Source organism: Solanum dulcamara, chromosome 8, assembly GCF_947179165.1.
Source record: "Solanum dulcamara chromosome 8, daSolDulc1.2, whole genome shotgun sequence".
Lineage (NCBI taxonomy): Eukaryota > Viridiplantae > Streptophyta > Magnoliopsida > Solanales > Solanaceae > Solanum > Solanum dulcamara.
Window position 1 is genome coordinate 51327489 of NC_077244.1, and position 72089 is coordinate 51399577.

General features: G+C 36.4%; 1 pseudogene; it reads left to right on the forward strand.

Annotated features, from left to right (window-relative positions):
- The first annotated feature begins 48472 nt into the window (after positions 1-48472).
- LOC129899939 (uncharacterized) lies at positions 48473-52975 on the forward strand (annotated as a pseudogene).
- The last annotated feature ends 19114 nt before the right edge of the window (positions 52976-72089 follow it).

Genomic DNA, 72089 nt, shown 5'->3' on the forward strand with positions numbered 1-72089 from the left:
TATTGGAGAAACCCCTTTCTTGAAGTTCTTGATATTTTGGAGAAGGAGAATTTGGTATTTTGAGAGTATCTCTACGTATAAGAATATTATTAGGTTAAAAGATTGAGAAAAATTACCTTTTAATAAATCCCATCGATAATTTCGGCTAGGTAGAGGTCTTCTTGCCGAACCATTCATCGATTACCAAAGGGTGTTTGAGCTTGCCTAAAATAACATTTTATGGAGGATTTCAGATCCATTCGGTGAGCTAAATCATCTTTTCGCTGAACCATTCAGCGAGTCACCAAATTGGCAGGTGAGCTCACCGAATTGTCTTATCCAAACATGCTTCAGTAAAATGATCATCACTTTCTACTCCAAACTTCAAAAACTAAAATCTTGGTTGAGTTAGAAGGAAGACTCAAAGACCTTTAATTTAATAGTCCATGGGCCATACAATTCTTTATATTTTGGGAAATATGGTTGTTTGAAGTTGACCCTTATACAAACTCATTCGTAAACTTAGCCGATAGAAATCCTTTGGACTTGACTTGGTTTTAGGGATCCCTTATGAACCTAAATCACATCTAATATACTTTAAATACTTATTAATTAATCCTAGATCATATATATAATTTGAAGTCTTCGAGTTCAAGCCCATACACATACGAAGAATGGTCCGAATCTTAGTGTAGAAATTTTGAGGTGTAACCAAACCACCCTAAAACCACCAAACAACCAACCAACCATCTATGTTCATTCATCTCATAGGGGAAGGGATTCTTTTTTCAAGTAGGTTTTGTTATATCCCGTACTTTTGTACATTAGAACATTTTTAAGCTCCTCTAAAGCTGCCATGTGATCCATGTTATCCATAACGTTATCAAGTAATCCTAAGGAGGGGAGGATGTAATGCCCCATATTTTGCATAGACTAGTTCTATGTGAGTAGTGATGGTTTGAAATAGGTTTGGAAGGATGTAAAAGGGGTTAGAGGCTAGATAATTTGTCATAGTAATCGACCTACTTGCTTAACTTACTGGTTTGGATGTCTTACATAATTAAGCTGCTTGATTATGCATCTAGCTTAAGTACCAAGGATCGCATAGGTTCTTAAGGTAAGACTAATTGCTAATCTACTAACAAGAACAAGTAGCTGATGCACCTATCTAGAATAAGTGGACTACATTTTAAATGGAAAGGGCAAGTAGGTGATACAACTATTTACAAACTTGTGGCAGGAATTAAGTGGGGATTAGTGATTAATTAAGATTAATTAACTTAATTAGACTCCTAAGTGGGACCTACAAAAATGTGGCAAAGTATGATTGGCCCTTAGATGTTAATGGGACACATGTCAAGGGCTGGACATGTGTCACCCTTATGTGATGCATATAAAGGGAAAATTGATGACTAATAACCTTATTTCATCTTCTCTACAACATTAAACCATAGAGATAGAGAAAGAAATTCTCACGGCTATGGCTGAGCCAAATCAAGTTCACCAAGCTTGATTCAAATTAATTTTTGCATGGTGTTTTAAATCTAAGAAAGGTCTATGGTAACGTGAATTAGTCCTTGAGGGCAGCAAGGGTGGTTATCAATTGAAGTTTCCAAATTCAACAAATTAAGGAGTCAAGTTATTAAGGTAAGATTTGATCATATTCTACACGCTTTAGTACGTATTTGGACTTGTTATAAATTGGTAGATATGAATTGAATACATGAAATTATGTATGTTGATGTTGAAGTATTGTTGAGTCGTGTAAGGGGGTTGTTGTAGTTGGAATTGATAAATTAATTTTAAGTAGTATTTTGGTTGTTGTTATCATGAATTATGTGATGAGAGTGAAGAAATTAAATGGTTAAAGTTGAGGTTGAATTCATTTTGTGGGCTGTTACAGAACTTGTGGTGATATTAACTTGGTTTTCTTGCATATGAATGAATGATGTTGTAGTTATATGTGGGCTGGCATAAATTATGAATTTGGATGAAAATATTGTATGAGATAACATATGAGAAACATAGGTGGTTGCCTTGGTGTATTCATAGGTGTTCGTAAGATTATTGGGCATCTCTTTATGTTGTGGTTAGGGGTTGTTTTGATATGTAGTTGTTCTTGTTGAGCTTGGAAGATTAATGATAATTATGACTATACGTTGTGTTGTATGTTGGTTGGGCCATTATGGGGTTATTTGTATGAAAATGTTATGACTATGGATCGTTAAGAATAACTTGAATATGGTTGTTTAAAATATTATGTGGGCTGTTCAGAGTATCCTTGAATCTTATCTTGGCTAGCCTTAACATGGCATTTGAATGTGTAATTGTTGATGCTACTTGATGGTTGTATGGTTGACTGGGATGTGAGAGAAGTGATCTATATAAGAGAGGTGTTGTCCAATTATCTAGAAATAACCTAACGATAAAGTACGTTTAATACCTTTCCATAGCTTAACCATAGTGCTTAACGTCTTAATATAGGTTGAGACACTACGGGCAGCGTATACGTATTGTGGCGAATAGGTGCTAAAGGTATGTAAAATTAACCTTTCTTTCTTTTGGAATGATCCATATGAAACAAACGGACAACGAATTTATAAATTCCAAAGAATCAATTATTCTTAGATACACTAGGATGGCTAATGTTCTTAATTTCCAGAAATTATATCATTATGTCTTGATACATGTGTATGATTCCAGCCGTCCTAGTTTGGTATAATTCATCTTTTGGTATAATTTATGTTTTGGTATACTTCATATTTGGTATAATTCATAATGACAATCGAAGGGTACTTGAAATGACTGTTGTCTTGATTTTCAAATGATGGTTCATTTTGATTATTATATTGAGTCTCGGATGATAATCTAATTGTACATGATTGCTAATGATACCCTATTCGTACATATTGTTATTGTATTATCCATCGAGTCCTACGATAGGTCGGGTATGTTATCAGGTATGGATTCCACTATATTATTCACCGAGTCCCTTACTAGAGGGCCGAGTACGTGATATGATAATATGATATTATAATGATATGACTATGGCACCTAGTCCTATGATAGGTCGGGTATGGTATACGTGTACACAAATTTATTCACCGAGTCCCATAATAGGCCGGGTACGGCATATGACAATGATATGTATGACTTCATTTATAAAATACAAGTATAGTGATTTCTTGATTATTATACTTGTCTCTTGAATCTCTATTTCAGATGTGATCTCCTTTATGATATTTTATGTTTTATATACTCAGTACATATTTTGTACTGACCCCTCCTCTCTTTGGGGGACTGCATTTCATGCTCACAGGTACAGATACTCATTTTGGAGATTCACCAGCTTAGGATTTCCACTTAGCTGTTTTGGAGTGCTCCATTGTCCCGGAGCCTAGATTTTTGGTACCGATCTTTTTGATGTATATATTTGTTTATCCAGGGGTACGGCAGGGCCCTGTCTTATTTTATGGTACTGTTAATACTCTTAGAGGTCTGTAGACATGTGTGGGTTGTATATAGATATTATCCAACTGTACTAGTATGACTTATGTTTGGGACATTTTCATTCGTAGTGGTAGCCTTATCGGCTTGCGTATGTATATGTATATTTTAGAATGTGGTGTGTAGTGTCAGCCTTGTCGGCTTGCGTGTATATATATATATATATATATATATATATATATATATATATATATATATATATATATATAGTTGGGACGTTTCTACACGTTATGACAGCCTTGTCCGTTTACGTACCATGTTATCTTTTGATGATTGTGATTCCTCAAGAGACAGGAGATTTTGGTATATATATATATATATATATATATATATATATATATATATATATATATATATATATATATATATATATGACAGTTTTGAGACGACGTTCTGCCCGTATAAGTCTCATATCATGTTTAGTTGATGATTGATTATAGATAACAGGTATGTATACGAGTACCCATCTCGGACACCAGTCACAGCCCACGGGGTTGGGTCGTGACAGATTTCTATCACTATTAGTGGGGACACAATTAAGCTAAAAGAGGGTGTGTTTTTGTGTCAAAAATCAAACGAAAGATAGAAAAATATTTAGTCCTTGTTTCATCTTTTAATGATAGTCATAGTTTCAAAGTCTCATAATAAATTCATTTATGTAAAAAATTCTTCAAAACCTATTTACTTAAATAATATAATATATAGCATTAATTATGAATTTTAGCTTTATCAAAAATGTCAGTACTTTTTTTTACCTGAAATAATAAAAAAAATAAAAACATTTTTCTTTTTCTTCTTCCTCTCTCTTTCTCCTTTTTTTTTTCTTTTGTCCGTTTTTTCTCTCTCTTTCTCTATCTCTTCCCCCCCCCCTCTCCTCCTCCTCTTTTTTATCCTTTTTTTCTCATTCTCTTTATCTTTCTCTTTCTCTTTTTTCCTCTTTGAAAAATAATAATTAATTATCTTAATTTTGGATTGGATATTATGGAAATGATGATTTTAATACTTTTTAAATTAGATAAAAAAGATTTATGTAAATACATATATAATGCATTTCTAACACAATAAAAAAAATATAAACAATAATTGTAATACATTTTGAATTTAATATATTATACATATTATAGACATGTTTCAATTTATATGTTAAATATATAACTAAAATATTTTTAATACAATAATATATTCCGTTAATAAGAGAAAAAAACAAAATATAATTACAATAGATTTTGAATTCAATATATTATATTATAGGCACATTTCAATGCACGTGGTGAATATACAACTAAAATATTTTTAATACAATAATATTTTTTTGCATCGTTAATAAGAGAAAAAATTAAAAATAATTATAATATTTTTTTAATTTAATATATTATAATATTATAGTCATGTTTCAATCACATGGTGGATATATAACTAAAATATTTTTAATACAAAGGTATTAAAAGTATTATGTGTGAATTTCAAATATTTCAGTATTATTCAAATTAATTTGTGTTGTTAGAAATGTATTATATTTATTCAAATAACAATAATCGAATTCATAACAATTTGTACTATTGAATTCTAATTGTAATACATTTTGAATTCAATATATTATACATACTAAAGGTATGTTTAATGCACGTGCTGAATATATAACTAAAATATTTTTAATACAATTGTATATTCCTTTAATAAGAGAAAAAATAAAAAATAATTATAATAAATTTTGAATTCAATATATTATAATTAAAATGTGATAAATATATAATTAAAATATTTTTAATAAAAATATATTATAAGTATTATGTGTGAATTTCAAACATTTTGATACTATTTAAATTAGTTTTAAATTAGAATAATTAATTAATATTTTTAAAAGGGGGACAAAGAGAAAGAAAAAGAGAGAAGAAATGGACGGAAAAAAAAGAAGAGAGTCAGCGAGAAAGAGAGATAGAGCAAAAAGAGAGAGAGAATGAGGGGTAATGGAGTGATTTTAGTTATTAATTAAAATAAATATGTTATAGACCGTAATAAAAAAAAGTACCCTAAAAAGGGTAATTATTAATCTAAAAGAACTCAATTATGTAAAAATTCCTTCAAAAAATAATAATGTAAAAACAACCCGAAGCTACCTTCGGAATGCCTTGGGGGATCACTTGCATGTCATTTAGACGTGTCATTCATAAGATCAAGTAACACTATAAAGCTGATAATTGTTGTGTTTTTTCTATGTTATATATATATATATATATATATATATATATATATATATATATATAGAGAGAGAGAGAGAGAGAGAGAGAGAGAGAGAGAACAAAATGCTTACCTTGAAAAAATTATTCTTCGAATTTTACTTGAGTATTTAGTTTTACTATGAAAGTAATTAACATAGAGTAATAGTATTGTGGGGTCCATCCCAAGAAGTTTGTAGTCAACAATTGTTGTTGCAATTGTTGTCAAAGTGCAGCTGCAGTCTTTCGGTGGAAAGTGGCATAATTTATTTGACAAATTGTGAACAGTGAAATGCAAATTTTACCTATAAAAGGAGATCTTCAGCTCCTTATTTAAAGACACACCAACATAAGAGAGAAAAATATTAGAGAGCAAAGTGAGGTATTCCATAGACTATAAGAAAATAGTTTGTGAAGAAAAATAGAGTGTGAGCGATATTTTAGTAAGGTAGTAAATTAAAAAGAGTGTTATTCCTTTTGAGTGTGTGGTAGTCATTTTTGAGTATTGTACTCGTGACTACAAGGTGTAAAATTTCTTACTATAGTGATATCCGTTGCTCCTCTTGGCCTGTGGTTTTTTCTTTATTTAAAAGGGTTTCCACATAAATTCTTGGTATCATTATTTTTCTATTTTATTTTCACTATTTTGACCATATATATTTTTGTGTTAGTCTGAGTTTTTCCAACAAACTGATATCAAAACAAGATTTTATCTTAGTATGCTCTGTGGTTGCAGCATAGTCTGAACTTTCACATCAGAAAAGATTTACTTTGGTTTGCAATAACTATATATTTTTGGGGAAAAATGATAGAAGCAAACACTAGAAGAATGGTTACTTTGAATGGTGTCAATTATGTCATTTGGAAGGGGAAAATAGAAGGTCTACTTTATGCCAAGAATTTTTATCAACCAGTCTTTACCACTGTAAAGCCTGATAATAAAATAGATGAATAGTGGAATCTGTTGCACAAACAGGTGTGTGGATTTATTAGGCAATGGGTTGATGCTAATGTATTGAATCATATTTCTGGGGAGACACATGCTCGTACCCTATGGAAGTATCTTGAAAGCTTGTATGCTCGAAAGGCTGGGAACAATAAAATATTCTTAATAAAGCAGATGTTAAGTTTAAAATATCATGATGGTTCTTCGATGACAGATCACCTGAATAATTTTTAAGGAATCATGAACCAGTTGTCTGCTATGGGCATTAAACTTGATGAAGAAATTCAATGCTTGCTTCTACTTGATTTCTTACTAGACTCTTAGGAAACACTTAGAACTTCATTGTCAAATTCTGCTCCGGATGGTATGATATCTATGGATTTCGCCAAGAGTAATGTCTTGAACGAAGAGATGAGAAGAAAATCTCAAGATTCTTCTTCTTCATCGGATGTTCTGATAACTGGCTCTAGGGGGAGAAATAAAAATCATGGTTCTCAAAATAGAGAACATAGCAAAAGAAAATCTAGAAGCAGACTTAAGGATATTGAGTGCTACCATTGTGGCATGAAAGGGTACACAAAAAAGCTCTACCGGAAATTGAAGAGGGAGAACAAAAATAGAAACGAAAATAAAGAGGATGGCAACAAAAATTGCCTAGCCACCATCCCCACCAAAGATCTTATTACCGTTCTTGATGCAGACATGATAAATATTTCTTGTGATGAGTCAAGCTGGGTTGTGGACATTGGTGCCGCATCTCATGTGACATCAATGAAGGATTTTTTCTCTTTCTATACTCCTGGTGACTTTGGAACATTGAGTATGGGTAATGAGACTGTATCTAGAGTGGTTGGTGTTGGTACAATTTATTTGAAAACTAGTATTGGAACTAAACTAGTTTTGAAAAATGTAAAACATGCCCCTGATGTTCGTCTACACTGTGACACCCCGGAAAACTTTTCGCAAATAATCAAACATTTCTTCACGTGTGGGTAGACTCGGGCCGGAGGACTTGTAATTATACATGTGATTTAGGATTAATTCCTAAGTATTTGAAGTGTGTTAGATGTGTTTAGGGGTCATAAGGGATCTCTAACACCAAGTCGAGTCCAAAGAACTCCAATCGATTAAGTTTTCGGATGAGTTAGTATAAGGGTCAACTTCAAACGACCATATCTCTTAGGATATAAAGAACTGGGTGGACCACAACCTACCAAATTAAAGGTCTTTGAGTCTTCTTTCCAAAGCCACCAAGATTGCAATTTTTGGAGTTTGTAGTCAAACGTTATGGCCATTTTACTACAGACTAGTACTGCAGGAATTTCAGGCCTGGGCGAAATTCAGGCTTGGCGCTCCAGTGGCGCCCCACGCCACTATAGCGCCAGAAAATAGCCTCAGTAGTTTGGGGCTTGGCGCGATGCGCCACTAAAATTTGTGCAGGTTTTTAAGCCTATTTTGGCTTGGCGCTGCAGTGGCGCGACGCGCCACTATAGCGCCAACAAGATATTTGCCCATTTTTCAGATTTTTGAAGAGGGACAACTTGGACTTTTCCCTAATTATATATACCCTATCCTTGAACGTTTTGGGACCATTTTTCAGCCCCCACTCTCTCTCTAAAATCCCTAGGAGCTTTTCTCTCTCTCTTCTTCTTCTTCTCCATTTCCAACAAGAAGGGTCCAAGAGCTTCAAGATTTGAGTTCTCCATTGAAGACCCAACACAAGGTTTTCTTCATGTCTTCAAACAAGGTATGTAAGGCTAACCTAAAATATGGATTTAGTTCTTCCATATGCCCATAGATGTGTTGGATAGGAGTTGTGAAGGGGTTGAACCTTCTAAGAAGGTTTTCTTGAAAGTTTTCCTAAACTATAGAATGTATTTGAGTACTATTGGTTGATTGATGATTTTAATGACTTGAGTTACTAAATAGTTATCTTTCATATTTTTGACTACAAATGTATCTTTGTATATAGATTTATAGATGTTGACGATATTCTTGAGTTGAGTTTTGTTGAGAGTATGGATTCGTATTTCATTCACATGAACCCAAGATGAGATTTCTTTAGTCATAATTTGTCTTGAGTTGAGATGGATGGTTTTGTGTATATGTGTATTGATTGGAATGAAACGAATGAATTGGATAGTTAAGAATGTCCTTTTGCTTCCATAAATTGAACATAGGACTAAAATAAGGATTTTGGAGTAGATGTTTGACGATTGATGTGATGATGATATTTGATAATGATGTGATGATGATATTTGATGATGATGTTTGATGAAGATGTGAATAATGGTATTTGATGATGTTGTGTGATGAAGTGGATTGGAGTTTAATGTGATTTTGTGGTATGTGATGTGCATAATTTGAGTTGATTGGAGTCTTACGAATATTTTGAAAATAAATAATCTTTTGAGAAAGAGTTTTAAATAAATGAGTTGAGCATTATTTTCCTTAAAAATGTAAATTTTGAGATTTATATAGATTTTTAAAGAGAAGAGTTTGATGATTGGAGATGAGTCGATTTGAAAGAGGGTCCAATGAGGCCAGATTTGATTGAATTTTGAAAAGAGTCCAATGAGACTAAATGAGTTAATTTGAAAGAGTCCGATGAGGCTAAATGAGTATTTTAAATATTTTACTCACTTAATAGCTATGCGTGTATCGAGTCTTGGGAGGAGTATTGAGAACCGAATTGGGTAAGAGTATAGTCCATACTCGAATCCCATAAACTACGCCGCCAACGTAGGAAGGGATTGTACCGTGTCAGATGTTTCCCTATTTTATTGTCCTGAAATGATAGGACTTGATTGATTGACGGATCCATGATTGGTTTGAGCTGTTCATACCTTGGCAAGTATGAATGGACGGAGCAACGTCGTGACTCGTTGTGCATCACCTATATATAGGTGGTGGGATTGTTGTCGGTTAGAGAAACTCCCAAATTGAATGGTTCGTGCATGATATGATTGGTTCGATTGAGATTGGTTGATGATTGAGTTGGATTGTAAAACATTGCATAATTTAATTTGCATATTTATTGAGTTGAGTCCTTTGAGTTGATTGTTGAGTTGATTGTTGAGTTGATTTTATATGATCGGGTTAGGTGATGTGCGATGAATTGGATTATATGATATAAGATTGGATAGTGTACGATGGAAGGGTATATGATTGGATTGGATCGGATCATATATGACCGGATTGAACCGATTGTATACGATTGGATTGAATCGGAGGATATACGATTTGATTGAACTATATTGTATATGATTGGATTGGATGGTATGATGTGTGATTGGTCTTTGTCTACAAATGTATTCTTACTTTAGACTTATGATGCCTTATTTGAGTCTCTCTTATCTTTCTGATTTGAGATATTTGGACCGATGATATTCTTCCTTGAGGTATGTTTTATTCTGCCATATTACATACTCGTACATTCCATATACTGACGTCCATTTGGACCTGCATCGTTTCATGATGCAGAGATAGGTTTAGGAGATCGTTAATAGGAGCATCATCGAGGATCTATACACACTCAGCGTATTGGTGAGTCCTTCCCTATATTCGGAGGACACCGCTTATATCATTCTTGCATCGAGTTAGCCCTTTTTATTTTGGTTTGAGGTAGCCATGAACATGTCATTGGCACCAAATAGATAGTAGTGATAGAGGCTTCATAGACTAGATAGTAATGGGTCGATGGAATATTTTCTTTTCTTGAATTATTTTTGTCAAACTATTTTAATGACAAAGATCGGAGTTTGATTTGTTGGCTCATGGCCTTTCTTTCTTGAGTTAGATCGTTAATTTGGATTGCCCGCCAAATTATTTCTTTACTTTTAAATCTTCCGCTGATTGAATGAATGAACGGATGTGTGATTAGGCTATGTGGTTCGCTTGGGAGCCAGAAATGGTTTTTGAGTGCCGGTTACGTCTAGGGTACCCTCCCGGGGCTTGACATACACCTTATATCTGTTGGTGTTCTAGATGATGAAGGATATGTTAGTACCAATGGTGGAGGAAAATGAAAACTTATTAAGGGTTCCTTGGTTGTGACGAGTGGTAACGTCGATACTAGACTACGGCTTCAACGTTATGGAATAAGAGGCTTAGTCACATTAGTGAGAAAGTGCTTAATGTTCTAGACAAGAAGAAATTATTGTCAGATTTCCAAAATGCTAAATTAGAAAAGTGTGAGCACTGCTTGGCAAAAAAATAAAATAGAGTTTCCTTTAAGTCTAACCCTCCTTCAAGAAAGACAGAGTTGCTTGAGTTGGTGCACTCTGATTTATGTGGCAATGAAGATAAGGACTTTTGCTGGTGCACTCTACTTTATCACTTTTATTGATGACTTCTCAAGAAAGCTTTAGGTCTATGTCTTGAAGACTAAAGACCAAGTGTTGGGTGTTTTTAAGCAGTTTCAAGCTTCAGTTGAAAGAGAAACTGGAATGAAACTAAAATATATTTGTACTGATAATGGTGATGAATATTGTCGACCATTTGACGATGTATTAGACGTCAGAAGACTCCTCCTAAGACTCTACAGCTTAATGGGTTGACTGAGAGGATGAACAAGACGTTGATGGAAAGAGTTAGATGTTTTCTTTCTGAAGAAAAGTTGCCGAACTCCTTTTAGGGTGAAGCCTTATTGACCGCTGCACATATTATTAATTTATGTCCTATTATTGCTTTACAAAGTGATGTTCCAAATAAAGTTTGGTATGACAAAGATGCTTTTTATGACCATTGGAGAGTATTTGATTGCAAAGCTTTTGTACATGTGCCGAAAGATGAGAGGTCAAAGTTAGATGCCAATACAAGACAGTGTATCTCTGTTTGACATGGCCTTGATAAATTTGGTTATATGCTATATGATCCAATTGAGGAGAAGCTTGTGAGAAGCTGTGATATCATCTATATGGAAAATCAAACCATTGATGATATTGACAAAGCAAAGAAGCTAAAATCTTCAAGTTCTGATGGCGTAGTCCATCTTGATCAAGTTCCTCATACAAGTGTGCATGATGATCATGGTAATGCCCAGAGTCATGTCCCATATCAACATGTTGATATTGATAATAACAGTGATGTTGTTATAAATGATGCTCCTACTTATGAAGTTTTAGAAGAAGCAAATAATCCTCTTAGGAAGTCCATAATACATCGTATTCCTTTCTCTCGCTATTCACCTAATGAGTATATGCTACTCACTGATAGGGGTAAACCATAGTGTTATGAGAAGGCCATCGAAGATGAGCATAAGGATCAATGGATTGAAGTCATGCAAGATGAGATGAAATTTTTGCATGAGAACCACACTTATGAATTGGTGAAATTGTCTAAGGGTATAAGAGCTTTGAAGACTAAGTGGGTGTTCAAAGTTAAAGTTGAAGAACATAGCTTGAAGCCCAGGTACAAAGCTAGATTGATTATTAAAGGATTTGGTCAAACGAAGGGTATTGACTTTGATGAAATATTTTCTCATTTCATGAAATTGTCCTCTATTTGTACAGTTATTGGTTTGGCTGCTAGTCTTAATTTAGAGATTGAGAAGATGGATGTGAAGATGGCTTTTCTTCATGATGACCTAAAAGATGAGATTTATGTGGAACAACCTGAGGGATTCAAAGTAAATGATAAAGAAAATTTTATGTGCAAACTCAAAATGAGTCTCTACGGGCTAAAGCAAGCTCCTAGACAGTGGTACAAGAAGTTTGAATCTATTATGGGGGGGGCAAGTCTACAAGAAGACATCTTCAGATCATTGTGTATTTGTACAAAACAATTATGACTATGGTTTTATCATCTTCTTGCTATATGTGGATGACATGTTGATTGTGGGAAAGAATACTTCCAAGATTGACGAGTTGAAGAAAGAGTTGTGTAAGTCTTTTGCTATGAAAGACTTGGGTCATGCCAAGAAAATTTTAGGCATGAGAATTACTCATCTCAGGGATGATAGAAAGATTTATCTGTTATAAGAGAAGTAAATTTAATGTGTACTGGGGCGCTTCAACATGAATAATGCTAAGCCTATTGGCACACCTCTTGTTGGTCATATGAAGTTGAGCAGGAAGATGTGTCCTACAGCTAGGGAGGAAAAGGAGAGCGTGTCTAAAGTTTAATATTCCTCCGTCGTCGGAAGACTACAGTATGCAATGGTATACACTAGACCTGATATTCCTCACGCAGTTGGTGTTGTTAGCAGGTTTCTCAAAAATCTAGGAAAACATCATTGGGAAGCTGTAGAGTGTTTACTCAAGTATCTGAGAGTAATCTTAGATAAATGTTAGTTTTTTGGAGGATCAAATCCAATCTTGAAGGACTATACAACTGTTGATATGACAGGTGACCTTGATAACAGAAAATCCATTATTGGATATTTGTTTACTTTTTTAGGGGAAGCTATATCATGGTAGTTAAAGTTGAGAAGTGTGTTGCACTGTCTACAACTAAATCTAAGTTTATTGCGGCTACTGAAGTTGGCAAGGAGATGATATGGCTTAAGCAATTTCTTCAAGAGCTTGACTTGCATCAGAAGGAATATGTCATCTATTGTTACAGTCAAAGTGCAATAGACTTGAGCAATAAATCCATGTACCATGCAAGGGTGAAACACATAGATATGAGATATCACTAGATTCAACAAAAGATAGAGAACGAATCTATTCAGGTTGAAAAGATCTCTACAAATGAGAATCCTACAGATATGCTGAACAAAGTGGTAACAAGGGATAAGTTCAAATTGTACGAAGAACTTGTTGGCATGAGCTTTCTCTGAGAAGATGAAGATACCTCATTTTGGTATATGGGACTGGTGGGGGAGATTTGTGGGGTCCATCCATGAATTTTGTAGTCAACAATTGTTGCTGCAATTGTTGTCAAAGTGCATGAAGTTTGTAGTCAACAATTGTTGCTACAAGTGTTGTGAAAGTGCAGCTGCAGCCTTTCGGTGGAAAGAGGCATAATTTGTTTGAAAAATTATGAACAGTGAAATGCAAATTTCACCTATAAAAGGAGCTCTTCAGCTCCTTATTTAAAGACACACCAAGATTAGAGAAAAAAATATTAGAGAGCAAAGTGAGGTATTCCATAGACTATAAGAAAACAGTTTGTGAAGAAAAATAGAGTGTGAGCGATATTTTATTAAGGTGGTAAATCAAAAGAGTGTTATTCCTTTCGAGTATGTGGTAGTCATTTTTTAGTATTGTACTCGTGACTACAAGGTGTAAAATTCCTTACTATAGTAATATCAGTTGCCTCTCTTGGCCAGTGGTTTTTCCCTTATTTTAAAGCGTTTTCACGTAAATTCTTGGTGTCATTATTTTCCCATTTTATTTTTACTATTTTGATCATATATATTTTTGTATTAGTCCGCATTTTCCTAACAAGTACCAGCGTAAAGATAAGAGTGTGACAATAATTGATCTTTCGAAAATGACTATGGTTGAAACAAGTAAAATGGATAACTAAGGGAAAAGGGGTTAGGGGTTTGGGTAAAAAGAAAACTGAGTCGAGTTTTAACATGGGATGATTTAAAATTAATTGGGATGGGTAAAAAATAAGTGAAACATATTAAATGACGTGGGTTGTTTATTTGGACGACATGTGTCCTATTCAATACTTTATTGTGTATCAAGAGTGAACTTTTGGATATGATATAGAGTTATCACAACTCTTATTGTTAGATTGTATAGATATATGAATAATCATATTGATTTGTGTTGGAGAGTTTATAAGCAAATTATTAGTTGTGTTGTTGAAACTCCATCAAAATATTTTCTTGTTTGGAGGAACTAAAGTGGGCATTGTCTTGTTTGACCATACAATATAATTAAGAATTTATTAGCAAAAGCATTTTTGGATTATAATGCTTCTAAGACTCTTTTTATAAGAGATTTGTTATCCAAGTGGAGGAATAACTCCTCTGCACCTTTGTTGGTAGACATTTGAATTTCTTGTTTGTTGCTTTTCATTTAAAACTTCAGTAATTAGAAGAATAAGAAAACTATACACTATTATAGTAGGTTGTTTTTACTTGTGACTAGTTTATAGGTAACTTTTTTTATTATTTTTAATATTACAAATCTCATATATTTTAGTGTGTGTAAATGGAGTAAGGGAAGTTGCACTCTGATGGTCAGGAGAATGCAATATTCTTTTTTAGTGAGAAATTAGTAAAAAGCTATATTTTGGATTGTTAATTAAGTTTTAGCCAACATTTCAAAATTATTTAATGTGTAAAATATTCCTAATTAAAAAATATGGAAAGACTCCAGGAATATATTTTTTACTAGAATGAGAATATTTTTTATAAGATTAAACTTCATGAATCATTATTGTAATTTAAACTGTTAAGGGTTTAGAACTCCGTGAATTGTTCATGGAGCTTGAAACTCCAATGAATTTTCACATTTAAATTATGAAAATTTAAACTCAATGAATTATTTCTGAAATTTAAATTTATAAAGGTTTGAACTCCACGAATCATTCATGAGATTTGAAAGTACTCTTGTAAATTTTCGAAAACCCTCAAACATCAGCACAATATGCTGGAGTTATACCGTGTTTTGGTTAGGGCAATATTTGACTAACTTTTACATTACTATAAAGATTATTAGGTTCCAATTACATTAGATATAGTACCTAAATGTTGATTGTCAACTCAATAACTAGTCATTCCATCTTATTCAGACTTTTTTAGGTGTTAATTGTGCTCAACCAATCTACATAACATAGGGTATTCGTTGGATTTCTGCAACCGGTAATACCATTAATATTTGGAACTTTAAGTGGATTCACCCATCCATTAGTTTGAAAAATCTTATTGAGGGACCTATCCATTACTCCGACATTACAAAAAAAATCTCAGACTCCACTGAGGTAATAACAATGCTAGATAACTGAAAATACTAACCCAATCTATGACACCTTAATTTTCTCTTGAAGGTACTGGCTGAAGGAACTGGGAAATCCGACAATCCGATATAATTTTAGGGAAGGAGACAAAATAGCTCATACTCTAGCAAATTATGCAAGAAAAAATAGTGCTGAAGAATGTGTTATCCACCTAGCTCCACCTGCTTGGACATTACTACTACTATTACAAGATCAACAAAGATACACTACTACTAAAGAAGTCTCTACTAGTACTTGTAATAATCTGGCTAAATATGGAAATAGTAATATCGAAGATGTAATATTATCTGATGTAATGTCTTCTTAACCTTTTTGGGGTTTTAATATATATATATATATATATATATCCTTTCCTATCAAAAAAAACATACTTGGACTGTTGGGCTAGGCCCAAGTAAATTTGATGTCAACAATTCTTACATCATTTTACTTTCAATAAATGTTATAGTCGTTTAGCCACTTGATTGTAAGGAGAAGAGTATTGAAATTCAAATTATTTTTATTGATTCTTGTGTAGCAGCTGGTATAAATGACAGACCAATTTTTTAGAGGCTATGCTTTATATATTGTCATGATCCAAATTATGGGATTGTGCAATCATCTACTTTATTCTTAATTAGATAGGAGAATTCTTACCACCCTACTAATTATAGTTGAAAATTAATTAACAACCTTTTTAAATAATAAGCAGATCATACATCTTAATACCAACAATAATATGAACAACTCATATTCTTACAAAGAGAAACCAACTCTCATGATCTAGTCTAAACATGTACAAAAACTTCTAAATAGAATAAGATAAGAAAAGAGAGCTTCTATCGGAAAGAGAGGTGCAGACATAGATGATGAATACTCATCATTCCATATAAGACACTTCAAGTCAACTTGCAACACATCTACATCCCGAAAAGGATGTTGCAAGAGTAGTATCAATGCACCACATGTATTAATAGTCATTATGGGTTGACCAAGGTTAGATCACGCAGCATAACAAATAATTCACAAAAAATAACATGAAAATCATATACAAGAACGAACACCCTCATTTACCATATGATATCTTTCTTATGGTCTAAACAAATCTAAAGATGACAATGGATAAATCTGATATATCGTGAAGAAGAATAAAGAAAACAGAGAATCTACATTCTATAAAATGTCAAGCTTACAATCTGAATGATTTATACACACTATACATGTGTGGCTTTATAGATGAACCATGTTCACTAACTCTAAAAGAATTCCTAACAAACTCACGTGTTTCTAACAACTTCACGTGCAACTAACTAACTGACTTTTGTAACTAACTCTATCAGTATTATTCTGGAAGCTTCTTATAGCTCAATACTCCCCCTCAAGGTAGAGGGTGAAAGATGTCTAACACACCCAACTTGGATAATAGCTCATCATGTTGCCCTGCACCAAGACATTTGGTGAAAAGGTCAGCTAGTTGTAAACTAGAACAAAGATATTGAGGAGCAATGAAACTAGATTTCACCCATTCTCTAATAAAGTGACAATCCATTTCAATATGCTTTGTCCTCTCATGAAAGATGGGATTTGATGCTATTTGAATAAAGCCTTGCTATCAGAAAATACCCTTATGGGCATGGTGATTGACACACCTAACTCCTTCAGCAAACTAGCTAACCAAATCAATTCTGCAAGCATAACAACCATACTTCGATATTCAGCTTCTACTGAACTCCTACTCACTATCCGTTGCTTCTTTGAATTCCAAGAAATTAGACAATACCAAAGTTTTACCACATACACATTGATAGGTCTCCTAGTATTTGGACAAGAAGCTAGTCAGAATCACAATATCCACTTAATTCGGTGATACTGCCTCTTTTCAACAATACTCCAAGACCAGGTGACTTCTTTACATATCTGAGAATTCTAAGGGTTGCTTCCCAGTGTGACACTTTTGGTTGTTGCATGAATTGGCTTAATACTTGTACACCAAATCAAATGTCCGACCTTGTAATTTTCAAATAGAGAAACTTCCCAACAAGTTTCTGGTATGTTGTAACATCATCAAAATCTGGATCGTCAGTGGCACCAATTTGCTTGTCATATTCCAAACTAGTAAACTTGTGATTGAATTCCAATGGAGTGCTAAAAGGTTTAGCACCACTAAGACCAGCATCTGAAATGAATTGTAGAGCATATTTCCTTTGATTTAGTAGAATCCCTTCTCTGGATTTTAGAACTTCAATTCGAAGAAAGTATTTGAGATCTCCTAGATCCTTCATTTTGAAATTCTTATGCAATGTCAACTTAGCAACCTGGATCAAATTCTCACTGCGTCCTGTGATAAGGAGATCATCAACATAAAGTAAGATGACAACAATATGATCATCTTATCTTTTGGCAAATAAAGAATGATCATGTATGGTTTGGGAATAACTAGAATGTAGTAGAGCATCTGTAAGCTTGATGTTCCACTGTCTAGATACTTGTTTAAGGCCATAAAGTGACTTCGTCAACTTACAAACTTTGTTCTCCCCTGTCTATGAAACCCCTGAAGGAGTTCCATAAAGACATATTTATGTAAATCTCCTTGTAGGAAAGCATTGTTTACATCCATTTGATAAATATTCCATCCATAAGAGGTTGGAGTAGCAATTCAGGTCCTTACTATGACCATTTTAGCTACAGGTGAAAAGGTTTCATGATAATCTAGTCCTTTTCTTTGAGTGTAACCCTTGGCCAGAAGTCTAGTCTTAAATCTTAAGATGTTTGGCAGCATAAGTTATCACCTTCCCCTTCTGCATCAATACATATCCTAATCCAACTCTAGAAGCATCACAATAAATCACAAAATCATTTGTTCTCTCGGGTAGGGATAGTACTAGAGCGGTAGCCAGTCTTGTTTTCAACTCTTGAAAACTCTTCTCACATGCATCTGACCATTAAAACTTATCCTTCTTCTCAGCTTAGTTAATGGTGAATATATGGATGAGAACCCTTCAATAAATCTACGGTAGTAGCCGGCCAGACCTAAGAAACTCCTTTTGTCAGTCGGAGATGTGGGTCTTGGCCAGTTCTGAACTGCTTCAATATTTTGTGAATTAACTCATATAACCTTTCTAGATACAATGTGGCCTAGTAATTAGGGGTGCTTATCGGGCGAATCAGACGGATTATTATTCTTAACGGTTTGACTTAACGGTTATCAGTTTTTAAAAATACTAATCCGCTATTCAACCTATAAGATATCGGTTGGTTCGGTATCGGATTAGCAATTATCGGGCGGTGTATCAGTGGTATGATAACATGTAAAATTTCCGCCACTTACCGCCACTTATTTCAATTCGGCTTCTCAACAGGCATACACAATGTAAGTTAGGTAAGTAAATAATCAATATGTCATATGTGAACAGATTAACAACAACCCGCCGCTTAAACTTCACACTTTCACAATATATTCATATATAGCTACAAATAATAATATAATTAATAAAATATCACACTCTAGTCAGGTAAATTTGTGCAGCCCAACAATTCAAAGGGTATAACGAGGGGCAGAAAAATAGTACTAGTACATTACATATACAGTGGTTTGTGAATTGGGATCTCTCATTTGGGAGATTTCTGTACCAGGTGTGGACATCAATATTGGTTGAGAAGGGGAAGGGAAAGAGAAACATTTAAATATTGCCAATATGAAAAAATAAAATAAAAATACTAGTATTTCAAATTAGCAGTAACTTGTTTTCCTCCTTTTGAGGACATGATCAGAATCCTCCCTTGTGCTTGTAACTCTGAATTTTGGAATTGGTTGATTGCTTGCTGAAACATCGTCATCCTATCAGAATTTAGTGAAAGTTAATTACTTGAGGCTCCAACCCATTTGAATCCCCCAGTGAATTGATGAAAAAGGAAATAGGGGTTGGCTAGTTTTTGAATTGAATATGATGAGACTGAAATTATAAACCTTTTCTCAAAAATAGATGTTATTTGAGACTATAGAATATAAAAGACAAAAGCAAACATTATGATAATAAGCAAATCTTGTGGATGTACTGCATGAAAGGAACTTTTGAAAACTAATAAGCTCATCACTTACATACTTCTACATAGCGATGAAGTATTTTCTCGACTGCACTTTGATGCAAAGGCGACAAGTCGACAACTGCAAGTAGTAGGGCTGCTGCCTGCTTCTCTTATTTAGGTTTAGATAAAAATTAGGGATTTAGGATATATAGACATAGTTGCTGACTTGTAGTTGTTGGGCCTGGGCTTGTACTCTAAATGGCCAAATGGGTTTGGCCTATTTTAACTAAATGGGCTTAGTACAAATTATAATTATCAATATCATACATATTTTATATGTTTATGGATAAAAATATATTAAAATATAATAAATTCTTAACGGATTAACGGTTTATCCAATAACAAAATTGAGTAATCCATCCCCCACACCGATAAGCCGTTAATTATAAAATTTAAATACATTCCCCACCCGCTAATCCGATAACCCAATACCAATAAGCCAATAAGCCAATTTTGTGGTTGGATTATCGGTAGCGGCCGGTTTTGAACAGCCCTACTAGTAATGCCACTAAAGCAATCCAAAATTCACACTTTGAAAACTTGGCACAGAGCTCCCTATCCTTCAGAGTCTGAAGGACAATTATGAGACAATTAGCATGGTCCTTCTCACTCCTCAAATAGATCAATATATCATCGATAAATACAATTACAAACATGTTTAAATACTGTTTGAACACTTTTTTCATCAAGTCTACAAATGCCGCAAGAGTATTAGTCAAACTGAAGGACATAACCAGAAACTCATAGCGACCATACCTGGTTCAGAAAGTAGTCTTTGGGATGTCGCATTCTCTCACATTCAACTGGTGGTAGCCTGATCTAAGGTCTATCTTTTAGAAACAAGTGGCACCCTAAAGTTGGTCAAATAGATCATCTATCCTAGAAAGGGGATACTTATTCTTTATGGTAACCTTGTTTAGTTGACGATAGTGAATGCAAATTCTCAATGACCCATCTTTCTTTTGCACGAATAGGATAGGAGCGCCCCAAGGTGAGATACTTGGCCTAATGAACCCCTTATCTAGGAGATGTTTCAGTTGTTCTTTCAATTTTTTCAACTCATCAGGAGTTATTCTATATGGCAGAATAGAGATAGGTTGCATATCAGGAAGAACATCAATCCCAAAGTCAATCTCTCTATCAGGAGGGACTCTAGGTAGATTCTCAGAAAATACTTCAAGAAACTCATTTACAATCGAAACTAACTCAAGAGTAGGGGACTCAACACTATCATCTTTGACTCTAACTATGTGATAAATACACCCTTTAAAGATCAACTTTCTGGCCATAAAGTAGGATATAAACTTACCCTTAGGCACAATAAGACTACCCTTCCATTATAAGATAGGCTCATTCGGGAAACTAAACTTAACAATCCGAGTTCTACGATCAACAAAGGAATAATAAGCATATAGACAGTCCATGCCAAAAATCATATCAAAATCGACCATGTCTAACTAAACTAAGTCAACCATGGTATCCTTGTTATGGATAGACACCTCGCAATCCCTATAGACCCTCTCAGCTAATATAGACTCATCAACATGAGTAGATACACTGAAGGGTTCTAGAAGACACTCAGGAATTTTATCAAATCTATTAGCCACATAAGGAGATACAAAAGATAGCATGGCACCCGCATCCATCAAAATATAACAATCAAGAGTAAAGTAAAGACTCAAATCACACCTGTCAAAATATCTGGGAGTTCTCCTGATTTTGGTGACTACCATGGCATATAGATAGTTTGTACCTCCACTCGTACCTAAAGTAGTGCCTCTCTGGTTATCTATAGCTGGTGGTTCTGTGGTAGAAGACTGAGCTCTGTTTCCCCCTGTTGGACACTCCCTTTGAAAATGGCCCACTTGGCTACATTTATAACAACCATTTTTTCCCTCTCTACACTCTCACAAATCGGAGCTTACCACAATTGCCACAGGGTGTCTTTCCCCTTAAACCTTGAGCCACACTAACCTGAGATTGAGAACCCTGGGCTCTAGAATTCTGGTGACTCTGTCCCTGCTGATCATACCTGTTATGCAGCACAAGTGTACTTGCCGCAAATGGGACATAATTAGAAGACCTCTTCTGAAAGAAGGGCCTATTGCCCTTGCTCTGTCTCTGCTCACTCTCATGTCCAGCTTATTTTTCCTTCTTGACCAAATGCTCCTCTTTGTCTTTCCTATTCTCATCCTCTACCTTCTAAGCATACACTATCAACATAAAAATATCCATATCAGAAATCAGTAATAATGCCTTACACTCTTTCTTCATGTGCTTCCTCAAGCCAGAGACAAACTTTCTCATCTTTGATCTCATATCTAAGATCATCTCAAGAGTATATCTTGCCAGTTGGATAAACTTCAGACTATACTCCTTAATTGTCATACCCTCTTGCTTCAAATTTACAAACTCTTCTACTTTTGCTTTTCTCAATTCTCTGGGAAAGAAGTAATCAAGGAATGCTCTCTCAAACTCATCCAAACTAGCAGGCTCAGCATCATCACCACGACTTTCCTCCCATTAGTTATACTAAACATTAGCAACATCCTTGAGCTGATAAGAAACCAACTCAACCCTCTCGATCTCCATAGCATGCATTATTTTCAGGATCTTCCATATCATATTAATGAAATTCTTGGGGTCCTCATCAACCTTGGAACCCATGAAAACTGGTGGGTTCATCCTCAAGAAATCTCAGATCCTGGTTACCCCTCTGGCCAGCTATCAATTGGGTGAGCATAGTGATGGCACCTCTAAACTCAGCTTCTGAAGTAAGATCAAGCTGAGTAATAGTCTCTTGGGGTGCCTTAGTAGACTTTGTAGGTTGGACCCTAGTTCTCACTCCTAATGATGGAGGCATTTCAGATTGTGAAACTCCAGTATTGATGGCATTCCTCTGGATAGAAGTGCATTTATGAGGCATTATCTGTAAACACGTAAAACACGAATTAGGAAGGGACTTTTAGAGTTAAACTCCTTTGCATGAACTCAGAATATGAAGAAGGAAAACAATTCCTAATGTCCTATAGCCTCCTGATTAAAAGTGTGGTGCACAACACACCCATAAGTAAGACTCTACTAGACACTACTTTATAGACTCTCTAGGACTCTTGAACTCTGTGCTCTAATACCAAGTTTATCATGCCCTGAGAGGGTACCCTAGACGTGGCCGGCACTAAAGACCATTGCTGGTCCTCAAGCAAACCAGTTTTTTCAATCACACCTTCATTCAATCATATTCTATCATTGAAAGACTCAACTCCCAAGAATACTACACATAAATAAGGCCAAAGGCCAACTATCTATCCAATCAACAACTAGTAAGAATAAAACTAGTCAAATAAAACAAATCAACATCATCAACAATCTAGTCTATGAAGCCTCTATCAACAATCTAAGAGGTGCCAATGACAAGTTCATGGCTACCACAAATCAAATAAAGAAAAGCTAACTCAAAGTTGAGAAGATAACTGTGGTATCCTCCAAAAACATGAAGGACTCACCAACTAGCTGGAAGAGAATAGATCCTCAATGATGCGTATATTGATGATCTCTAGTACCTGTCTCTACATCATGAAGTGATGCAGGCCCAAATAGATGTCAGTACATGGAATGTACAAGTATGTAAAATGGAAAAATGAAACATGCATTAGGGTAGAATCAAATCAACTCAGAATCTAAACTCAAAAGAAGGAACAACTCAATCAAGATGTCCTAAGTCTAAACAAGAATATGATTTAGACCAGACCTATCATATATAATCCAATCTAATCCATTCTGATTTGACTTAGAGTACTATCGAGACCTATATGAGAGTTTCTCTTATCCAACAACTATCACTTATGAGCAAGTAATAGTACAATAAGTCAACGTTGTTGCCATATCCATTCATATCTTGCCAGGGTAGGAACGAATCAACAATCATGGATTCATAACCAATAAAGTCCTATAATGTCAGGATAGTAATTTGGGAAATATCCGACTTTAACGGTTCAATCCTTTCCTATGTTTGGCGACGTAGTTATTGTGTTTGAGTTATTACTTACTTTTATCCAATTCAGTGCTAGATACTCCTCCCAAAACTCAAGCTCATAAGACAATAAATCTAAATAAAACCATATTAATAAGTCTCTTTTGGACTCTTTCAATTCATTCATTCTATCAAATCACTCCCTTCAACCAATCAATTTCCCAATTATTTTCAATCATTTAGTTAATGGTTTTTTTTAGAAAATCAGTTGTGACAACATTCAAAACCATCAATTCGTCAACACTAACAACACTGTCATCATGCTCACATTCCATTCACAATCGTACATTCACAATTCAAGGCTCTAGACTCAATTTTAAGATATATAAAATTCAATATCATTTAACATGCCATTAGGGTTCAAGTAAGCAAGTAGTTTAATTCATGTATTTTAAGGAATTAATTCATAAACATCAATATTTCATCAATAATCAGTAAAAACATATGTATTTTTAGGACAAGACTTTTTCAAGGAACACAATCATGGAGGCTCAATCTATACACAATCAATCTATCACAATTATGGGCACATGGAGGAATAGAATCCATGTTTTAGATTAGCCTTACATACCTGGACTCAAAGAACAATCAAGATTTCAAAGACCTCACTTGAAGAACTCAAACCCTAGCCTTTCTCCTCTTCTCAAACCCTCACTCTCAACTAATCTAAGTGTTAATGAGATTATTATACATACCAGGTACTGATAAGGGACTTAATTCAGTCCTAAAACATCAATATTTTTGTTTAAAAGGGGTGGGGAAAAACATGAATTCCTTCCACAAAAATTGACTCTGGCCGTCTACGGATCAGTTCTATGACTCGTGGACACTTCTACGGGTCATCGTAGAACTGGGTGGTAGTCTATAAACATTTGTACGAATCAAGTCTATGACTCATAGAAAGTATTACGGGTCGTAGACCCATCTCATCCTTTCAACCTTCTCAAATTACGAATCTCTGAATCTCTTCCACAAGTCATTTCTACGACTCGTAGACTCTTTGACGAGTTGTTGACTTCACTCGTAAAGGTGACTTGGAGTCCTGAATTTGTTTACTAAGTATCAAGGTTCTCTACGAGTCATTTCTATGACTCATGATCCTTTTTATGGTTCTTCCTGTTAACTCGTAGTCAAAGTACTGAGGCTTATATTTTTCAGAAATTAGACATTGACACCACGACTAGTTCTTACGGGTCATCTACTTCTCTATGAGTCGTTAATAGACTCGTAGAATCACTTCTAGACTTGGTAAAATTTCAAACCTCAATGCCAACACCATGAGTCCCTCCTACGATCCCTCGGAGTTTCTACGACTCGTATGTTAACTCGTACACATAGGAACTACATATATTTTCTCAATATTTCTTATGGTTCTCAAACTTAGCCTAGGCTAGAATAACACGGGATGTTACAAGAAAGCACTAAGGTAGCTTTGATACTTGCAAGGAAAATGTGAATAACTGACATGATTAGTGATAGAGTAATGATTGTATTTATAAGGAACAACATAATCTTTAGTCCAAATAGGTGGTTTGGATGATCTTGTGGTCCTTTTTTGCCCAGAAGATAAAGAAGGAAGTGAAGTAATAGGAGGAGTAACGTCTGCATGTTGAAGTTCCTCACTTTGATCAACACCAATGCTTGAAGCAGGTCCTTGATCAATAACAACATTTATTGAGTCTTGATTAGGGGTTGCACTATTAGAAGGTGAAACTACATCTCTAGATGAGGTCACAGGATCACCACAATGTCTTATGTCTTGTTTTAATACATCTGCATCATGAACAAAAGGTGAAAGTATTGGCAAGAGCCTCATCATCTTGAGTCTCCTTGAAAGGAAAAATATGTTCTTTGAAGGTAAAATCTTTGCTAACAAATACAACCTTGGTATCCCAATCCAACAGTCTATATCCCTTTTGTGTGGAAGAGTAGACTAGCAACACAGCTTGTTTAGCTCTGGCTAAAAAATTATCTCCTTTGGGCAAAACATAGGCAACCAAACACCTTAACATGATCAATGAGAGGTGGTTTTCCACACAATAACTCAAAAGGTGATCTGCCATTCAATACAGGTGTAGGCAAACTATTAATTAGATACATAATTATTTTGACACATTCACCCCAATACCTTCTTGGAATGTGTGACTGTAGCTTCAATGCTCTTCTCATCTCTAATATATGCCTATATTTTCTCTCAACTACACCATTTTGTTGAGGTGTATAAAGGTAACTACTCTGATGAATAATACCACAAGTAAGCAATAATTCATTTACTTGACTATTGAAGAGCTCAGTCTTATTGTCCAATCTCAAATTTTTTATTCCAGTGCCAAATTGATTACAAATCATAGCAATGAAATGTTTCAAAATAACTACAACTTCTCTCTTAGATTACAGAAGAGTGATTCAAGTAAATCTACTATAGTCATCAACAACAGTGACAAAATAGTGTTTTCTATCATATGTGGACTGTTTGTGAAGTCCCCAAACATCTAAGTGCACAAGATCAAACATGCTATGTGATTGTGAACTACTAATAGGAATTTTCAACCGACATTTTTTTTTTGCTAAAGTACATATCATACATTCATGTTGAATACCTATATCAATTTTATTCTTCAAGCAAGGAATGTGGTTCATCGATCCCACGGAAGCATGTCCTAGTCTATAATTCCATAGTGTCTAATCATCTGTGTCTTTTACTATTGCTTCAATAACAGGTTCAATGTGCTTCTTCAGTATATGGAGTCCTTCTGTCTCTCTACCAATCTCAACCACCTTCCTATTTGAGAGGTCTTACATCACACATAAGTCAGGATAAAAAGAAACAAAACAATTGAGATCCTTGGTAAGCTTGGACACTGATAGCAAATTAAACTTAAAATTTCACACATGTAGCACATTCTTCAAACAGAAACCTCCTAGAATCACAACATCTCCTGTGTGTTTTATTTGAGTTTTACTCCCTGTTGGAATTTGAACTCTATTATAGCCAGAATAAAATACTTCTTTCATTCTTTGCAACACATTTTCATTGTGTGTTATGTGATGAGAAGCACCTGAGTCCACAATCCATTCTATCTCTTCACAAATACTTTGGACAAAAATCATACCTACTGCATTAGTTCTGCAGTTTCCTATTGGTGTTGGTGGCAACATGTTCAACAATTGATCACGCTGCTCTCTAGTAAAAAATACTCCATGTGATGTCCCTAAATTACTTTGTTGAGATGTTCCTGAACTACTACCTATCTCCATGGTTGAATTATTGCATACAGTGTGGATCCTTCTTGTTATGCCTTCTTCTTGCTTGTGAAATCTACAGGGAATCCAACAATTATATAGCAATTATCTTTGTGTGTCCTTTATATCCACAATGCTCACATATTAGTCCTATTCTCCTCATCTGAGAACTCGATTGAGTTTGTTGATTATGTGGATTTGCAGACCTATGGTGTTGTTGTCCAGTTAATACTGGAAGTCATTTATCGTGATGAAACTGTGGATTCGTTTTGGCTAGCATAGTCATTGGTTCCTTTTCTCCTTCAGTCACTCCCAACTTCCTTTGGCTTTCCTCCTATATTTTTGTAGCATATGCTTGATTCACACTCAGAATAGTGGAACTGAGCAATATGTTGCTTCGCACTTGAGCAAAGCTCTCATGTAATCCGACTAGAAATTGTACTAGTCGCTGTTGGTTAACATATTTGACGTGAGGTCTAGATTCCACACAGTTATATAAAGGATTTGGGACCATTACATCCAGTTCGTCCCATTGTATCTTTGAGTAACAAACAGTCACTAGATCTATTCCTTGAGGTAGCATGCTGATTTTCTTCCACAGATAAAAAATTCTAGTTAAATTCGACTTGTCAAATTATTCCTTCAAATCATCCCAAATTCTCTTCGAGCTTGCTGCATAAAAAATGCTCATCATCAATTCATGTGCCACAGCTGCACTACGATGTACCATGGATTTACGGTACTTTTAATGCTTTAAACTTAAGAATGTGCATGTCTTTTAAGCATTTTTTAGCATATTTAATGTTGGTTGTGTTTATTTTGCAGGAATCTAACTCAGATATTTGGTTGAGGAATCACAAAACTAAATAAAGATATATTTAGTGTTTACGGGCTTATCCTACGACTCGTCATTATTTATACGGGACATAGGTATCAATCATTAAAAGACAGGAGAAAAATAAAAGTTGAACTAAAGACCACGAGTGAAGTGAATGATTCGTTCTTATAATTATGGGTCATCAAAAGAAGTCGTCAAAACGGCAGTGAATGAATGAGGAAAAAGTGAAGAAGATGGGTAAGTTCTACGGCTCGTCTAAATTCCCACGAGACGTAGAACTCACTTGTAACTTAAAGTTATAGGTGATGAAGAAAGGACAGTGTCTACGAACTAATTTGACAATTCGTTCTCAGAGTTACGAGCCGTAGAGAGTGGTTGTGAAGAAGAAAAATTCCTCAGTGCAACGTGAAGGGTTATGAGATGGGTCGACGACTCATCTAAAATGTTATGACCCGTAGAAATGAGTTGTAGACCACTTAAGGTTTCCTATGTTTTCCAAATTCATATTTATTTAGGATTGCTTGTCTATAAATACACTCCTTAGCTTTAGATTACTTTATGCACATTTTTGGGTTTGAGAATATAGCTTAAACTACTTTTGAGCTTTTTTTTTTTTTTTTTTTTTTTTTTTTTTTTTTTATGGGAACAGACCCTACACGAGGCTCCCACCTCTCGTGCACAGTCAGGGGTTAAGCAACACCCCCAAGCCTTAACATAAATAATCAAAATAAAAAATACAAGGAGGGGGACATAAACCTTACCTCCGATCCTATGGTGGTTCATAAGTCGACTAACCAATTAAGGTCGGCTAACTCATCCCCGATACAAAAAAGAGACTAACTATAACTAGAAAGCAGTAAACCTGTGAGAGGACTCCTCCCGGTACAATTCAACTATGAAAGCATAAATGAGGGCGACTCTCCCCTTCCATGAGAAAAAAGAAAAGTAACCTAGTCCTATTCCAACTATGCTACGTACCAGACATAGCTATATTGAAGAAGAACAAGTATACGAAACTTCTATCTCGCATGGGATGGGAAATTCTTTTCATCTTTGCTCTTTTTAGTCTTGTCGTACCAAGTAAATCCCGGTGAAATATGCCTTTGTATCAGTAACATGATTACCAGCTATGGGGGCTGGAAGGATAGGAAGTATATGGAGTTATAGTAGCCAACAACCTTTGATTTGTTGTGGAAGAAAGTGTAGCTGCATTCGAACACCTGCATGGCGGTCCAAATGTATGATTGCTGCAGACCTACACCTGCACAGATGGACAAAACCAGAAACCTACACAAGCAACCAAGTCTGGAGGTTGCTGTACATGGGTGTGTTGGTTTTGGCATCTGTTGTTGCTGATGCTGTTGAACTTCATCTTTCAATTCCGCACTTTCAGCTTCAGCTCTGTGATTGAGTTGTTGTTTGGTGTGTGGCTGAGTAGTTGTTTGGTGCTGTGTTCCCACAGTATGTATCTGGAGTTGATGGAGGTGTAACCTTTTACAGCTGCTCATGATATTGTTGTTGGTCCTTGGATGGTGTCTATGAGGGTGTTGGAGTTCCTTCTGGGCTGTATCTCCAAAAACCTGCATAAACAAAGAAGAAAACAAACAAGCAAGCTCACAATTATAAGAACAATTCCAAGAGTTCTGTTGTACAAACTCCTTATTGCTGCCATTGTAGTTAGTCTGCTTGTTGGTCCTTGCTTTGAAGTGGTTCATTCTTGTACCTGCACAGCCAAACAAGACCAACAATACATACAACCAAAGAGGTGTGCAAGCTGCTGTAGCATTAGCTTGTATTTGTTCCTTGGCTGCTGCAAGTTGGTGGAGCTGTTGCAGATGTTGATGGAATGCATCTGGTATGCATGGAGAGATGATCCATGCTTTAGTATCCAATTGTTTACAATTATGAGGATCTGCACCTGCACAGACAAACAAAAACAAAAACACCAAACCCAAAGCTGCCAATCTGCAGGTGGCTGCAGGTTCCCTAGGTTGCTTGTTGGTCTTTGTTTTGAGGTGGTTAGGCCTCTTGGAGTACCTGCACAGAAAAACAAAAACAACAAACTTGTATATGTTTCTTGTCTGTTGCAGGTTGATAGAGTTGTTGCTGGAATGTGTTAGTAGTTGAGAATGTGTTTGGCAAGCTGAGTGTGTTGCTCCAAAGCAGCCCCAAGATACTGCAGTCTTTTTAGCATGGGGAGTCTGCCAGCTGCATTGGTGAAGTTGAGAATGATTGATCATGGAGATCAATGCATTCTCCAGGAGGGGGCTGTAGTTGGGGTACCTGCATAGACAAACACAACCAACAATCCTTACCACCAAAGAGAGCTGCAGGCTGCTGCACCCATGTTCCTTGTGTGTTGCAAGTTGGTTGAATTGTTGCTGTAGTGTGTTGAAGTTAAAGAATGTGGTTGGGGGGCTGCTCCATAGAGGCCCCAGGACATTGCATCCCTCATAGCAGTTCCAAAGAGGGCCAGTTTTTGATGTCCCTAGGCAAAAACAAACAGCCAAATACAAACAACCAAACAACCACAAAATCCAGAAGGAAGTTGCTGCTCTGCACAGTCCTTGTGTAGGCCTCTTAGTGTAGGTATTTGTTTTGGTGGTTGTATCTGTGGTGTGATCTATGTAGGTGTTGGGAACACATGTTGATGAGTCCATCCTGACATCTGCATCTACACAACAAACAAGAACCAGCAAGAAAGGAGCTGCTGCAAGTGTTGAGTTATTAGAGAAGGCATAGATGGAGTGGATTTGTTCCTTGTCTGTTGCAGGTTGGTGCTGGGGTGTGTTGATAATAGAGAATATGTTTGGCAAGCTGAGTGTGCTACTCCATATAAGCCCCAGGTTACTGCAGTCCTCATAGTAGTGCCAAAGAGATTCTAAGCAAAGAAAGTCAACCAAAGACAAGCAACAAAGCAAACAGGTGTTGAACTGCTGCAGGTGTTGCAGGTGTTGGGCTGCTGCAGGTGTTGAGTTGATGCAGGTGTTGTCCTCTATGTATTTGATGTTAAAGCATGTTGGTGTAAGTCTCCAACAACCTGCATATACACAGCAAATAACCAGACACAAGCAAAGACTTATACAGGTTAGTAGAGAGGAATGGATCTCAAATAGGCTTTTGGAGCCTGTTAGCATTTTCCATGTCGCTCGACTAACGTCTCCACTAATCCTTTTGAGCTGAAACTTCATGAGGTTTGCATATATATTCATTACTTTAGCCATGCAAAGTTTGAAGGCTTGTTTCCCAAGTTGGAGCTTCCATTTAGCAAAATTCTTCCTTTTTAAGGTTAAGACAGCTGATTGTTTCAAGCTCGCTCGCCTAACGTCTAAAATTATCCGTTTGGGCTGAAATTTCTTGGGCCTTATCAAAAACATATATGCTACCATCCTGAAAAGTTTGGGAGACTTTGGGCAAGTCCACAAGTTACTCCCTACCCTGCACCTGCTGCCCTGCTGAGGCTTAGAGGTTGCAGGGTGTTTGGAAGATGTTGTTGTGCTCTTGTCTATGTATTTGTTGTTGAAGAATGCTAATATATTACTCCAGACACCTGCAATAGTACAACAAACAAGCCCAAACAAAACATAATATACACAGACTAGCAATAAAGAGGGGACCTCAGTAAGAGCTTTGGAAAGTGTTATCATTTTCCAAGCCGCTCGACTAACGTCTCCAATTATCCATTTGAGCTGAAACTCTATGGAGTTAGCATGTATATCCTCTCCTTTAGTCCTGCAAAGTTTGAAGACTTGTTTCCCAAGTTGGATGGCCCAAATTACTAAAGACCCTCTCTTTAGGCTTAAGGCAGCTGAATGTTTCCATGTCGCTCGCCTAACGCCTCCAATTATCCGTTTGGGCTGAAACTTGTTGGAACTTATCACAATAATATATTCTAACATCCTGCAAAGTTTGGGGGGCATTGGACAAGTCCACATGCTACTCCACACCCTGCACCTGCTGCCCTGCTGAAGCTTAGAGGTTGCAGGGTGTTTGGAAGTTGTTTTTGTGCTCTTGTCTATGTATTTATTGTTGAAGAATGCTAATATATTACTCCAGACACCTGCAATAATACAACAACCAAGCCCAAGCAAAAAATAATGTACACAGACTAGTAATAAAGAAGGGACCTCAGTAAGAGCTTTGGAGAGTGTTATCATTTTCCACGTCGCTCGACTAACGTCTCCAATTATCCATTTGAGTTGAAACTTTATGGAGTTAGCATATATATCTTCTCCTTCAGTCCTGCAAAGTTTGAAGACTTTTTTCCCAAGTTGGAGGGTCCAAATTACTAAAGACCCTCTCTTTAGGCTTAAGGCAGCTGAATGTTTCCATGTCGCTCGCCTAACGCCTTCAATTATCCGTTTGGGCTGAAACTTGTTGGAACTTGTCACAATAATATATTCTAACATCCTGCAAAGTTTGGGGGGCATTGGACAAGTCCACATGCTACTCCACACCCTGCACCTGCTGCCCTGTACCATCCTGCTAAATCCTAAATCTATTGGTAAGGAGATTATCCTATTAGAGCAGTAAATTAGGGAGACTCTCCCTTTTTCAATGGGCCTGATTATCATTATTAATATCAGTTAATAATTCATTGTATGAAGAAGTTCCTTCAATGTGGTTGATTGATCTTCTTCATCTTGGTTCTCCTGAAGCTAGCCATGCCAGCTTTGTCCATTTTGTAATGTCCCTTGGTCTCTCTTGGAAGCTGCTGAAAGCTGTAGTAGTGTTGTGTATAGCTTTTCATATGGCTTTCCTTTGAGAGTGAATCTGCAGTATAATTAGCTTCCCTAAAGATATGACTGAACTGGAAATTCTCCAGTTTGCTAACCAATACCTGCAATTCATTAGTATAAGCAACAATGTTCCATGGAGGTTTAGCCTCTTGTTTGAGCCACTTGATTAGAAGTTCAGAATCCACTTCAAGGGCTACCCTGCTGTATCCATGTTGTAGGCACCACTGAATACCAATAATTGCTGCCTGCACTTCAGCTTGGTTATTAGAACCACAACCTAGTAGAGATGCAAAAGCATATATTAACACTCCATTATGGTCCCTTAGAATGCCCCCTGCCCCTATCTTCCCTGGATTGTTAAGGGCACTCCCATCTGTGTTTAGCTTGATCATTGTAGGTTGTGGTTTAGTCCAGCATACTTTGGTTATTCTCAATTCATGTTGGCTTTTTTCAACCATGGTAACAAAATCTGCCCAATTACTTGGCAACTCAATATATGGATACACAGTGGAGATAAGCATATATAGATCTTTGGATATTGAGAATATTACTCTAGTTGCATTAGACTTCTTGCCCCCATACTTGCATGCACATCTATTCTTCCATAGATTCCAACACACAAAAATGGGGGTAGCCTGCATTACTAACTTATATAGCTCATTGTTAGTTTTGACTAGCCACCACCTCATCAATAGGGTTTTTAGAGGAATGTTGCTGTGTTGCAGACCCCAGTACCTTGAGAAGTGCTTCCATATGTGTTGTGCAAAGTAACCTGATACAAAGATATGCTCTATATCATCAAGACCTGCTCTATAACAACAGGAGCATGTCCAAATGCTACTATTCTGTCATTTGTGGGGAGTTTAAGTCTGAAAGCTCTCCAAAGCAGAAAAGAGGCCTTGAAAGGAATACTACTGTGCCATATGTTGCTGTTAGTGGTTGATCTTGTCTTTTTCTTCCTTACCAACTCCCAGGCTGATGAACAAGTGAAATTACCATGAGAGTTAGGCTTCCAGTAAGCTTGATCCTGCATATTTGGATTGTAGCTGATGGGAGTGCTGAGAATCTTGTGCACCAGCTGAGGGGGTGCATGTTTTCTTACTTTCTCTTCATTCCATCCTCCATTTTCCATGAATTCTGATACAATAGAGTTATTCAATCTGGGGAGACTTTCATTGTGGTAAGCTAAGGGACCTACCCCTAGCCAATCATCCCACCAAAAGCTGCTTGTTCCAGACTTAATCCACCACTGTATATGAGGTTCTATATCCTTTTTGTTGCTCATCATATGCTTCCACATTAGGGACTGTCCTGTGTTCCACTTTTTAATGACTGGATGAGCCCTTTGGCAGTATTTTGCTTTAAGGAATTCCCCCCATAGAGTCTTCTTTGATCTGAAAGTCCACCATTGTTTGTATTGGAAGGATAAGCACACATCCTCTAATTTTTTAACACCTATACCACCCTCCTCATAAGGATAACTGAGAGTATCCCAAGAGGCCCAGTGATATTTTCTTCTTTCAGTATCCCATCCCCAAAAAAAATCAGCAATTAGTCTTCTGATCTGATTCATGGTGGTCTTGGTAGGACTGATAGCCGACAGCAGGTGTATAGGAATGGATTGCAGCACTGTTTTCACCAAGGCGACTCTACCTCCATAGCTTAACATTTTAGTCTGCCATCCCCTAATCCTGCTTAGAACCTTAGAAACCATACTAGAGAAGTATATGATCCTTTGTCTTCCTATATATAGGGGGCAGCCTAGGTAAGTGATTGGGCCATGAGTGCATTTGTATCCTGTGATCATGCTGACCCTATCCACCACACCAGAGGGAGTATTCAGTGGCATCATGGTTTGACTCTTATCTTTATTGATAAGTTGTCCTGAAATAGCTTCATACAGTTTAAGAGTTTTGGTAATCAGTGCACTATTGTCAACTAAGGGCACTATTGTCATGTTGAGCTTTTATTCTTGAATTTGGGTTTTTGTTATCGATATTTTACTTTCGGATTTTATTAAAGATTTTTTGGGTTCGCATAATTCTCATTGTAAGTTTATGATTTCTTTTAACCTGGGAGGGGAACCACCTCCCGAGAATTATGCGAACCCAAAAAATCTTTAATAAAATCCGAAATCATGTTGAGCTTTTATTCTTGAATTTGGGTTTTTGTTATCGATATTTTACTTTCGGATTTTATTAAAGATTTTTTGGGTTCGCATAATTCTCATTGTAAGTTTATGATTTCTTTTAACCTGAATATTATTGATTGTGAACACGTAGTTATGAGTAGTTAATTCCACAATCAGGTTTATGGGAACCATGAAGAATTAACGACGTAGAACTTTAAAAAAAAGTAATTCTTGAATAGTGTGCATGTATGTATTATTTTTTTCCTTCGTTTTAATTGCTTTTTAGCGGTGGCCAACGTTAGTACTCGCCTTATCCTTACTTTCCGGATCAAAGAGGTAACGGATGGGGAAAGGGATTAAACAGAAAGATTTGGGTCTAATCATCCTCATCTAACGTTAGTACTCGCCTTATCCTTACTTTCCGGATCATGATTTCGGATTTTATTAAAGATTTTTTGGGTTCGCATAATTCTCATTGTAAGTTTATGATTTCTTTTAACCTGAATATTATTGATTGTGAACACGTAGTTATGAGTAGTTAATTCCACAATCAGGTTTATGGGAACCATGAAGAATTAACGACGTAGAACTTTAAAAAAAAGTAATTCTTGAATAGTGTGCATGTATGTATTATTTTTTTCCTTCGTTTTAATTGCTTTTTAGCGGTGGCCAACGTTAGTACTCGCCTTATCCTTACTTTCCGGATCAAAGAGCTAACGGATGGGGAAAGGGATTAAACAGAAAGATTTGGGTCTAATCATCCTCATCTAATTAGCTTGAATGGATCAAGGAATAGCTAAATCTTGGATCATTGGTAAGGGTTAGTAAACCATACACTCATAGACAGATCAAGTTGCGTAATGAAATCCACTTATTTTTCAGATCAAAGACTTGGTGAAATTAACTTATGATTCTACATGTAACATGCTAGGAAATATTACTAATAAAAAAGGTCTACTTAGTTAAGGATTTGTGGAGAACACATAAAACCTGTCACGACCCAACCCCGTAGGCCGCAACTGGGTTCCGACCTGGACCCTCTCATGCGTATTTATCAACTACACTTAAGTTGAACCGTGTGTGATGTGATACTATATACAAAAACCCCAATAGTTTAAAACTTTTTCATGTACATGTAGCCTCTTTCATTTGTATCATATCATGAAAGGGCACGCGAGCCGACAAGGCTGCTATAACTAAAACATTCCCAACATATCGAATAGGCAACATCGAAACTAACTCACAAACAACCCACATATACATATCTCTACAGACCTCTAAGAATAGTAACAATAATATATGGCGGGACAAGACCCCCGCCGTACCCCTGAATGTATAAATATATACATTAAGTGACCAGCATCAAAATTTAGGCTCCAGAACAGTGAAGCACTTCCGACACAGCTGAGAGGAACTCCTACGCTGATGGATCTCCAGAATAAACATCTGTATCTGCGGGCATGAAACGCAGCCCCCTCGAGAAAAGGGGGGTCAGTACGATATATGTACTGAGTATGTAAAGCATAACACATCGTAACTGAGATCATAACTGAAATAGGGATGCAGGGGATAAGTATAACAATTAACAATTTACTGTACCTGCACCTTAGGACACGTGATCCTATACACCATCATATACTGTGCCCGGCCCTCTAGTGAACTCAGTGTCATTATCATTACTTCATAATCACAAATCATCTTATCATAATGCATTTCATTTCATCATATCATCGTATACGGTATCATACCATCGTATACGGTATCATCTTATCATGTATATCATCGTATTATACCCGGTTCACTACGGGGCTCAGGGTCACAATGTATTGCTTTAATCATATATGCATGCCTACATAAAGTATCCGGCCCTTTAGTGAGGGACTCGGTGAATGGAGTGGTGTACGTCTATAGCGTACCATCATAATATACATATGTACCCGGCCCTTTAAGGAGGGACTCGGTGTTCCTTCGTTATTTCACCACATATACTATCATATTACTACCAGCTCGGGACTCGGTGAATAATCATATCGTCATAACATATAACATATATCACACCTCACGTACGGCATCGCCTCCTCGTGCATGGAACTATACACATCCGGCCCGGGACGCGGTGAAAGAAGCAGTAACACTGTGCACGATAACATATCCCGGCCCATCATGGGACTCGAGAAAGGATGGGTTACAGTATACACGAGTAGAGTAGTGAGAAACCATATGCAACTAAGTCATTATCTAAGACTCGATGAAACAGTCAAGTGAACCGTCACCTGAAGACTGGGGGAGTAATTATCCGAGGTATCCCTTTAGCTGTCATTAGGGCTTATATCAGTTGGGGCTTCAGGGATCACAAACATGCATCAAAATAATGCCACATAATTCATGCAATCAGAAATATAGTCTATGAAATCAGAAACACAATTTATCTAGTCAAAGACTCAACTCATGCAATCAACGGCATTTATCATTTCAGAGCCTCTAAAAAGAGGAGCTGGTACCTCTACTTTCTATTCATTATATAGCAGGCTCGAGAATAGTAGTTTGACTACTTTCAGACTCTTAATGTTCAGGAGTGACTACAAGTCACGAGTTACAATCAGAGCTTATAAATGGAATTACCTCTAAACCTATATCATATACCATTTCACTTAAAGTTAAGTCATTCCAAAGGAAATAAGAAATAGGCTTTACATGTACTAGTTTTCATCACATAGAAGACAAAAAGGCAATGACTCAGCTATTGCAGAAGTTCTAATACCAAGAAGTAAACAAGAGTCTCGACTCATACTCAGGGCTTTACGAATGGATTGAATCCCAAATATCGTATACATATCATTCATAACTTATATCTAAGACATGCCAAAAGAAAAGAAGAATAGTTCTACATATCTATTCCAAAAACACGCCAAAGGAAAGCTTCACATACCTTGTATGGACTTCTCTTAATCACGTCCACATCGTTGTCCTCGAAACCTATTTAACATGGAAGTAATGTAAGTATTAAAAACCTTGGACTTTTCAGCAACTTAGACTACCCACGAGTATTCATAACATTCTTCCCTTCGCTCGCCTTCTCGGCTAGTTCCTTAACTAGTTAGGATGTTAACGAAAATCGGGCAGCACCTCCCCTATAATGTGCCCTATCCGAATTCCCAACCATGTCTTTAGAACCTGCAGCCAACCAACAATGCAACCACCAACCCATACATATACATATTACGACCAAAATTACACAATATAAACCCCCGACAATTAACTCGAAACTAAGATACCAAAACTAGAGTCTTTAATCTTTCTTTCGCGAATTCTTTAATTGCAAAGCAGAGGGTCATGTGGCTGAAACCAGCAGCTCCCACACCTCATTTAGATAACTTTTAGACCCTGCAACACGCCACAACACAACCAGCAGCAGCCCCTACACGTACAACACCTTATTTCGACAACAACTTAACTATAGCGATTCCAAATTCGTTTATTCCGAACGCTGAACTTTTCAAACCTTTTACCCAACTTCCAGCAGCTCCTAAGGTGTGTAATACACCCTAATTTAACCTCATAAACTTCAAATTAGAGGGGAAGAATTTACCTTTCCCGAAATTGACTAAAACTTGCCGAAATCGCGCCTCGGAATTTTATTTACGTGCTGAATCGTTGTGGCAGCTTGCTGTCTGATTTTTGCTGCACAAAATCCTAATTTTATACTACTAATACTTCCATATCATTGTATTATACGCTAATTAATTAATTTACGGAACGAAAACGGGACTTACCTATTTTGCTCCCAAAGCCGTCGCAATTTTCTCTCCTTAGCTTTAGGGTTTTTTTGTTCACGTTGCTGCTGGAAATTTTGATGAACAAGCTAAAGTTTGAGATACATATCACTTATATGGGTGGTCCCAAGGGGTGACACGTTTCAAGCCATGATTGGCCACCGTGTCATGCTGCCAATTAGGGGCTACCACGTGGCAGCGGGGTCCACCTCCCCCAAGCAGCTGCATCACCTACTTGACCCTAAGTAGGTGCATCACCTGCTTTCTTGAGGTGCTGCCACATGTCGCTCCTCCATTGGCTTCCACGCATCGTCTTTTTCCCTTCTTCACGGGTTCGTAATCTCGTCTTACTTTAAGAGCTCATGTAATCCGAACTACGTAAGCTTGGTATATCCTTAAGCAACTTAAGTGTATAAGACTAACTTAGTTTCTTACGTAGGTAAATCGATTCCTACGACTAATTTCTTAGCCTCCAACTCTTTCCGGATTCTTATGACTCTATCTCCAACCTCCCTTCTCGCGAGGTATCACAATCTTCTTTCCTTAGAGTTGTTTGATAGTGTCGTAGCTTATCCGGCTCACATGATAGTGTCTAAGGAACTCAAGAAGACGTTTCGAGCTCAAGAGTGTGGGGTGTAACATCCTTCCCCCCTTTAGAACATTCGTCCCCGAATGTTGAATAAAACTTTCCTTAAGACTTTATACGGATCATAGGGAGATGCCTTTCTACTGGAATGGCATACATTTTCGTCCAAAAAATTAATATACGAGTTCCAAGACTGGGGCTATCCGTAGACATCGGGAATAGGTATGGATACTTGTGTTTCATGTCCTTTTCAACCTCCCAGTTTATGTCTTCACGATTCTTATTCCGCCATAGTACCTTGACGGAAGTTATGTCCTTAGTTCGCAACCCGTTTAATCTGCTGATCCCGGATGGAGATAGGTTGCCCCTCGTAGGATAACTCCCTGTTACGTGGACCTCCTCCACGGGAAATATTCTGGGAGCGTCGTTCCCATTCTTACGGAGCATTGATCTGTGAAAAATGAATGTATTGTTTCAAATCAGACGGTAGGTCCCACTCATAGGCAGCTTTATCTATTCTAAAAATGCTCTGCGAAGGATCAATGTGTCCTCTTCTTGCTGACTTTAGGCTGCTAATCGATATCTTGTTCTGGAATAAGCTTTACTTCATCAATAATTTAGTGGGTCACATCTGGGCCTGTCCCTTAATCGAAGGGCAAAATGTCATACTAAGATTCATCTGGGTTCCTCAATCCCTTTCGAAATGATTTCCAGCAGTTAGCTGTAAATTGAACTTTTCTATCTGAGATAATAGATGTGGGGACTCCGTGAAATCTTATTGTTTCCCTACTATGTCATTTTGCAGAACCCTCAGCTGAATATGCCTTTCTAACTGGAGGGGAACAGGTTGATTCTGTCAGCCCATCTACCATAGCCCGTATGAACTCCCAGTTCCTTAGAATGCGAGGTCAGCTCGTACTATAATACATATTAACTGCTTTCCACCTCTGAGTCGGGGTTTCCATTCCCTGAGATAGGCTATCAGACTGCTAATGCTTCTTTTAACTTAAGCTATTGTACAACTCCTCTTAATCCAACTTATAATACCTTAGGTATGCTATCTTTCTCTTTTACTCAGATCTTTTCTCCAGTTTTCTTACCATACATCATATTGTAATCCTTACATAAACGTGTGTACGGACATAGAGCAGCCCAGAAAATTCCTTAGCATTGCTATACTAGTGGCTTACCTCCTTTAGTCGAGGTCAAGGCTCCACTATGGCTCTTGTCCTTAATACCGATTATATCTGAATAGTTCTGCCTCGAACCATCTTACACTTTTCCTGAATAGATTCTAAATATGGCAATCACATTGTTATTACTGACTTTCTTTTATCGAGTAATTATTTGACCTCGCTCTTAGTACGCTAATATTCATAGGTTGCACAACTATTCTTGTGCCATTTTCACGAGATGCATTGTATTTCAGTCATAATCTTTTCTGCTCTTGGCTTACTCTGTTCTATATGTGTCGTTGTACCAACACGCCTTTATAATCTCTTTTTGTCATACTTGTTTTGTTCTCTTTCTCACTTCCCAGAGGGTCACCCATCCCAGTGCTACTCTCATTCGAGCACGCTTAACTTCGGTGTTTTGACGAAATCTGGTGCATTAGTGTGAGTATGATCACGCCCATCCCTTATGGGGTCTCGTTTGAAGTTTAAGCGTTTCCACTTACATACGATAGCATTAGTTGATTTTCTCTTACGTTTGTACTTCTTTTGTCCACTTCCCCCCTTTTAGGGTGTACCTATGTCATTCTCCGTATATCTTCAGCTATTTACACACGAATGATTCTATTCCAACATATTTAACGGGTTGCACCATATCTACATCTTCTGTTAAATCATCCCCACGTTAGGTTGCCTTTCTAGGAAACCCTAGCACAATCATAGGGTGCTGTAATATTTGGAATATCTCGAATCGAATCTCATCTAATGATTGATACTCGAGTAGTATCCGTAATATAGTAGTGCACTCAAAGCCACATTCCATTCATCCCAATCAGTAATTAGCGAGGGCTCATAATTGGTGCATATTCCCCACTCGAGTGTACTTATACTTTAATGACTCATGTTTCGACCTTCGTCATTATACTAACTTTATTCCAGTGGATACCACTAATCATTAGAGTGGAGTCACGTGTACACCATACTTCTTTACGACTCCTGAGCTTGCACCTTTGTCGTGTGCCTAAGGCTCATTTCTAATCCTGCTTAAAACCACATCAACTTCGTGGTAGTAGTGGCCTTGTCTTAATACTTTTTCATCGTACTATACCTCCAGTTCGTAACTGTCTATGACTCTTTTTGTTCGATACTTATACTTAATTAATCGCATCTATCTTGAGTGCCTCTATTAGAACTTCTGTATTATTCCTTCAACTCATTTCCATTTTTGGTTGGGCGTAAGGAATTCCATATTACCCTTTATTTCCTTGCACTAGCCATCCTTTTCGTCATCATATAACCTTTATTCGAAACTTTCCTTATGGAACTTGATAAATCTTCCTTATTTGTTCCATAGCTTGCTTTTCCGTTCCACACCTATCTTTACATTCCATTTACATGGACCACATCATACCTTCTAGTTAATTCCTTACTAAGTTTTGCTTATTCTAATAATGGTTTTTGTTATGTTCACATGGTACCTTGTTCGCATTCAGACCCATAGTATAATACCGCTTGACTTTCTTCACGATTCTTACTATGGGTTACTTACCCTTCTTAGCTAGTCTTATCCTTAATGTCTCACAAGCTATCTTATTAACACTTCATATCCATCACAATTCTTTTCCCTTTGTACTCTTGTCTTAACCATACTGTTACTTCCTTCAACTATCACTTGTCATAGTTTATCCCTATGTATCAATTTAGGCAATGCCTTACTATCTCATTTTATCTCGATCTATCAGTCCTCTCTGAGTCATTTTCTTTGGCTTATAGTTCCTTTCTAACTTATTCTACTATTCCAGTATCATCCTCCTAGTTTCTATTGCCATTAACTCAGCAATTAACTTATTTCTCGAGGTCAGCCATACTTGTTTAGTCAAATCTCATCATTGTTGCGAGGACAACCTTTCAAGACATACTATAGCCCTGTATCTCATTCTCCTCTTATTTCTAGGAAAATTTGGGCAGAGTTTCCTCTGTATTTCTTACTATCTCAACACCTGCACGCAGAAAAATACCAACAATGCCTCACAGGGCACACATATATACATTCATATTGTATAACATCTCAGCCACATAGGGCACACATATATAGTCATATCATTTCATATCACAGCCGCACAGGGCGCCCATAATTAACAGTATGGAAATGAACTTACCTGTTATGTCCACTCGAGCTGCACCTGTTATACTTTCCTGTTTACCTTTCCTTTCACTTTTCAATTGTATCTGTCAATCGCATTTCAATATCTTACCTGACATAGGGCTTTTGTGCCTTTGCTTACCTGCGTGCTTCGTAAAATCCAATATTGTCAGTTACTTTCTTCTATCGGCGTTGTCTTCCTGCTAAAATCGCAGGTTAGTATGAGGAATTTCATTTTCTATAGCTCGGCTTTATCGCACGATCTTAGATATGGTTCTGAATATGACTTCAGGACCCTCACTCACTTTTGAATGTTAAACTTTAAAGTAGTAAGCTGCTATCTTCGAGTCTTCTATATGACTGTATAACAATTGATTCGACTAAACTCTTGTTTGTAAAAAAGAAAGTCTCTGAGATAATCAATGCTCGGACTGCTATAAGATATTTCACATTGGCATACGTCTAAGATTTCTAAAAACTCCTTTTTACATAGTCCTTAGTGACAGTTAAAGAGTTTACATCAGATACCTTCTGCCCTGATCCTAGGTGTTGGTTCACTTGATGACTTCATTGAGTCTCAGATAATGATATAAAATGTGTTTTGTTTATCACTACTCTACTCGTGTATACTATAACACTGCTTTCACCGAGTTCCGTGCCAGGTCCGTTATCGTGCACAACTCACTGCATTGTCCACCGAGTCCTTCACTAGAGGGTCGGGTACGTATATATATATATATATATGATGATTATGTGTTATAATAAGGTGATGATGGCGCAGGGCCTGATATTGATACTACAAATATGATTCACCGGATCCCTGAAAGGGCCGGCTATAATGTATAATTTGAGCATGCATGCTTTTATGACTCATAGAGTACAGGTATAGGTTTCCAATTTTGATAGTTTATTCCCTGTTTCTCTACTTCAGATATGCTTCAAGTTGTATTATGTTATGTTTTACATACTCAGTACATATGTCGTACTGACCCCCTTTCTTCGGGGGGCTGCATTTCATGCCCGTAGGTACAGGTATGGGTTTTGGGAGTCCGTCAGCTTAGGATTCCGCTTAGCTTAGATGGAAGAGGCTCCATTGTATCGGAGCCTAGTTCTGGCACTAGCCACTGATGTATATCATCATTTTATTTATTCAGGGATACGGCGGGGGCCTTGTCCTGCCATATGTTGTCATTATTAGTTTTAGAGGTCTGCAAACATGTATATATGGGTTGTGTATGTCAGTTTGATTCAGCTGGGTCTACCTGGTATATGATATATGTGATTATGTTATGGCAGCCTTGTCGGCTTGCGTGCCCTATCATGTTGTGACACAAACGAAAAAGGCTACAGGTTTATGAAAATATTATCGCCCAATGGGGCTCTGTTGCATGATATTATCTTATTTATGATTCAATGTGACCACAACTAATAGATATATGTACGGGGGGTCCAGGTCGAACCCTAGTCGCGGCCTATGGGGTTGGGTCGTGACAGAAGTGGTATGAGAGCAGTTCGCCCTTAGATTGTCTACAGACCGTGTCTAGTAGAGTCTTGGTTATCGATGTGTTGCGCGCCACATCTATAAACAGGAAGCTACAGGATATTTAGGATGTTACCTTGAAAGTAACATCCTAAATATCCTGTAGCCTCCTATCTATAGATGTGGTGAACAACCCACCGATAAACAAGACTCAACTAGACACGGTCTATAGACATTCCAAGGACGAACTGCTCTGATACCACTTCTGTCACGACCCAACCCCGTAGGCCGCAACTGGGTTCCGACCTGGACCCTCTCATGCGTATTTATCAACTACACTTAAGTTGAACCGTGTGTGATGTGATACTATATACAAAAACCCCAATAGTTTAAAACTTTTTCATGTACATGTAGCCTCTTTCATTTGTATCATATCATGAAAGGGCACGCGAGCCGATAAGGTTGCTATAACAAAAACATTCCCAACATATCGAATAGGCAACATCGAAACTAACTCATAAACAACCCACATATACATATGTCTACAGACCTCTAAGAATAGTAACAACAACATATGGCGGGACAAGACCCCCGCCGTACCCCTGAATGTACAAATATATACATTAAGTGACCAGCATCAAAATTTAGGCTCCAGAATAGTGAAGCACTTCCGACACAGCTGAGAGGAACTCCTACGCTGATGGATCTCCAGAATAAACATCTGTACCTACAGGCATGAAACGCAGCCCCCCCCCCCCCCCCCCCCCGAGAAAAGGGGGGTCAGTACGATATATGTACTGAGTATGTAAAGCATAACACATCGTAACTGAGATCATAACTGAAATAGGGATGCAGGGGATAAGTATAACAATTAACAATTAACAATTTACTGTACCTGCACCTTAGGACACGTGATCCTATACACCATCATATACTGTGCCCGGCCCTCTGGTGAACTCAGTGTCATTATCATTACTTCATAATCACAAATCATTGTGTCATAACACATCCCGGCCCATCATGGGACTCGAGGAAGGATGGGTTACAGTATGCACGAGTAGAGTAGTGAAAAACCATATGCAACTAAGTCATTATCTAAGACTCGATGAAACAGTCAAGTGAACCGTCACCTGAAGACTGGGGGAGTAATTATCCGAGGTATCCCTTTAGCTGTCATTAGGGCTTATATCAGTTGGGGCTTCAGGGATCACAAACATGCATCAAAATAATGCCACATAATTCATGCAATCAGAAATATAGTCTATGCAATCAGAAACACAATTTATCTAGTCAAAGACTCAACTCATGCAATCAACGGCATTTATCATTTCAGAGCCTCTAAAAAGAGGAGCTGGTACCTCTACTTTCTATTCATTATATAGCAGGCTCGAGAATAGTAGTTTGACTACTTTCAGACTCTTAATGTTCAGGAGTGACTACAAGTCACGAGTTACAATCAGAGCTTATAAATGGAATTACCTCTAAACCTATATCATATACCATTTCACTTAAAGTTAAGTTATTCCAAAGGAAAGAAGAAATAGGCTTTACATGTACTAGTTTTCATCACATAGAAGACAAAAAGGCAATGACTCAGCTATTGCAGAAGTTCTAATACCAAGAAGTAAACAAGAGTCTCGACTCATACTCAGGGCTTTACGAATGGATTGAATCCCAAATATCGTATACATATCATTCATAACTTATATCTAAGACATGCCAAAAGAAAAGAAGAATAGTTCTACATATCTATTCCAAAAACACGCCAAAGGAAAGCTTCACATACCTTGTATGGACTTCTCTTAATGACGTCCACATCGTTGTCCTCGAAACCTATTTAACATGGAAGTAATGTAAGTATTAACAACCTTGGACTTTTCAGCAACTTAGACTACCCACGAGTATTCATAACATTCTTCCCTCCGCTCGCCTTCTCGGCTAGTTCCTTAACTAGTTAGGATGTTAACGAAAATCGGGCAGCACCTCCCCTATAATGTGCCCTATCCGAATCCCCAACCATGTCCTTAGCACCTGCATCCAAACAACAATTCAACCACCAACCCATACATATACATATTACGACCAAAATTACACAATATAAACCCCCGACAATTAACTCGAAACTAAGATACCAAAACTAGAGTCTTTAATCTTTCTTTCGCGAATTCTTTAATTGCAAAGTGGAGGGACATGTTGCTGCAACCAGAAGCTCCCAAACCTAATTTAGATAAATTTTAGACCCTGCAACACGCCACAACACAACCAGCAGCAGCCCCTATGCGTACAACACCTTATTTCGACAACAACTTAACTATAGCGATTCCAAATTCGTTTATTCCGAACGCTGAACTTTTCAAACCTTTTCCCCAACTTACAGCAGCTACTAAGGTGTGTAATACACCCTAATTTAACCCCATAAACTTCAAATTAGAGGGGAAGAACTTACCTTTCCCGAAATTGACTAAAACTTGCCGAAATCGCGCCTCGGAATTTTATTTACGTGCTGAATCGTTGTGGCAGCTTGCTGTCTGATTTTTGCTGCACAAAATCCTAATTTTATACTACTAATACTTCCATATCATTGTATTATACGCTAATTAATTAATTTATGGAACGAAAACGGGACTTACCTATTTTGCTCCCAAAGCCGTCGCAATTTTCTCTCCTTAGCTTTAGGGTTTTTTTGTTCACGTTGCTGCTGGAAATTTTGATGAACAAGCTAAAGTTTGAGATACATATCACTTATATGGGTGGTCCCAAGGGGTGACACGTTTCAAGCCATGATTGGCCACCGTGTCATGCTGCCAATTAGGGGCTACCACGTGGCAGCGGGGTCCACCTCCCCCAAGCAGCTGCATCACCTACTTGACCCTAAGTAGGTGCATCACCTGCTTTCTTGAGGTGCTGCCACATGTCGCTCCTCCATTGGCTTCCACGCATCGTCTTTTTCCCTTCTTCACGGGTTCGTAATCTCGTCTTACTTTAAGAGCTCATGTAATCCGAACTACGTAAGCTTGGTATATCCTTAAGCAACTTAAGTGTATAAGACTCTTAACTTAGTTTCTTACGTAGGTAAATCGAGTCCTACGACTCATTTCTTAGCCTCCAACTCTTTCCGGATTCTTATGACTCTATCTCCAACCTCCCTTCTCGCGAGGTATCACAATCTTCTTTCCTTAGAGTTGTTTGATAGTGTCGTAGCTTATCCGGCTCACATGATAGTGTCTAAGGAACTCAAGAAGACGTTCCGAGCTCAAGAGTGCGGGGTGTAACAAAACCCTAGCTTCACTTCTCATTGATTTAAACCACATTAAACCGTAGTTTCGTTCATTGATGTTTTTTGTTTGATTTATTGACTAGTTTTATAAAAAATCCCCCCCTGTTTGTTTTCTCTCTTGGTGGGTATAACTTGATTACTAAACCAAATAATAAATGATTGATCGAAAGTATAAACCATATTCCTCGTGGGATCGACCCTAACCTTCGTTATGTTCTATATTTGATTAATGATAGCTTTATACTTCTTAAAAGAGGTGTAATTTGAGTATATCAAATTTTGGCGCCATTGCCAGGGAATTTGGCTTTTAGATTAAGATTCATTTTTATTATTTGATTTGTAGTCATTATTTTCTTATTTTATGTTATTTTTCTTTTTCTCTGTGCTGAAACTAGTTTTGATTCCTAGTGCATACCAAATATGAGAAGTCAAGGCATTCCCTTGATACCATTCAATCCCAAAATTGAAAGAGCATTACGTAGGATGGCGAACAACAATAATAACAATGAGGGACATGAACTTGGTGATGGCGCAGAACATCTTTGAGAGCAACATCACAATGCACCACAACATTCTCTGCAACATCAACCACAAAATGACCTTAACAATCCACAACTAGTAAGGCAACGTCCTCCACTTAGACAACGCCCTGAATTCGGCATATGGAACAACTATGGGGTCCATCTTGACACCGTCGGAACTACGGATGTTATTGTGTTTCCTCCATTGCCACCAAAAACTAAGTTTAGTATCACAAGCGGATTGATTCAAATGCTTTATAGTACAGGACTGTTTGTTGGATTTCCATCCGAAGATCCACACATTCATCTCTAGAATGTGGCGTATATTTTCCAAAGCAATGTTAGCGACCTAGGCTTAAATATAGATGTCATTGTACTATGTGTTTTTCCATTATCATTTACTGGCGAGGTTTCAATGTTATTGTCTGAACTTTTGTACAACTCTACCACAACTTGGGATGAATTACACATAGCATTCATGGAGAAGTATCTCCTATTATCTAAGAAGTTGAAGCTAACAGATAGAATCAATGATTTCCAACAGTTGCCCGGAGAGTAAATTTATGAAGAGTGGGAGAGATTTGTAAAGTATCTATGAAGCGTGCCAAATCATAGGATAGTAGATGAGTCATTTCTTGAGCTATTCTACCGAGCACTTGATGATAATAGAAAGGCTGTCGCTGACACCATCACTGGTGGAGCATTTTTGGCTAACACTTTTCTAGAGGCTGCAGAGTCACTTCATCGTGTTACAAAGGCCAACCGAGCTTAGAGAACTAGGGACACAAAAACCACAAAAAGCCTTTTTTCTGTTCACACAAATCAGAATCCCAACTTACAAACTAAAGAGATACTTCAAGAGCTCGCTAAATTAAAAACTGACATCAAACTGGTAGTCAAAAGCATGGGACAAAAGAAAATTAATGCAATCGACCATCAAGGTAGGGCACCAAGCTATGAAGATTATGGATATGATGAAGATGCTTATTATGTGAATGATCAAGTGGGGGGTTTCCTGACTAACGTCCAACTATCCAATCAGGATTCTTGTCACCAAGGTCAAAGAAATCAAGGTTGGAACTATAACCACTTTAATCGAGAGGGCCATTACAACTGCAATAACAACTACAATCATGACAGAAACTACAATCATGAGAACAATTACAACTGAAATAGATAGAATGATCGCAACCGCAGGCAAGACAGAGAAGGTGATTAGACAAAAAGAGATAACAATAATAGTGGTGCATACATCCCTCCCAAAAATCGAGATGGGGGATCCAAACTTACAAGAATTGAAGACATGATGGAAAAGATAGTATGACACAACAGAGGATAATCTTAAGGAGATACGCAATGATCTTTCTGAAATGAATCAAAAAATTGAGTCATATTCTACATCTATAAAGCTTATTGAACAATTGGGGCATATTTTATCATCTTTGAACCCACATCAAAAAAGAACTCTCCCAAGTAATACAATTCAAAATCCAAAGAATGACGAGCAATGCATGGTGGTGACCACTCAAAGTGGGACTCAAACAGTGGATCCATCTATGGCAGAACTTGAGGATGATGTGCATGACATGGATATTACTGAGGATGAAAAAGAAACCAAAATCTAGGAAGAAGAAGTAGGCGAAGAGCTAAGTATCAAACAGCCTGAAAAAGGAGATCTCAACCACAGTGAGAAAACAGGCAATGCAAAAGACACTGCTCCAACTCCAATTCCAACGCCAAGACCTCCTCTTCCTTTCCGCAAAGATTGAAGAAGAAAGCCGAAGATGGAAAGTTCCTTAAGTTTTTCTCCATGTTGAAACAACTTTTGGTGAATGTTCCTTTGATAGAGGCACTAGAACAAATGCTGGGATATGCCAAGTTTATGAAGGATCTTGTCACAAAGAAGAAAATGGTAAGTTTTGAACTGGCCGATAACTTGCATCATTGTAGCGCAATCATCACTCGCTCCCTTATGCAAAAGAAAGAAGACCCAGGTGCATTAATCATACCATGTGCCATTGGGGTATTCAACTCTACAAAAGCATTGTGCAACTTGAGTGCTAGCATTAACTTGATACCGCTCGCAATGTTCCAATAATTAGGCTTAGGAGCCCCTAAATTAAAGTCAATGCAACTATTGATGGTAGATCTTACTGTGAAAAAACTCATGGGCATTATTTATGATGTTCTCGTAAAGGTCGAATCATTCATATTCCATGCCAACTTTGTCATTCTTGATTGAGAGGTAGACTTTGAGGTTCCTATCATTCTGGTTAGACAATTCTTGGCAACCGAACGTGATTTGTTAGACATGGAAATTGGCCAAATAAAGTTTAGACTAAATAATGAAGAGGTGATCTTTGATGTATGTCGAGCAATGAAGCATCACAATGATCTACAAGTTATTTCCATGATTTATTTTGTTGACGATTTGCATCCAGAAATACCTATTGAAGAAAGGTTAGGTGTTGAAGCTCTACCTGTTGTCATCATGAACTTTGATAAAGATCACATTGGAGAGTATGATGTGATTTTTTGTGCACTAAATGGCCTTGAGACTTTCAATCATGTACCCAAGAGACTCGACTTAGACTTAAAGAATAGAGCAACTCTGCTAGCGAAACCATCCATCGAGGAACCTCCAACTTTGGAACTCAAAGCACTACCATCTCACTTGAAATATGCATTCTTGAGACCCAACAACACGCTGCCAGTCATAATAGTTGTCAATCTTCACCAAAAAAAAGTAGAAGCTCTTACATCTATCTTAAGGCATTTCAAAAGAGCAATAGGATGGTCCATAGCCGACATCATAGTTATTCCACCGGGCATATATACTCATAAAATCCAACTCATGCCAAATTTTAGACCAAGAATTGAACACCAACGATGTCTCAACCCACCTATGCAAGAGGTAGTCAAAAAGAAGATCATCAAGTGGTTAGATGTTGGAGTTATTTATCCAATCGCAAATAGTAATTGGGTAAGTCCTGTTCAATATGTACCAAAAAAGGGTTGTATTACTGTGGTGCCAAACGCAAAGAATGAACTCATTCCAATGAAGCCTATCACCAGTTGGAGAGTGTGTATAGATTATCGCAAGCTCAACTCATGGACTAAAAAAGATCACTTATCAATTTCTTTTATAGATCAAATGCTCGACCGTCTCACTGGAAAGGTTGGTACTATTTTTTTAATGGATATTCGGGCTACAATCAGATCTCTATAGTACCCTAAGACCAAGATAAGACCACTTTCACATGCCCATATAGGACGTTTGTCTTCAAAAGGATGCCATTCAAATTATGTAATGCACCAATGACCTTTCAATGTTATATGATGTCTATCTTTTTGGACAAGGTGGAAGATACAATTGAGGTTTTCATGGATGATTTTTTAGTGGTTGGTGACTCATTTGATGATTGTTTGGCTCATCTCCAGGATGTACTAAAAAGGTGTGAAGGGTGCAACCTTGTGCTCAATTGGGAGAAGTGTCACTTTATGGTAAAAGAAGGCATAGTGCTGGGTCACAAAATTTCAAACAAGGGCATTGAGGTAGATCGAGCAAACATTGAGGAATCGCAAAGTTACCTCCTATCTCCATTAAAGGTATTCGAAGATTTTTGGGACACGCTTGATTCTATCGCCGCTTCATCAAAGACTTCTCCAAAATAGCTCATCCTTTATGCAAACTACTAGAGAAGGAGATAAAGTTTTTTTTTGATGAAGCCTATCTAAAAGAGTTTGGAGAGTTAAAGAAAAGGTTAGAATCAGCTCCTATCATCATTGCACCAGTTTGGGAGCAGCCCTTGGAGGTCATGTGTGATGCAAGTGGAGTAGCACTTGGCATAGTATTGGGACAAAGGCGCGAGAAGATTCTACATCTAATATACTATGCTATCAAAGCCCTTAATGTTGTTCAAAGAAATTATACTATGACCGAACAAGAGTTGCTTACCATTGTTTTCGCTTTTGAAAAGTTTAGATCTTACTGACTGGGCACCAAAGTCATTGTACACACAGACCATACAACATTGAGATAACTCATAGGCAAGAAGGATGCCAAGTCGAGGCTTATTCGTTGGATATTGTTGTTATAAGAGTTTGACTTCAAAGTGAAAGACCGAAAAGGGACAGAAAACCAAGTTGTAGACCATCTCTCTAGACTTGAAGAAGAGGCTATGTTAAAGATGGAAGATGGAGTTGAGATAGATGACACCTTTCCAAATGAACAAGTGTTAGCAGCATCACATGACTTAATTCCATAGTTTCTCGATGTTGGTAACTATTTGGTAAGTGATATAGTGCCATCCGATTTGAATGTTCACCAATGCCGCAAGTTCATATCCGATGTAAAGAATTTCTTTTGGGAAGAACCATACTTATTTCGTGTTTGTGCGATGGGATTATTCATTGCTGTGTACCTAAAGTCAAGATGATAGTGGTATCTGGATAGCCTATAAGATTCTACAATGTGGGTACTACTGGCCAACAATTCATCAAGACGCTCATGATTTTGCCAAGTCTTGTGATCGTTGTCAAAGGGAATGAGGAATTTCAAGGAAATATGAGCTCCCACTCACTCCTATTCCAGTCATTAAATTTTTTGACGTATGGGGAATTGACTTCATGGGGCTTTTTGTGAGTTCGAGTGGAATGAAATACATTCTCGTTGCAGTTGATTACGTGTCTAAATGGGTAGAAGCTATTGCACTTCCGAATAATGCAGCAAGAAGTGTCACCTCCTTCCTCAAGAGAAATATATTCTCAAGATTTGGCATACCAAGGGCAATAATCAATGATGGAGGTTCCCACTTTTGTAATTAATTGTTCAAAGAGTTACTTGAAAAGTATGGGGTTCGATATAGTGTAGCAACTCCCTATCATCCACTAACTAGTGGACAAGTTGAAGTCTCAAATCGTGAAATCAAACAAATACTTTCAAAGACGGTGAGTGCAAATAGAAAGGATTGGTCAAGGAAGCTTGATGCAGCTCTATGGGATTACCGCACTGCATTCAAGACTCCCATAGGTATATCACCTTATCAACTCATCTTTGGGAAATCTTGGCATCTGCCCGTAGAGTTGAAACACAAAACTATGTGGGCATTAAAGAAATTGAACATGGATTGGGACTCCAAATCAAAGCAAAGGATGAATCAAATAAATGAGCATGACAAGTTTTACCTAAATGCTTATGAGAGAGCATCCTTGTACAAAGAGCAAATGAAAAAATACCACGACCAAAATATTAATAAGTGAACATTTGCTCCCGGGGATTGTCCTTCTTTTCAACTCAAGAATGCATTTATTTCCTGGCAAACTCAAGTCTAAACGGTTAGGACCACTTAGATTGAGTCAATTTTTTCCACATGGTGTGGTCGAGCTAGCAAAGAAGGATGTATGAAGTTCAAAGTTAATGGTCAATGAATCAAAGCATATATGGGAACAGAGGTTGAAATCAAAACCATGGAAACATGAAACTTAGTGAAGTCTGAGTAACTAATCATATCTACGTCGTTCCACGACGTTAAATCAAGTGCTATTTCAGAGGCAACCCAATTTACCTTGTTATTCATTTAGTCTATTTTATTTTTATCTTTTTTCTATTTTTACTTGTTAGTTTTTAGGATAATCTAGAATTTGTTTGGATCCGCATAAAATTAGAGTCACAAAAAGCATAAAAGAAATAGGCCAAAGATTGAGTACATGCCCAAGCCAAAAAGATAATATTGGAAATTGAAAAAGACTCAGAGAGAGATACGAGTCATTTTTATGGATTGTAGAAAATTCTACGACTCCTAAACCTGACCCGTCAAACTCTAGATTCAAAATATGACGTAGTTTTAAGTCTACGAATGCACTCTACGACTCGTAGAAACTTCTACGACTCGTAGCCAATATTTGTAAGACTCCAGGTATGTTTTCTTGCATTCATCTAACTAATAGCACTAATTACGAAGCGTGTTATGACCCGTAATAATTATTACGAGTTATAACTAGCCATGTATAGGTACGAAAATAATAAAACACCCGACCCGACCGGTGTTAATTAAATAAAAACAACCAAGTTCAAACATCACCTCCACCTTCACTCACACCAAACGACCCTATTCTTCCACTTCCCACACCAAACTCTCCAATTTCCACCTTCATCAAACACCAATTCAAAGTAATATCATTCTCCATTAGAACCTAACAAAGTCTCACTCCCAAACATCCAAAATCAAAGTCCCAGTCCAACTAGGTTTCATTCCTCATTTATGGTAAGTTCATCTCCCCACACTATTATATTCTTGCTTAAAGTTGTACTTCATTCCATAGGTATTGAGGAATTCAAAGAACCATTTAGTACGAACCTAGGGTTTACCAGATTGTTGAACTTTACTTGTGAACTGATTTAAGAATTTGGGACCCTGGTCTTTGATGAAATTGTTGTTTAAATCCAATATTTTGCATAAAAGAAAGAAAGTGTACTTGTTGTTGAAATCCAATTGTAAGGGGATCACTAAATTTGTAGTTTGTTTTGTTGAACGAGGGTTTCCTACGAGTCGTACAGCATTCTACGAGTCGTAGTTACCCCTCGTAATAGGAGATCTTCAAATCAGTAGTTAATACCTTCATAATAAAATTACACTTGCACTTAACTTGTTGAACTGATTTGTAAAGTGGGGTATTGGGTATTTGATGAAGTTGTGACTTATTAACAATGGGTTAAATAGATGGGAGTCATTAAGCCTATTTTGTTATGTTTTACTTGTGATGAACACTGATGTTGAAGTTTTGTTCAATCGAGGGTTTTCTACGGTTCGTAGAACAATCTACAACACGTAGTTACCCCTCGTAAATGAGGACTTCAAGAATCAGTGCTTCAATATTCTCACCATCAAGTTTTACAAGTCTAATTACTGGTCATAGAATCTTCTATGGATCGTGCATTGGACTCGTCAAAATAAAATGATAGAATTCCAATAGCATAGCACTGAGTCTACGACTGAACCTTAAGATCCGTAGAAACTTCTATAGGTCATAAGTTCCCCTGTTAAACAAACTTCAGACTCAAAACCTGCAGGTCTGATTCTACGAGTGAACTTTACAATCCGTAGAAACTTCTATGGATCGTAACGTCCCCTCATAGACAAATTACTGAGGCTAAAAACTTACATGTCTGATTCTACGAGTTATGTTTACGGGACGTTGACTCTTCTACGACCCGTAGATTCTCCCTCATAGAACCAAACACTGTTACTTCCCAGTTATATTTTTTCTTCTTCCTTTCTTGCTTTACTTGTTTTTCTTACTATGTTTATGTCCTAACTCTTCCTTCACAGGTACGATGCCTCCCAAACAAACACCAAAAAAAGGTGGTGGAAAAAAAGGACTTCACGAAAACAAATTGCAGAGATTTTAAAAAAACAAATATAGGATAAACCAACGGACGTTGATAATATGGGGTCTGAGCAGGAACACTCAAATGAATCCGAGATGCCGCTTGTTCGACGTCCCAAATCCAAGCACTCTCAACAAGTCATCTCATCACTGGAACAAAGTGGAGACTTATCCCCTCCCCACACATCTGCAGCACCCACACTCTCCCACTCTTAAGAGGGAGATTCAGTAGAGGGGGAGGAAAGTAACGTCAACTCTGTACCACCATCCGTTTTAGGATCCTAATCCTCCGTGGGGAAGTCAATGCCTGAGTGGCCCTCCATACCAATCTACATAGGAGGTCAACCAAAGTAGTGGTGTATTCTAGGGCTTCTATATTTCTACAAAAATGAGCAATAGAAGAACGATCGCAATAATTTTTGGAGGCCCGTTACTGAGGAATGACGTGTGATCATAACCGGGTTGGAGGCAGTCTTGGAGATTCAGGATATGTTTCGTCATCATCTAATTGAGTGGATGGTTGAGCACCCCAGGAGTTACAGCAATAACATGGTCCTCGAGTTCTATGCTTCGTACGCGGCTACGATCAAACAATTAGCTTCTTCCAAAGCAAAAGAGCTAGAGAAGCCCGTACTTTTGACTATGCTGGTTTAGGAGATCTTGGTTAGTCTATGTGAGGAGATTGTACGACGTATTATTACAGCCCCAACCTTCCACTGGCACCCTCAATAGTGGAGTTTGATCAAAAACTAAAGATGGTTCGTGATAAAAATTTAATAGGGATATGATGCAATGTAGCGAGCTACTTAGATGGGTAGCGGGTCACATAGCAAAGAATGGCATAGCATCAGATTGGGTATCAAACCCAACCCCGATAAAGAAGGCTTCGCTAAACTTCGCGGCCAAGTTTTGGTAGGCCATTGTCCGACACCATCTCTACCTGACAAATGCAGACAACAATTTGACTCTAGATCGAGATGTGATATTGGCGAGCTTGATGGCTGGATATGAAGTAGACGTAGTGAAAATCATTATTTCAGAGATTCATGAAAGAGCAATTCGGCAAAACACCACGATCCTATTTCCTTGTCTTGTGTTTGCACTATGTAGAGATGCTATAGTTTCACTGATTGCAGGAGTTGATCCGTTGACTAGGGTAATAGGACCACAGACCCGGAGCTCATTAAAGATGATACAAATCTAATCGGACAATAGCGTGATCCCCTTCTAGAGGTGCATCTACCGGAGTTTGAGTATGCTCAGTCGCCTATGCAAGTTGATTATGCAGCTGCTCTGGACCTCGAGATGCCTTCCATAGAGCTATCTAAGGCTACCCCGATTGTTTTCACAGTCCCTTCTACTAGCATTCCTCGACAACAACACACAGGCTTGGTCACCATATTGATCGAGGCTCTACATACTATAATGTAGCAACAAGCACAGATCGCGGTCCAATTGGGTCATTGATTCATAGCTCAAGACATGGGTCCGCAAATCCATTACCGAATTAGAGGAGTACGTAGTAGCTAATTTTGAAGCTGTCTTGGTTGACCGAGAGTGATAAATTTAGGCGCGTATTGATGCCTTTGAGCTGAGGGTAAATGTGAGGTTGCAGGCCTCATCCAGTGCTGACATTACTGCTATTCTAACAGAGATTGGAGCACTACGTGTAGAGGTCACTTCCCTGGCTACACCATCCCGTATACCATTTGCTTTGCCTGTTGTTCAGCCACCGTAATTATTTGATTTGTTTGTGAATGATGAGTCTGAGATGATCCGAGAATAAAGGCCCCGTACTGAGGATGCCACTTCAGATAGGGATGAGGCAAAGAAGAGAAGAAGAAAAGAGTGCTAAGAAGTGGAAGAGGCCACTTGAGTATCTATAGTGATCAAGGGGATACGGCGAGAGGAGGAGAGGCAGTGTGTTATTCTATCTTTGATCTCTTTTGTTTACACTCATGATGATGCACAAACTTTCGTGGTACCACATGCTACTATACCGGGATCCACACCTATATACCCGGATGCCACCATATAGACTTTGGCGCTTTTGCGCCACAGGTTCTTTTTTTATCCCCCATACTTTTTACTTTTTATTGTATTGCATTGAGGACAATGCAAGGATTGTTTTTCAAGTAAGGGCGGGGTGGTTATGAATGAATGCATGAGTATCTAGGCAAAGTTAGATTACCCTATACACTCGACTAAATCCTTGGAGGGGTTTTGCCTGTGTTCTTTTTCCCTATAGGATCTGTTTAATTTATGTTGAACTAGTATGTTTAGGATGTAAATGAGAGATAAGAGTAGGGATATATGGCATGACAGCTAGAAGGTTTTAAGTGAAAACAAATAGACCCCTCTGAAATTTACTTGACTTGTTGTGACTGTTCCTTTGATATATTGACTATGTAGTATCTTTGTGTTACATGATGTAAGCCAGTATAAGAACACATGACTTAGACTGAAACATGAACCAAAGATCGATGAATGACAATGAAGCTTGATGCCAAGTGTGTGAGGTATTTGTGTGTTCGGACTGTTTGGGTCAATCTAGAACTTGCCCCATTGGTTGTACCGTAATAAATGAACTGTTGATTAGGAAAGGATCATAGGCCATTTTTGAATCAGTCCACTTAGCCTTTAAAGAACCAACCAAATATTGTTTTACCCTTTGAACCAAAGATATGAGCTTTTAAAAGATCTTTTTGATCAAATAAATGCGTGTTTCAAAATATCCCTAATCCTAATTGTAATCTCTCATTTTAGCCTTGGTCCCTCCTAGGATAATGAGCACCTCAACTCAGGACAAAAGACTAAGTTGAGGGTGGCTACTATTAGAGGAAAGCAAGAAGAGAAGGTGTAATGACCCATTAGGTCATTTTGAGCACTAGAGATTTTTATTCATAAAAGACTCATCTCGTAAATTTATAATGGGTATTTTGAACTATTTGATAATTACGATTTTTTAGTTAAGGGTAAATTTAGATAACTAATTTAATTAATGGGATAAAATGGTAATTTATTTATTACCCTATAATACTTGTTTCGTATTATTTAAAATAAGTTAGAGATATTTGCCACTTCTAATACATAAGAGTTCTAGAAAAGAAAAAAAGGGGCGAAGAACTCACCTGCGGCGGACGAAAGGAGAGGAACGATCAGGTAAAGAGGCTTACCTCAATTTCCACTACTAGTTATGTGCATAAGTTATGGTATATATGTGATATGAAGTAATAGTAATAGTATATTAATATAATACATACAAATGAATTGAAATTGGTTGAAAGGACTTCATCAATTATGTTTCTAATACTATAGTGACATTGAGGTCTAATAATTGGGAGGAGTATACTTCTATACCAATAATTAGGTGCAACCATCAAATTTACTCATTGTTGTCGTAACGTGCAGTGTCCTTGTAGGTTTGATATCTTTTTTAATTTATTTGATTATCACTTTATAATTGAAGTTTTGATATATTGAGATAGATAATTAAATAATAAGTGTATTATATTATATGAATACCATTAAAATTATGATATTGTAGGAATTGAGGCTTAACCCTAGGCTTGAGTTTTGAGGAATTGATTATAGAATTGGGTGAGTTGTTGGGTCTAGGTTAAACAAATATATATTATATATTATTGGTGTCTACAAATTTATTTGCTTACGAATATTGTGTACTTGATATATTGGAAATGTGAGGCACTGAAGAAAGGAAAAGCATTGGTGAATTAACTTGCTTGACTTTTGGTTCTTCGGTTGAGATAGATTATGGTTTATTCTATTTCGTAGAGAGACTCTAAATAGTGATTGATAGTTATTGAGTAATGTTGTGAAGTTTTCTATGTACTTAATTGTCGTGGTTTGGATAAATGATATGTTTTGTTGTTCTTGGTCTGCAATCCCGAGACCATGAAATCCATAATCTTGAACTTAGCCCAGTTCTCTTTGTCTTCTAGATTTCCTATCAAAAGTCATGCCTTGAATAAAGAAGGCTTTATGGAATATTATTAATAAACTGGAATGTGATAATAAAGAATTATAAATTAATTATATTTGGATCGAGTGTCACGAGCCAACAGGATATATTTCGATCAGGTGTCACGAGCCGACACGGTATATTTGGATCGGGTGTCATGTTCTGACATGGTATATTTGGATCGGGTGTCATATTTTGACATGGTATATTTGGTTCGGATATCACGTTCCAATACGATAATATTAAAGAAAAATAAATTAATTGACTTAATACTACTCAATCTCAAATAACTCATTTTCCGAAAGACTATGGTGTGGAGGCCTGGGTCCTGATGTATACTTTTGATATTGTTGATTGCTTACGTACTTGTTTCATTGTATTATCACTTGATCTTGATCTTATTTTTTGCCACATGTTAAGTGCTACTTGGAAGACAAAGAAGTGTGATAAAAATGATTGTTAATTTCCTATAATTACTTTATGCATATTGATTTCTATTTCGAATCGGCCGATGATACCTACTCAGTACATGTTGCCTTGTACTGACCCCTATATGTATTTTTCTTTATTTTATTTTGTAGAGTGCAGCGAGTGTACCATTGACTCGCCCTCAGCTCTAGCTAGTATTCAATATATCAGATCCCAAGGTGAGCTATCTTCCTAGCTCAAGTTGGATTTTCTCATTCCTAAATGATGTCCTTAGGTTTTGGACACAAACTATTTTATTTATCTATTCTAGTGCTTGATACTCTTAGACTTGATATTTTGAGATTAAATATCCTTGATGTGATGATTTTCAGATTTTGGAGAACGTATGTAACAGACTTTAGTGATTTTGTTAGTTCTTACTTTCAGAAGTTGAGCTTTCGTATTATTTTCGTAGTTTATAAGTAGAATCACTAATATAAGTTGGGATTGTATCGTTGGTTCTCTCACTTAGGGGGTTAAGTGTGGGTGCCACTCATGACCCATTTTGGATCGTGAAAAACTTGGTATCAGAGCTTTAGGTTCGATGATCTCATCACATAAGGACATGTTTAGTAGATTCTTGCAGAACGGTACGGGGATGCCTTTACTTTTCTTCGAGAGGCTACAAGATTTTAGAAAAATTCCATTCCTTCTTTGTTTCATGCTATTACATGAATCCAATTGGTATCTAGGTGATACAAATTGCTATCTGACTTTATTCACTCTATTTCATGGATGGCTAGAACTAGAGCAACAACAACGACTGAGCCATTCATTAGAGGTGGTACTAAAGTGAAGTATTATAAGGAGTATGTGGGATTTGATAAATTGAGTATGTGTACGATTATAATGGGGACCAAGCTGGTTGATTATGGGTAATTAAAAATCGAAGAGATGGAGTCAGATGAATGGAAATATTTGATATATGCACTATGAAAGGAATATCTTGTGTTATTCGACATTGGCTCCATACATTCTTATGTGACCACCTACTTCATTTCGGATATGGCTTGAAGTATGACTCGCTACATATGCCCGCGCATGTTTTCATATCTATATGTGATTCCTTAGTGGTGTATCGGGTGTACCAATCCTGTGATTTTCATCTTCACAGGTTGACATCCTTGGGTAGACTTGGGCATTTGAGTTATGGCACATTTGGTATTGTTTGGGATAGTTGAAGTATACCAATGGTTCTACAAGCATCACTTTTCTTATGGGAATATACAGAAGAGCTACCATGAATACTTAAAGTTGTCCGACAGTCTTTAGATTCATCTATCCCTAGGGGTCACATCCTAGCTATGTGTGATTGAATGTAGGGACTATTGAGTCTAGTTTTATCGCTCTTAGGGTTGTTTACAATCATAGCTACTGATCTATCATTTTTGATAGTGTTGTTAGAGGTTCTGTATGACTTGGGTAACGTCTTCTTATTTCTTTATGGAGAAGAATATCCCCCGAACCTTGAGGGATAAGAGGGGAGATGAGTTCCTGATTATAGAGCAAGGGAAGATGTTCATAGTAGCCTATGAGTCCAGATTTCATGCCTTATCCAAATATGCTACACAACTTTGCTTCAGTCCAGAAGAGCAAATTTCACTTCTTAGTAAGAATATCCGTATAAAATTGGGTTAGTCCTTTAGATTTGGTTGGTATAGCCAGATTTGAGATGTCATGTCGATGATAAGGTTGACTTGTGGTGATGGAAAGGGCTACTGAGCATGATGGTAACAAGAGTTCATGATAGATTGTGATTGTGATGCAACTATATGATAAGAATTTTTGGTCAAATAGAAATTTGGTAGAGAAATACGACTTGCAAGTATCTAAGGTTGTGGTTTTCTACTATTGGTGAGTAACATGGTTGTGTGGAAAGTTATACGATGTGTTGAAACACCGCTCGAATAGAACTAAAAAGAGTTAGAGTCATAAATAAAAAGAATTAGTGGGATTTACTTTAACCTTCGGAAGGAGGTGAGAACAAGGATAGTTACTCTAATTGCAAGGTCAAAGATGTATCTTTAGAGAGAGGGGAGAATTGGATTCATAGTCACATGGTTCTATTTGTTTTTCTCTAGTTCTAATGATAGTGTTACGTGTCATTTATATGGATTAAAAATTATTGGATAAGATTTGAGAAAGAAGTCTACAGGCATTCGGCTGAAGTGTGGTGATAATTTCTTTTGTGGTTTTGAGTTTGGTAACTGGTATAGTTGAATTTTTAACAAAGGATACAATAAGGTCGATGGAAAGGTGATCAATGATAAGTTAAGATACATGAATTCATAAAGATCTTCAAGGTATGATCTAATGTTGATAGATAAGGGAATTAGGTAACATGGTTGGAATCAGAATTCAAGTTTTTCATTGTAAGTCTACGTTAGTGGTAGTATGTTTTGTCAAGATATAGATTGATGAGGTAAAAAATGATCGATTCCATTGGGTATTGAGCATTTAGAAGGATTTGTGCATGGCTTGGATCGTAAATTTGATTACTTTTGATTGTTAAAGGACCTAAGGGAGAGTTTCACTTAAATTTTTGGTTTAGAGGATGAGGTAAAATATAATAGGTTATTGGTCAAAGGATAAGATTGGTAAATAAGTTAGAGAAAGGAACAAGAGTCTGGTATATTAAAAATTCAAGGTATTTGAAATTTGCATCATGGGAAGAATCTAAGAAAGTAAAGGAATAAGACATATCGTATAGACCCTTGGTTCGGAGTTGAAGGTTGTATGGATTTTTGCCTTTGAGTTCACATATGATCACGCAATGTAAACTAGTTCGGCATAGACTTACTAGGTGGGTTTAACACTGACTTTTATGAAATTTGGTTTTGATTCAAGTGACAAGCAGTGATGTGTGGAAGATGTTGTGTTTTTATGTTGGTTTGGATTGTTTGAATTATAGTAGATGACTTATAGGGGCGCTATGGTATGGACCCACAATTCTACATGGTTATTGAGAATTTTGAGGGGATTAGAACTACTCTATTGATGGGACTACACAGACTGTTGTGATGCATTAAATAGACACCTGATGGTAAATAAAGGTTATATGCTCATAATATATAGAATTGTTGGTGTGATTAAGAATCTCTCTAAATTTTGGCATGAGGTATATGATGATTTGATTCGTATTATTCTTACAGAGGCTCATAGTTTGAGGTAATCTATACATCCTGGTGCAACAAAATGTATCGCAATATGAGACAACATTATTGATGGAGCAGAATAAAGCGTGACATTATTGATTTTATTGCCCATTGTCCGAATTCTGAATAGGTAAAATATGAGCACCAAAGGCTTGGAGGGACACTTCAAACAATACCCATTCCTAAATGTAAGTGGGAAAGGATTGCAATGGACTTTATGATTGGTCTCCCAATGACTTTGGGTAAGTTTAATTCAATATGGGTGATTTTTGATAGGTTAACTAAGTCTATGCACTTCATTTCGATCAAGGTGACTTACAATGCAGAGAAGTTAACCAAACTCTATATCTGTGATATTGTTCGATTGCATGGATTTCCAATTTCCATCATATCAAATAGAGGTACGCAATTTACTTCTAATTTTTGGAGTACCTTGCAGACTGAGTTAGGTACTAGATTGAATCTTAGTACTGTATTTCACCCTCAGACCGATGGGCAGTCTAAGAGGACAATTCAAGTGCTTGAAGATATGTTTTGTGTATGCGTGATAAATTTTGGTGGTCATTGGGATCAGATACTACCCTTGGAAGAGTTTTCATATAATAATAGCTATCACTCGAGTATTGATATGGCTCCGTTTAAGGCATTGTATAGGAGAAGATGTAGGTCTCATATTGGTTGGTTTATTGTATTTAAGGCAAGACCTTAGAGAACTAATCTTTTGAGGGAATCGTTAGAGAAGGTGAAGTTCATTCAGGAGAAGCTTCTAGCAGCTTAGAGTAGATAGAATGAGTATGCAGACCGAAAGGTCAGGTACATGGAGTTTATAGAGGGAGAGAAAGTATTGTTGAAGGTTTCACCCATTATGGGTGTGGTGAGATTTGGTAAGCGAGGTAATCTCAGTCCGAGGTATATTGGACCATTTGAGGTTCTTAAGCGTGTTGGAGAGGTGGCCTATGAATTGGCTTTACCTATAGGTTTTTCTGGAGTGCACCCAGTATTTCATGTGTCTATGCTGGAAAAAAATATCATAGTAATGGAAACTACATTATTCGCTAGGATTCAGTTCTACTTGATGAGAATCTGTCTTGTGAGGAGGAGCCTATAGCGATTTTAGATAGGGAGGACTACAAGTTGAGGTCAAAGGAGATTGCATCCATGAATGTACAATGGAAGAATCTTCCACTTAAGGAGTCCACTTGGGAGACTGAGGTAGATATTCGTGGAAGACATCCACATTTGTTAATCGAATCAAGTACTTTTTCTACTCTAGCTCTTTTTTTGACCGTTCGGTGGATAAATTGGTATCTATTGTAACGACCCATTAGGTCATTTTGAGAACTAGAGTTTTTTATTCATAAAAGACTCATTCTGTAAAATTTTAATGGGTATTTTGGACTATTCGATAACTACGGTTATTTAGTTAAGGGATAAATTTAGATAACTAATTTAATTAATGTACTAAAGTAGTAATTTATTTATTACCCTATAATACTTATTTCATATTATTTAAAATAAGTTAGAGATATTTGCCACTTCTAATACATAAGAGTTTTAAAAAAGAAAAACAAAAGGGCAAAGAACTCACCTGCGGTGGACGAAAGGAGAGGAACGATTCAAGTAAAAAAGGCTTACCTCAATTTCCACTACTAGTTATGTGCATAAGTTATGGTATATATGTGATATGGAGTAATAGTAATAGTATATTAATATAATACATACATATGAATTAAAATTGGTTGGAAGTATTCATCAATTATGTTTCTAATATTATAGTGACATTGAGGGCTAATAATTAGGAGGAGTATACTTCTATACCAATAATTGGGTGCAACCATCAAATTTACTCATTGTTGTCATAACATGCAGTGTCCCTGTAGGTTTGATATTTTTTTTAATTTATTTGATTATCACTTTATAATTGAAGTTTTGATATATTGAGATAGATAATTAAATAATAAGTGTATTATATTATATGAATACCATTAAAATTATGATATTGTAGGAATTGAGGCTTAACTCTAGGCTTGAGTTTTGAGGAATTGATTATAGAATTGGGTGAGTTGTTGGGTCTAGGTTAAATAAATATATATTATATATTATTGGTGTCTACAAATTTATTTGCTTACGAATATTGTGTACTTGATATATTGGAAATGTGAGGCACTGAAGAAAGGAAAAGTATTGGTGAATTAACTTGCTTGACTTTTGGTTCTTCGGTTGAGATAGATTATGGTTTATTCTATTTTATAGAGAGACTCTAAATAGTGATTGATAGCTATTGAGTAATGTTGTGAAGTTTTCTATGTACTTAATTATCGTGGTTTGGATAAATGATATGTTTTGTTGTTCTTGGTCTGCAATCCCAAGACCGTGAAATTCATAATCTTGAACTTGTCCTATCAAAAGTGATGTCTTGAATAAAGAAGGCTTGATGGAATATTGTTAATAAAGTGGAATATGATAATAAAGAATGATAAATTAATGATATTTGGATCTGGTGTCATGAGCCAACACGATATATTTGGATCGGGTGTCACTAGCCGATACGATATATTTGGATCGAATGTCATGTTCTAACATAGTGTATTTAGATTGGGTGTCACATTTCAACATGGTATATTTAGATCGGGTGTCACGCTCCGACACGATATATTTGGATCGGATGTCACATTCCGACACGATAATATTAAAGGAAAATAAATTAAATGACTTAATACTATCCAATCTCAAATAACTCATTGTCCTAAAGACTATGGTGTGGAGGCCTGGGTCCTCATGTATACTTTTGATATTGTTGATTGATTACGTACTTGTTTCGTTGTATTTCCACTTGATCTTGATCTTGTTGTTTGCCACATGTTAAGTGTTATCGTTAATTTCCTGCAATTACTTTATGCATATTGATTTCTATTTCGAGTCGGCCGATGATACCTACTCAGTACATGTTGCCCTGTACTGACCCCTATTTATATTTTTGTTTATTTTATTTTGTAAAATGCAGCGAGTGTACCATCGACTCGCCCTCAGCTCTAGCCAGTATCTGATATATCAGATCCTAGGGTGATCTATCCTCCTAGCTCAAGTTGGATTTTCTAATTCCTGACATGATGTCCTTAGGTTTTAGACATAAACTATTTTATTTATCTATTCTAGTGCTTGATACTCTTAGACTTGATATTTTGAGATTAAATGTCCTTGATGTGATGACTTCCAGATTTTAGGGAACATATGTAATAGACTTTAGTGATTTTGCTATTTCTTACTTTCATAAGTTGAGCTTCTACATTATTGTCATAGTTTATAAGTAGAATTGCTAATATAAGTTGCGTCGACGGTTCTCCCACCTAGAGGCTTAAGTGTGAGTGCCACTCATGACCCGTTTTGGGTCGTGACAGAAGGAGTATATGAAAAGAAACCCAAACAAAGAAAATATTTGAAAAGAGATGTGTGAAAAGGAAGAAAAAGTGGTTTTGGCTAAGACGAATAAATGGTTTAGCAAGAGTTAGCATTGAAAAGTATAAAGAATAAGAAAAATATTGTGAAAGGAACAAACAAAAGCCACTCCTAAGGTAAAAGCAAAAATCGAAGAATAAGAGTGAAACGAATTATGGGTTGTAAGATGTGGACTCAAGGTTAATATAGTGTTTGAGGAGGGCCGAAAGTCACTAAAATCTAAATGTACCACACCTGTCCCCGAGCCTGCTTGTTAAAAGTCCTGTAGTGATCCTAATTCAACAGTTCAAGAGTTTAAGTATTTAAAATAAGGGCAAGCCTATGGTATTTTGCATGAAAGTCTGAATTTCTTTTGTGAGCGTGAGTGTTTCCCACGTCCCTGAGTTTAAATAATAAATGCAACTTATAAGTTAAAAATAGACTTCTTTTTAGTGAGGGCACAAGTGGCATTGTCTAAATAGTCATGAAAATGGTGAATGTTGCTTTTGGCATGTTAATTTGTCTATTGGTGTTGAAATATCTAGCATTGATCCACATACGTTAGTTTAATTTGAAATAATGGTTGCAATAGTATCATGAATGGAAATTGGAAAGGGTTGGGAGTTAATAGCCTATGATTGCTATATATTCTTAATCTTGTTTTGCATTGTGTCGTTGTAGTATAGTATTGTCGCTTGAGGACAAGCAACCATTTTAATTTAGGGTGTTAATGTACCGTGGATTTACGATACTTTTAATACTTTAAACTTAAGAATGTGCATGTCTTTTAAGCATTTGTTAGCATGTTTGATGTTGGTTGTGTTTATTTTGCAGGAAACTAAGTCGGAGGTTTGGTTGAGGAGTCACAGCACTGAAGAAAGATATTTTTGGTGTTTACGGGCTCATCCTACGACTCATCTTTATTTATAGGGTCGTAGGTATCAATCGTCAAAAGACAGGAGAAAAATAAAAGTTGAACTGAAGACCACGAGTGAAGTGAACGACTCATTCTCATAATTACGGGTCATAAAAACAAGTCATCAAAGCAGCAGTGAATGAATAAAGGCAAAGTGAAGAAGATGGATAAGTTCTACGGCTCGTCTAAATTCCTACAAGTCGTAGAACTCACTTGTAACTTGAAGTTACAAGTGATGAAGAAAGGACAGTGTCTATGACCTGATTTGACTAGTCGTTCTCAAAGTTATGAGCCGTAGAGAGTGGTCGTGAAGAAGAAGAATTCCGCAATGCAACATGAAGGATTACGAGATGGGTCTACGACTCGTCTAAGATAGTACGACATGTAGAAACGAGCCGTAGACCTAAACCGACTTTAGGTTTCCTATGTTTTCCAAATTTATATTTATTTAGGGTTGTTTGTCTATAAATACACTCATTAGCTCTAGATTACTTTATGCACATTTTTGGTTTGAGAATATAGCTTAAACTACTTTTGAGCTTTTATCTTGAATTCGAATTTTTGTTATCGATAGTTTACGTTCGAATTTTATTGAAGTTTTTTTGGGTTCGCATAATTCTCATTGTAAGTTTATGATTTCTTTTAACCTGAATATTATTGATTGTGAACACGTAGTTATGAGTAGAAAATTCCAAAACTAGGATTGTGGGAACCATGAATATTTTTTCCTTCATTTTGATTGCTTTCTAACAGTAGCCAACGTTAGAACTCTTGTTATCCTTACTTGATGGATCAAGGAGGTAAAGGATTGGAAAAGAGATTAAACAACAAGATTTGGGCTAGTCATACTCATCTAATTAGCTTGAACGTATTAAGGGATAGCTAAATCTAGGATCATTGGTAAGGGTTAGTAAAGCATACACTCGTAAGCGGATCAAGTTGCGTAGTAAAATTCACTTATTTGCCGGATCAAGAACTTATGTGAAATTAACTTACCGATTCTACATGTAAAATGCTAGGAAAGAATTACTAATAAAAAGTTCTACTTAGTTAAGGATTCGTAGGGAACACATAAAATCCTAGTTTCACTTCTCATTGATTTAAACCACATTAAATCGTACTTTCGTTCGTTGATGTTTGTTATTTGATTTATTGACTAGTTTTATAAAAAAAAATCCCCATCCCCTTTATTTTCTTTCTTGAGGGAATAACTTGATTACAAAACCAAATAAAAAACGATTGATCGAAACTCTAAACCATATTCCTCGTGGGATCGACCATAACCTTCGTTAGGTTCTATATTTGATTAACGATCGTTTCATACTTCTTTAAAGAGATGTAATTTGAGCGTATCACACTAATCCATGATAATACTACAGCATCGCACCTTTCTCATTTTCTGACTAAATTTCCTTTGTACGCAGACTTCACACAAGTACTATCCACAAATCCTAGTTTGTTTTTGACTAGTAGTGTGAGTCTCATAGATCTACACCAAATTCAATAATTCTTTGGTCCAATGAGCTTAATTGGAATTAAAGTTGCTCCTGGAACAGCTGATGCTTGTAGATGAAGAGGATGATTGTGATCTTTGTTTGAGGATCCTCCTCTGCCTACGAATTCTCTGTTTCTACCATAGCTATAACTCAAGCATTCAATCAATGAAATTGAACCTACTAGATTCTACACTACTAAAAAACTATCAAAAAATAACACAAAAAAGTGAAGGACTGCGTCGCTTTTTTTGCCAAACTCGACGGAAAAGCGACGTAGTCACTTCTATTGCTTTTTTGGTCGACGCCTTTTTTCAAAAATGACGTACTGTGTTGTCCCTAATTATTTTTAAAAAAAAATTAACTTGAGAATGACGGACTGCGTCGTTTAATTTTTCTTAATTATTTAACTATTTTTAAAAAAATTAATTTTTTTCAGAAAACCGACGGACATAGGGTCCCTGTCCGTCTCTTTTCTTGAAAATTCTTGTTTAAAAAATCTAGAAAAGCGACGGACTAAAGGACCCTCTCCGTCGCTTTTCTGCATTTGTTTTAAAAAATATTCAGAAAAGCAACGGACTAAAGGACCCTGTCCGTCGCTTTTTCTGCAACAGTTTTGACACTAGAAACCTGCAGGTTCTGCTGTCCACCTGCAATTAAAATTAAATTCAATAATATTCAATACAGCCCAATCCAACACAACTAACAACAAACAAAACACACAAAATACATAATAACGAACATAATTAAACACTCAAAATAAATAAAGTCATAACTAACAATGTTTTAAAGTCTTTCAAAGTTAACAAAAAAATTTAAAATGTTCATAAACTAACATAGGAAACCTAAAAACTATTTTTTATGTATTCATCACTATCGTCGGAGTCATAAACTAACATAGGGAACCTTCATAAAATTTGAAAGACTTTAAAAACACTTTAATTCTAATTAAGTTCTAAAAATTCAAGTATCTAAGTTCCAATATTTATCTAAGTTAAACTTTCAACTTTCAAACTTCAAAACTTCCTAAAATCAACTAATTCTAACTTCTAACTTAAAAACTTCAACTAATTCTAACTTCAACCTTCAAAAACACTTTAATTTCAATTTCTAAGTCCTAAAATTCAAGTATCTGATTTCCAATATTTTTCTAAGTAAAACTTTCAAATTTCAAACTTCAAAACTTCCTAACTTCTAAGTTAAAAACTTCAACTAATTCTAACTTCAACCTTTAAAAACACTTTAATTCTAATTTCTAAGTCCTAAAATTCAAGTAGCTAAGTTCCAATATTTTTCTAAGTTAAACTTTCAACTTTCAAACTTCCAAACTTTCTAAAATCAACTAATTCTAACTTCTAACTTAAAAACTTCAACTTATTCTAACTTCAACCTTTAAAACAATTTCTAAGTCCTAAAATTCAAGTATCTAAGTTTCAATATTTTTCTAAGTTAAACTTTCAACTTTCAAACTTCAAAACTTCCTAAATCAACTAATACTAACTTCTAACATCAAAACTTCAATTAATTATAACTTCAACCTTCAAAAACACTTTAATTCCAATTTCTAAGTCCTAAAATTCAAGTATCTAAGTTCCAATATTTTTCTAAGTTAAACTTTCAACTTTTAAACTTGAAAACTTCTTAAAATCAACTAATACTAACTTTAACTTCAAAACTTCAACTAATTCTAACTTCAACCTTCAAAAATACTTTAATTCCAATTTCTAAGTCCTAAAATTCAACTTTCTAAGTTTCAATATTTTTCTAAGTTAAACTTTCAATTTTCAAACTTCAAAACTTCCTAAAATCAACTAATTCTAACTTCTAACTTCAGAACTTCAACTAATTCTAACTTCAACCTTCAAAAATACTTTAATTCCAATTTCGAATATTCGAATCTTTAATTAGATTGTACCCCTGCACTTAAAATTTTATACAAAAATATTCAGCCTTAATTAACTATTTCAAGTATGCTAAGTTCAAGTATCTAAGGTTGAGAATTTATACAAACCAAAATAATTTCTAACTACTTAATTAAAAAATCCTAAAGTTCAAGTTAAAAAATCCTAAAGTTCAACTTAAAAAATCCTAAAATTCAAGTTCTAAATTCAAGTTCAAAGTTCACAACTTAAAGTTTACATATCCAACAAAAATTCAAGAATTCTCAAGTTCAACATTTCTAAAGTTCAAGTTGGTTTTTTTCTAAGTTAAAATACAAACTTTCAAATTTCAAGTATAATTAAAGTTCAAGTATCTAAAGTTGAGAATTTATACAAACCAAAAAAATTCCTAAGTACTTCAAAAATCCTAAAATTCAAGTTTTAAAATCTAAGTTCAAATTAAAAAATCCTAAAGTTCAACTTTAAAAATCCTAAATTCCAAGTTCAAAATTTAAGTTGAAAGTTCACAACTTAAAGTTCATATATCCTATAATAATTCAACATTTCTAAAGTTTAAGCTAAATTAATTCTTGAAGACTACAATTCATGAAACCAAAGTTAATAACTCCATGAACAATATAAATAATTCACAATTTCTAAAGTTCACAACCTAAGTTCATATAAGTATATACTACACCAAAAATAATTCTAAGTTTAACTTAAAAAATCCGGCCTAAAGTTCAAGTTCTAAATTCAAGTTCAAAGTTCTAAGTTCAATACAAGTTATGATTAAATTCTAAGTTGTTATTAGAAGCTCTAAATAAGTTCTAAATTCATGATATTCAAGTTCAATTTTTCTAAGTTCAACATTTCTAACTTCTAACTTCTATAATTACTTCTTAAATCTATCCTGTAACTTCAACAACACTTCAATTCAAACTAAAAAAAATACTGAAAGTTACAATCTAATTCAAAAAATCTAATTCAAACTACAACAACAACCCAGTGAAATCCCACAACATGGGGTCTGGGGAGGGTAGAATGACCTTACTCCTACCAAGGTAGGATGGTTGTTTCCTGGAGACCCTCGGCTCAGTAAAAGCATAAACGCATAAAAAATGTTAGATAAGAATAGGAAATTAAAAGCTTTATGAGAAAAACAACAAACAAATAACGAATAGATAACAAATAAATACAAATAACAAATAACAAATAAATAAATAATGAAAGCGTCATAGATAAAATAGAGTAATCAAAGCATAGAAAGTAATAAATAATAACAGAAATAACAAAAATCAGAAGTCAAAGCGCAAGAGATCGTAATGCACTACTACGCCTATGAATAGAGAAGAATAACGAGACTATGAACTAGCTTTCTACCCTAATGTGAGTCCTCCACACCCTCCTATCTAAGGTCATGTCCTCCTAAGCTGTAACTGCGCCATGTCCTGTCTAATCACCTCTCCAAAATTCGTTATTCACTAATTCACAATTAAATATGCAAACTAACAATGTTAATAACATTATAACTTCAAAAACACTTCAATTCCTGCTCAAATCACAAACTAATTCAAAATACCCCAATTCAAAGTAAAACTCTAAAATCAAAACTATAACTTTTTATTCACTAATTCACAATCAATATTACAAATTAACTATGTTAACAACATAAATGAAATAAACTAACTAACAATTCAAAACTTTCTCAATTTACAAAAAATAAAACCCTAACTAAGTTTAACAAGGAGAGAAAAAGAGAAGAGAGAGTGGGTCGGACTACCTAAGAGAGAGGGAGGGAGGGAC